Source organism: Lycium barbarum, chromosome 5 (assembly GCF_019175385.1).
Source record: "Lycium barbarum isolate Lr01 chromosome 5, ASM1917538v2, whole genome shotgun sequence".
Taxonomy (NCBI): domain Eukaryota; kingdom Viridiplantae; phylum Streptophyta; class Magnoliopsida; order Solanales; family Solanaceae; genus Lycium; species Lycium barbarum.
The window spans coordinates 80,801,061-80,862,008 of record NC_083341.1 but is presented as its reverse complement, the minus strand read 5'-3'; the positions used below and the strand labels follow the sequence as shown (position 1 = coordinate 80,862,008).

General features: G+C 38.1%; 2 protein-coding genes across 2 annotated transcripts; both read right to left on the bottom strand.

Annotated features, from left to right (window-relative positions):
- Positions 1-1,937: 1,937 nt before the first annotated feature.
- Positions 1,938-14,296, bottom strand: LOC132642538 (uncharacterized). The gene is made up of 5 exons (XM_060359681.1): positions 14,278-14,296; positions 4,625-4,774; positions 4,231-4,266; positions 3,298-3,860; positions 1,938-2,628 (listed from the first exon to the last, which is right to left on the bottom strand). Exons 2-4 carry the CDS (start codon positions 4,710-4,712, stop codon positions 3,478-3,480), a joined length of 507 nt encoding a protein of 168 aa, XP_060215664.1. The 5' UTR covers positions 4,713-4,774; positions 14,278-14,296; the 3' UTR covers positions 1,938-2,628; positions 3,298-3,477.
- LOC132639518 (uncharacterized) lies at positions 2,380-3,444 on the bottom strand. Its single transcript, XM_060355961.1, has 2 exons — positions 3,298-3,444; positions 2,380-2,628 (listed from the first exon to the last, which is right to left on the bottom strand). Exons 1-2 carry the CDS (start codon positions 3,442-3,444, stop codon positions 2,380-2,382), a joined length of 396 nt encoding a protein of 131 aa, XP_060211944.1.
- Positions 14,297-60,948: the final 46,652 nt, after the last annotated feature.

Here is a 60,948-nt window from a genome sequence, read left to right as displayed (position 1 = left end):
GGCAAGTTGTATTGAACTATATATGGTTTAGTACTTTTTGTTAAATGTATCCTTTCATTTGAACTATTGTAATTTCATGTCTCAACTGTTCGTCTGGCTAGGCAATTCAATGCCCCTTTAATGTAATTAAGTTCTATTGCTCTTTTATATATTGATGCATTGAAAAATCTAATTTTTATTTATGACCTTTCCCAAGTAAGGGTGAGAGAAGGGTGAGAGAATTAAGCATTGTGAGGCGTGAAACAATCACGTACTAAACGAAACTACATTCACTTTCCATAATTGACAAAAGGTTGTTCGTGCACATGGTCTGATTATCGCAGCCTATCAATTCGTTCCACAAGTGTAACATTTTTTCTTACTTTTTTTTTGGGCTCATTTCTCGAACTATGAGCCTCGAATGTTGCAGATATAACCTCGAACGTTTGCAGATTGTTACAACATATAACGATCTGCAACATTCGAGGTTCATAGTTTAGAAAATGCAACTCACATAGAAAGCATAGTAAGTTCCAAGAAAGCCAAATCAAAGTGAGTTTGGCATAGATATTAAACTTTGACAACTCTCATATATGCTTCAATAAGAAGAGAACTTGACAAACATACATTCATTGGGAACACACCCCTACTACTAGAATACATTTCAAGGATACAAAGACTACTGTGAAGATTCTTGGTTGGACTAAAGCCCCTTTATGTATCAAACACAACAGCTATCACATATTTTGTTACTAATAATAGGAGAGAAAAGGACATAAATGGTCTCTTAACTATGAGAGTAGGTTCAAAATAGTCCCTTAACTATGCATTTAACGGTTTTGGTCCTTTAAGTTTGCCATAAGTTAAAAAAAATGGTCCCTCAACTATGAGGGTTGGTTAAAAATAGTCCCTTAAGTATGCACTTAACAGTTTTGGTCTTTTAAGTTCGCCAAATGTTAACACTTTTAGTCTCCGACAAAATATTCATCGAACTCTGTTTGTTAGATTTGACGAGAACTATGAAAAAATTAGCGAGAACTCACATTTGGGTGTACACATTACTAAAGAAAAGGCCAAATACCTCAGGATAAAACCGACGGACATCAGTCGGTTATAGGAAAAAACAGAGGAAAAACCTACAGACTTGATAATGTCAGAAAATAGTGTCTCGGAACACAAAGACCGACGGACTCTGTCGATTAAAACCGAGGTAGTCTATCAGCTAAGTAAAATACACCAGACCTTAGAAATAAATTAGAAATAGCATAAACTACAAAAATTATCACTACTAAAAACAAGCGAAAAAAACGATGGACGGAAACCGATGGATAAAATCGAGGGACACTATTTTTTAATTTTTTTTTAGCTTTTATTATTTTTTATGAAAACCAACGAACGTCCGTCGATTATTTTCAAGGAAAATGCGCAGAAACTATTTTTTTTTTTAAAGAATCACTATGATGGAAGATTTTTTTGTCGGGTTTTCAGTAAAAATGAGTCTAGTGTATTTTACTTAGCCGATGGAGTCCGTCGGTCTTTGTGTTCCGAGACACTATTTTCTGACATTATCAAGTCTGTAGGTTTTTCCTCTGTTTTTTCCTATAACCGACTGATGTCCGTCGGTTTTATCCTGAGGTATTTGGCCTTTTCTTTAGTAATGCGTACACCCAAATGTGAGTTCTCGCTAATTTTTTCATAGTTCTCGTCAAATCTAACAAACAGAGTTCGATGAATATTTTGTCGAAGACTAAACGTGTTAACATTTGACGAACTTAAAGGACCAAAACTGTTAAGTGCATACTTAAGGGACTATTTTTAACCAACCCTCATAGTTGAGGGACCATTTTTGTTAACTTGTAGCAAACTTAAAGGACCAAAACCGTTAAGTGCATAGTTGAGGGACTATTTTGAACCTACTCTCATAGTTAAGGGACCATTTATGTCCTTTTCTCAATAATAGGATGTGGAAATGCCAAATTTAGTAGATTCAGACTAATGGAGACTGGAAGAGCTTGGCAAAGGGGAATCGCTAGGCCTTCCTGATATAATAATCTGGCATATCCCTGGCTAATTTCCTTAATGAGTAGTTGAAGTTCTTCCATAATGACACATACAGAGGAAAATATGAAACTGCAAAGATGGTCACAGGTAGGAATGCCATGGAAGATAAAGCAATTTTTATCCACCTTTCCTTATAGTGAATCATTAAGATTATAGTCGACGCGAATGCTAACATCATCATCGACACAGAAAGAATCAAGAGGGTAAACCCCAGAATTAACTTCTCAGAAAGCGACCGCATGAATTCATGCATCAGAAATGAAGAGGTAAGAATTGAGAGAAAGGTGATCATTGAGGTCAAAGCAAAGGTAATGGAGAGCACATCTCCAATGGTGAAAATCACGAAGAATGGATGGTCCATGAGGAACCAATGCTTTGATTTGGACCACCTGGAATAGTATAGGCTGCTGCAAAAGCCACTGTTGCAATGAGCACATCAACTATTGTACAGTTCTCCGTAGTGCGTTTAAGCCAGTCTTTTGCTTCTGAACGAAGTGTAGCATTTGCTTTAGTGAATAACTCTTCTGCCGTCTTTCCATCTTTGTTAATAATTTCGAAAAAATCATCTGAGTAGACGTTTTTCACACGCTGCAGGGACAGTAAAACTACTAAGTCATCTACCATGCTAAGACATAACTAAAGAAATAGAAGTGTAAGAATAAGGTAGTTCATGCTATTCAATATGATATTAGCACAAACAGAATGTCCAGGGTGTCAGTCTCAGTATCACCTCTGATTAGTGATAAAGAAATGAATCTTAAGCCTAACTCGACCCCAAAGCTAGATCGTGAAGGGACCATTTCTCAAGACCATATAAATAGACCAAAGTCCCTTATCCCACAATTGTGGAACTCTCACACCCCGGACGCTCAGGACTGGATATCTGGAGTGTGTACAATATAAGACGGGAGGCCCAACATCGGAAACAATGTGATAAAAAAATAGATTTTTGGCCTAACTCAACCCACAAGCTAGCTCATGAGGTGAGGATTGCCAAAGACCATATAAAGAGATCAATTTCTCCTCATCCCACCGATGTGGGACTCAAGAATTAGAAGATTTAGCCCATGCAAAAAAGAATCTACTCCACATGAAAGGCATAAAGAAAGTTAAATAAAAAGAAGTGTACTCTGTGGCAAATTAAGTTTTCAAATGAGATTATACACACTTTAAGATGCTAATAAACTTAAATTAAATGACTTAAAAATCCTTGACATTTGACATCATTTTGAAAGGGGAATCAAGTATTAAGTTTACCTCAAATAAGAGCAAATTCTCTTGCAACAGATGAGCAGGGCTTCTCATATCTGCAATTTCGGGGTCCTCTTTTATACCAACCATGTGCAATATGGAATTTCCCTTATGAGTGATTTTTCTCTTGAGTCTCCTCATTGGCATATCCATTTTCTCAACTATGTCAAAGATTTGCATCTGGTGTTACTTGATCGCGACGTGCAAAATGTTACGACCTTGACTGTCAATATATTCCACTGCTTGAGGATATGTTTTCAATATCTCCTCCACAATTTCCATGCAACCTGATTTGGTTGCTAAGATCAATGGTGACTCAGCCACTTTTGTAACAGCTTGTCCTTCTTGTGCAACACCACGTTGATCCTCTTTTTCTTGGCCTTTTGAAACATCTGGCATTAGTCTATATTTGTGATATCGAGGTTCGACCTTATTTAATGCAGACTCTGAATGCTCCCAAGAAGTATCATTTGCTATCAAGAACTTTGCAAGTTCAAGAACTGATTCATGTCTCTGCTTTTGCTGACGCATAGACTCCACCATAGGCACTCTATAACGTTTTTGAGCTTCTGAAGTAAAAAGAAAAAAGAAAAAAGAAGAAAGGAAAAAAGAAGAAAGAAAAGATTTGATGAGTAATGTTGATAAGGTGCTTCTTGCAGACGTGAAATAGACCGAAAGAAGTAGCGTGTGTCAGTGAAATAATTGCTAGAGACAAATCTATGATCTCTAGCCAGTAGGTTTAAAATGAGCATGGTCTTATTACATGTAACGGTTTAAATTCTTTTTGTATATGTATATAAATGTTTTAGAAAAAAGCAATGGCGTATTTGAACCTGTCCTAGATCTGCCACTGGAGTGATGAATGCCTTGTTATTCCAGAAGAAACATAAAAGGCTATATTCTAAAGTTCTTAAATATATAGGGTATATGGAGTATTACCTTCCCTCTCTGTAGCCTTATGTTCAGTTGAAAGACCTAAGTAATTAACAATATTCTTAGAGCATGGAAGACACCTCTTCGTAGGAAAATGGCAGTATTAAAATATCACAAGTACCATAACAATGTAGTCAGGTAGAGTCTACTAATTAACCTAAATTCTTGTTAGATCGATTCAGATAATGAAACTGACAAAACTTAATCCCAAATATGGAAACAACTTACTGTTGAGTGCATCATTATATTCATTGATACAATCTAAGACAAAAAGTAGAACAAGCTATGATGTCTCGAAAAATTCAGCCACTAGGTGGAGTTCAAGTATTCCATCAGTACAAATCATCCCTAGCTGTGTAAATATTTAGATTATGCCAGTGTAGCAAGTAGAGTATCGTACGAGTGTAAATGGATCTCTTGATAAAACTATAATTCTCTCCACTTCCAAATGCTTGTCGGTTGCATGCAAGAAGTTGAAGAGCAGTCATTCCATCCGCATCTCGTTCATCGACCAAATAATCATACTTTTTAGCAATCAACAGGGCCAAATCTGTAAGATTAAAGTAACTCAGCATTTGACCACTAGCAAATTGAACCAAGCCTCAGTTAGGAAGAAAAAAAAGAAGCAAAATCGTAAAAGATATGCCAGCAGATAGCCTACTCCGCTTTTTAACAAGGTTAAGGCATGAACTACAATATAGAAGAAGCAACAAGTCCTAAAATGGAGAAACCAGTGGTAAAGTCAAGAATCGAAAAGGAGGATTCATTAAGGGTGTGTTCGGTATGGAGGAAAATGTGTTCTTGGAAAATAAGTTAATTTCTACTTATTTTCATGTTCGATTGGTTGGTAGAAAACATTTTTCGAAAAATACCACCCATGCCCCACTAACCCCACCCCATACCACACCAATCCCCACACTCACCCACCCCCACCCAACCACCATCCTCCAACCACTTCATCTTCACCCACTCTACCCCACACTACCACCCACCCCAACCCCACGCCACCGCTCTCCCCCACCCACCCACCCCTTTTCAAATTTTCTATTTCATATATTTTATTTAACTTTTACAAAAAATTAGATTTTTTTTCTCATCCACCCCACCACCACGGACCCCCACCCCCAACACCAAATTTAACCACACAAGCTTTCCATTTTTATAAATTTTTTATAAAATTAAATATGAAGTAGAAAATTCGAGAGGGGTAGGGGGGGAGGGGGGTAGAAAATCAAAAAAGAAATTTTTTTCAATTTTTTTTTTAAAAAAACAATTAGAGGGAGTGGTAGGGTGTGGGGTGTCGTAGAAAACAGAAAAAAAAATGAAAACTTTTAAAAAAAATATTTTGGAGGGGGAACCCGGTGTTTGGGGGGGGGGGGGGGGTTCCAACGGGATGGGGTGATGGTATAGAAACCCAAAAAAAAGGGGGTGGTAGCGCGCGCGCGAGGGGGGGGGGGGGTTGGGGTGTGGTGGAGGTGCGTGGGGTTGTGCTAGTTGTTAGGGGTTGGTGGCTGGGTGGTGTTAGGGTGGTTAGTGAAATGTCATTTGTGGACTTATTTTCCCTACTTTGATTAAGAAAGTCATTTTCTCCATTTTTAATAAACCTGTTTTACTAAAGAAAATGTTTTCCAAAAACTTTGACCAAACGAACATGAGAAAATTGAAAAATATTGTCCTTCATACCGAACACACCCTAAAATTCAAGAACTCCACATTTGGGATTCAAACCTGCTACCTAAAGCAATTTTTGTGGCGCCTTTGCTACTACAGTAAAAGTTATGTCAACGGAATTCAACAACTTATATTTCTAGAAAAAGGGTAATTAAACCCCTCTCGGACTATATAGCTCTGGCCTGCTTAGGACGATAAAATAGGTTTGAGGACCCATTGATCAAAGAAAAGGGAAGGTCCTGCGGGATTTTAAAACTTACCAAAGTGCTGAGAGCGCACAGCAGCATGAAGAATTGTTGCTCCACCACAATTATAATAACAAGCCTCTCTCTCATCATCATCAAAACGTTGATTCACTTATTCATCAAGAAAATCAAACATCACTGCTTTCCCATAACGAACAGCACGAAATAAAGCAGTCTCTCCACCCTTATTGCGCATACGAAGTAAATCAGGTGCTCTATCCAATATTACCTTTGCAGCTGAATCTAATCTGTCAAAAGTGGCTATGTCATGAAGAATGGTATTGTAGAAACTATACAATCTTGACTTGTTGCATTCATTCACCAAGAGAGAATATATATAGGATACAATCTTGAACCCTAGTGAAACAAGGAAACTAAGATCCTAGTGAAACAAGGAAACTAACTAATATATGGTAATTAGTGAAACAAGGAAACTAACTAATATATGGTAATTAGTGAAACAAGGAAACTAACTAATATATGGTAATTATCTCCCTACAAATATGCTACCAAATAATATCAAATAATATAAAGATATTATACCGCAATACCCCCCCCCCCCCCCTCAAGTTGGAGCATGGGAATCAAAAATGCCCAACTTGGAAAGCAAGAAGTCAAACTGAGTTTTGCCAAGAGCTTTGGTAAAAATGTCTGCCAATTGTGAAGATGTTGAAACGTGTGACGGAGAAATCAAACCTTCATTAATTGCATCACAAACAAAGTGACAATCTACCTCAATGTGCTTTGTTCGTTCATGGAAAACCGGATTTTTTGCGATGTGCAAAGCGGACTGACTATCACAAAACAATTTGATCGCCTTGGGATGTTGTATACCTAAACTCAACAACAGACCTCTCAGCCACTTCAACTCACAAGTGACCGCAGCCATGGACCTATATTCAGCCTCTGCAGAAGATCTAGAAACTGTGTGCTGCTTCTTTGTCTTCCAAGAGATGGGAGATTGACCTAGAAATACTAGCCAACCTGTCAACGAACGACGAGTAAGCGGACAAGCCGCCCAATCAGAATCACACCATCCCTGCAAAGTCAACTCACTGTCGGCACGTAACAAAATACCCTGTCCTGGTGTGCCTTTCAAATAACGGACCACTCGTAAGGCCGCTTCCCAATGTTCAATCCGGGTTCTTGCATGAATTGAGACAAAATATGAACAGAATATGCCAAGTCCGGTCGAGTGACCCCCAAATAAATCAAACGCCTGACTAATCTACGGTAGACCTCCGGATCCGACAACAAATCTCTATTTGCAAGGCCAAGTTTATGATTTTGCTCAATAGGGAACCCACTTGGCTTTACACCTAACAATCCTGCTTCAGAGATAATATCAAGAGTATACTTGCGTTGACACAAAAACAACCCTGATGAACTACGAGCTACTTCAATACCCAAAAAATATTTGAGAGACCCAAGGTCTTTCATTTTGAAACAATCACTCAAATAGGCTTTGAAAGTTGCAAGTGCAGCGGAATCATTCCCAGAAATAATAAGATCATCAACATAAACCAAGATATTAATCTGAATATTCCCTCTAGTATATGTAAAAAGAGAATAATCAGAATAATATTGAAGGAAACCGTACCCTTTCAAAGCAGTTACCAATTTTGCAAACTAACATCTAGGGGCCTGTTTCAACCCATACAGCGATTTGCGCAAACGACACACCAACGTAGGATCTGGACTTTCAAACCCGGGAGGGAGCTTCATATACTCCTCCTCATCAAGGTCACCATGTAAAAAGGCATTATGAACATCCATTTGGTGAAGTTCCCAATTTTTGGATGCTGCAATGGCTAGGAAGGCTCGAACAGTAGTCATCTTGGCGACCGGAGCAAAAGTTTCATTGTAGTCAATCCCCGCTTGTTGATGATTTCCCAACACAACCAAGCGCGATTTGAGCTGTTCCACATCTCCATTTGACAAAAACTTGGTCTTGTACACCCACTGATTACCAAGTGCTTTCTTACCCGGAGGAAGATGTTCCAAAGTCCATGTACCATTGTCTTCCAATGCACGTATCTCTTCTTTCATTGAATGTCTCCAACCTTCGTGTTTCATGGCTTCTTTGAAGGTCTTAGGATCCTTACCCGAAATAATAGCTGCAAGAAACTTACGATAATTTACAGAAAAATTGTCACAATTAATATAGTATGCCAAAGGATAGGGAGTACCTGAGGATTGATTGGTAACAGGAGTTGTAGGGGACGGACTATTAGCAAAAACTGAGTGTGTCACATAATCACGAAGCACAACAGAGGGAAATTTCTCCCGAAAACCACGCCCCAAGCCACTTTTCATATTCGTGACTGGGGTATGGTGTTGCTGCCCCCCCCCCCCCCTCGCTGCCAGCGGGCGCTGGGTTCCCAGCGGGCTGTGCAGTGGTTGTTGGTAGCCGCTCAGCCTCGCTGCCAGCTGGCGCTGGGTTCCCAGCGGGCTGGACAGTGGCCGCTGGCTGCAGCTCGGCCTGGCTGCCAGCAGGCGCTTATTGGGCAGTGGTTTGCGGCTGCTGCTCGGCAGCCTCCGAACTATCAACTTCGCCCCCTAATTCATCCCCGTACACCATAAAATCACGATCAATTTTAGCACCCTCATCAAAAAAACTAGACGAAATATTAACATCTTCCGGACAAGCAAAAGGAAACACATCCTCCACAAACTTTACATCACGAGAGACAAAAAATTCCTTTGTATCAAGATCAAACAACCGCCACCCCTTCTTACCAAATGGATATCCCACAAACAAACACTTTCTGCTCCGACTAGCAAATTTGTCACCCTGAGTTTTTTGATTACGAGCAAAGCACAAACACCCAAAAGTACGAATAGCATCAAAAGAAGGAGGTTTATTGAATAAAATTTCAAAAGGTGTTTTATTTTCCAATTTGGGTGTGGGGGTACGATTTATGAGATGATATGCAGCGAGAACACATTCACCCCAGAAAAAAATAGGCAAATTGGCCTGAAATCTGAGAGCCCTCGAACATTCAACACATGTTTATGCTTCCTCTCTACCCTCCCATTCTGTTGCGGAGTACCCACACAAGAGGTTTGAAAGAAAATACCAGTGGCGGAAAAATAATCGATCAAACAATTAAATTCTGTACCATTATCACTTTGTACAACTTTAATTGTTTGATTAAATTGTCGATCAACCATAGCAACAAAAGCCATAAACATCGGAAACACTTCTGTTTTATCAACCAACAAGTAAATCCAAACAGCTCGGGAAAAAGCATCAACAATTGTTAAAAAATAACGAGCTCCACATGACGAAACATGGCGATATGGGCCCCACAAATCACAATGTATTTTCTCAAATATTCTAGATGCATTATTATCACTTAAAGGAAATTTGTCTCTAGGATGCTTAGCACGTAAACACACTTCACAATCCTTTGCTAAACTACTCTTATCACTACTGACATGAGGAAGCAACTTAACTACTCTCTCGGAAGGATGCCACAATTCCAATGCGGACGTTGCCACGACAGTAGACACATGTTGCACCACGTCCGGTTTGCTAAAATAGTATAGTCCGTCCCCCCTAACTCCCGTTCCAATCAGCTCCTTCAGTGGGTCATGCATAGCACACATATAAGAATTAAAAGAGACAATAGTATGTAAATTATCAGTAAGTTGGGGGACGGAGAGTAAGTTGCAACGTAAATAAGGCACATAAAGGACATGATGTAAGGTGATTTTATCTGACAGTCGAACAGAACCTTCCAAAGAAGCAAGCACCTTTTCACCATTAGGCAAACCAATAGGACAATCAACAGTATGGACATCAAACAACCAAGATTTCTCACCGGTAACATGATGAGTAGCACCAGTGTCAATAATCCAAGAAAAAACATCAAACTTACCATTCAAGAGATTTTCGGGAATTGTAGCATTACCAAAAAATCCCGTAATAGCCTTCCACTGTTCGGAAGTAAAGTGCTGACCGACGGCAGCGTTATTTGATGCGCTCTTGAAACGAGTAGGCGTGATATAGTCCCCGGGTCGGTCTTGAGGACCGAGAAAACAGGGAGAATTAGACTCAATTTTGGGTGGTGGTGGAGGAGGTACAGCGTCACCGGCCATGGAAATTTACGATGAAGAGAAGAAAAAAAACATGTGGCCTGATACCATGTAGAAACTATACAATCTTGACTTGTTTCATTCATTCACCAAGAGAGAATATATATAGGATACAATCTTGAACCCTAGTGAAACAAAGAAACTAAGATCCTAGTGAAACAAGGAAACTAACTAATATATGGTAATTAGTGAAACAAGAAAACTAACTAATATATGGTAATTATCTCCCTACAAATATGCTACCAAATAATATCAAATAATATAAAAATATTATACCGCAATAGGTATCCCCCAAATCATTGCGATGCTTTAGTCCATCTAAAGGAAACTCAGGAAATCGTGTTTCCAACTCTTTAAGTAAACAGAGAACCAAATCTTTTTGTTTGGAGTAGGCAGCCACATGGAGAACTGTGTCATCGTGCACGGTTAATATATGCAATGGCCCCTCTTGGAGTTTTGACAGAGTTGTATAACTTCATTTGGTTCTTGCTTCATTAATGCACAGTAAAGCTTCTTATTGATGTTATGCTTTCTTTTATCTTCAGTTGAAATTTCCATTATAGAGTAACAGCTAGAATGCTTGAAGAACAGAAGATGTATGATTTAGTCATCCAAATTTCCTAGGACATATCACATATATAATAGAGATCCTTCACAAAATGATGTATATTGATTGTGACAGAGAATTGGCATCCCAAAAAGTTTTTTGGTAGGGAGACCGGGTTCAACTTTTTTAGGACATTATGAATGGAATATATTCATGCAAATCAATCCATTACTCAATATATTGTTGAAGTGATACTAACTTGTGAAGAACCCCGGAGATGACTGCAATGACCAGAAACCTCACAGATGGGCCTAAATGACGAGCAAACGCTAAAATGCGATAGGGACCCTTGAGAGATCGTGGTGGCATCAGAGCCATATATGTCTTTGAAACGTCAATGCAAAGGAAAGCAAAAATTCAAAAAGGTTGAAGCTTTTCTAAGAAGGAAACACCAAATTTTACAGATAGATAAGCAAACAATCTTAAAAGTTTCGAAATACTAACGATTCTGAAGAAGGGATCGCATCAAACTTAAAACAATAAATTTCTATTAATTTTCACAAATTTGATCTTAGAGATGAAACCATGAGGCATCATTCAAAGAAATTGAATAGGGCTTAGGAAGGGTTTTGTAGATTAAACGAAACTCATTGCTTTCAGCTCGAATGACGTATACATATCCGAAAAAAAGTTAAAATGTATGCATATAATAATCACATTCATCCTGGTTCCACTAATTTTTAATCTTGAATTTGCCTCTGGATCAAGGGTCAGGGAACATGCTTTTTCAGCCATGAAGTAGGTTTGCATCCGCTATTGGTGCTAAGCCTTGGTGCCCTACACATACTACTAGAAAAAGTGTGAATTACATGAGGATGATACTAAAAAAAGCAGGTAATGTAGTTTACTGTGAATTTTCTTACCAAAAAAAAAAAATTCCTAAGTAAAAAACCTTCGTGGGTAATTACCTGCGGAATTTTAAATTACATACAACAACAACAACAACAACAGCCCAGTGAAATCCCACATCTTGGGGTCTGGGGAGGGTATAATGTACGCAGACCTTACTCCTACCAAGGTAGGATGGCTGTTTCCGAGAGACCCTCGGCTCAATAGAAACATAAAAAGGGGGTCAGATAAGGTTAAAAGATTTAAAACGATATTGCAATGGAATTTTAAATTACATAGGGATTTTAAATCTACAGGTAAGTTATTTGCAAATTTTCTTGCAAAAAAATTGGAAAAAAGATCGTGAACAAAGGAATCTTCTTGCGGATGTTGAACTGTTGTTGAACTGTTAATTTAGTGTACCACCATCTTCCTCTCAGTTAAAATGTCCTCTTATGATTACTGTATTTTTCCGAATTTCCAACACATCCAAATCAAATAAGTAGAAGCCAAATATTCAATCCTTGGAATCTACACCTTGATAGTTGGCATTATAATTTGACTTTGGGAAGATCTCACGGTTACTGCTCTCCCAAGTCCTCCTTATTCCTTATAAAAGCCAAATGTTTCTTGTTTCGGTCCGATGTGGTACCAAGAGAAATCACATGCCTTACAAAAACGCTCTTCCATCTACTAAATCAAATATATAAATAAGCATTTCTCTCTAATTCTTTTCGGGTTAATTGCATTAAACACTCCTATATTATGATTTAGTTTCGAATACAACTTATGTATTTTAAACACTTACACATCATAGACTACGAAAATCTTATGTTTTCACCGTGAGTTGTATCCGTAATTAAGTATATCAAAACAAATAAGTACTTTAGTTGAAAATCCTTATTTATTGATTAAAAAAATAACATTTTTAAGAATATGTATCTTTTGAAACTCTTAAATAAGAAATAAGCACTTTTTTTTTTAATAAGATGACTAGATTTTTACATATTTGGCAAAATATTTTATCGCTTGAAACTCTTAAATATAATGATGTTCTTCCTATTTTTCTAAAAATATTTAAACCTCTTATATAATAGAAATCGTACATGAATGATGCTTCATCTAACTAAGTAAATTTAAGATAACCTTACAACTTTGAATAAATATATAAACTAAAAACAAAATTATATTATAAAATACTATAAAGGGATAAAAATTATGAATAACTTACATGTTTAAAGTGCAAGAAAGTCATTGCTAATTGATGGTATATCTCTTAATAAGTAATTTGTGGTACTTACTTTTTATAATTATATTTTAATATACTTAGCAACCAATATACCTTATAGGAGGATTTAAGTGTAGGATTCAAATTAGTATAGGAGGTGCAAACATTTGATTTTTAAAAAATTATGTCTCACTTGAAATATTTACAAATAAATAGATTTATGTAATTTCCTATAATTAAATTAAATTATTTTCAATGCATGTAAATATAAAATAATACTATACAATTAGGATATATAGTGAATTTTTAAAGTTTTTCCGCTTAATACAAATCTATCTATTGAAGGATCCACATAAAATTTACAATCATATAAATGTAATTAAATATTTTATTTACTTAAAAATATAGTTAAATTATTCAATATAAACAATCTAGTACATTTCTAATGTTATTAGCTCAAGAATAATTAGATTTATGAAAAGTATTTTGTTATTGAATTACTAACTAGAAATATCATTATGTATGATTTACAATATTCAATCCAAAATAATATCAGATTCTTAACTTTTATCCGAGATAAAATTTTAACTACATTTAAATTTAAATAAATTGATAAATATACAAAATATTTCCATAAATAATTAAATTAATTAAATATGATGATCTTATTAATATTTTCTTAAAATTATTGCTTTCAATCACAATAACACAATTTCCAGGTAAATCCACAAACATGGAAATTCACGAAACAAATATTTCCTAACTATTAGTTTTGTCACTCTTTTTTTAAAATTAAATGAGGTAAAATAATGCAAATAATATATAAATCTTAATATAAATTAGTATGCAAAAAATCTCAAGTTACAAAATCCGCATATAAACCTCTAGGTAAACAAATTGCTAGGGAAATATCCCACAAAATTCCTAAATACGTCTCCATGTAATATAGATTTCATGTAAATTCTCATGAAATAAATACTGAGATAAATTCACAAGAATAAAATTCTCTAAATAATTCTCCAGATAATAAAAGCTCCAAGTAAATTTCTAGAAAAAATTCCCAGCTATAAACTCACAATATAAATCCCAGGTAAATTCCTAGGTAAATTTTCGGGGAATAAATTCCCGGCTAAATCCACATCTATAATATCCCCAAATAATTCCCTAGATATGCAAATCCCCCTATAAATTCCCAGGAATAAATCCCCAACTAAAATCGCAACACAAATATTCCCACGTAACAACACACTACAGCTTGATTCAGCTAGACTCGTTTATCAACATATTTGGTGCGATTTTGTCTCTAGATACCAACCAAACCACAACATCAGAACAAGACCAGGGGGATTTGAAGCGAGTGCAAGAAACTTTACCTGAAGTATAAAATCTGGCTTTCTCTGTAACACCCCGTACCTTTAACGTAAGCTTTGACCATGATCCAAGACTTAGAAAATCAGATGAAGAATGTGGGAATTGGAAATTTCCTCTTCAGCTGTAAGATGGTGGTTTACGCCCATGAACAGTGACCGTATTTCAGTTTATGGGCCGTAAATCAAATCGTAAACTGGTAGTTGAATGTCATATGGTTAAATACGGACCGTATTTCACAATACGGCCCGTATTTCAAATCGTAAACTGAAACCAAGGATTTCTGAGCATTCTGGAATTTGGCAATTTGATGTCAAATGGTGAAATACGGACCGTATTTCAAAATACGGCCCGTCTTTCAAATTGTATTTGGAATTTGGGAACACTTCCTTCATGAAAGTTGTAGAGCTTTGAAATACCTTTCCAACGGTATATTATGGGGGTCAAACGGACATCTGTGCAAAGAGTTATGACCATTTTATTAAAGAGACGCAGTGCAGTCCATATGTCAAAATACGGCCCGTATTTCAAAATACGGCCAGTATTTAACTGGGCCAAAAATCTATTTTTTCCAGAACAGTATATATTCATCCATATCAGTTCAAATCATTATTTTTCATTCCTTCAAGCCCTAGAACGACTTCCTACCCTCTTCCATCATCAAGAACACCAAGGTAAGCCTACTCTAATTATTCAAAATCAATTCTAATACCTATCCTTGTAATCTAAACAAGAAATCATCATTCCAAGACTAGGGTTTTCAAGAAAACCTATCTCAAGGTTCAAGAATTCAAGATTTTGGAAATCTTCTTCAAAGCTCAAGTCTTTAATTCAAGTTTTGGAGCAATTAAGGTATGTAGAACTTCCATCCACATGAGGAAATCTCTACGTTCTTCCCCATGCTCCATTTCTTGATATCCATGAAGTTCAAACCCTAGGGCATTAAACCTAACATATTGGTAGCCCGTATTTATGTACATGAATTTTGTATCTATATTCGTTATTGTATTCCTAATCTTCCATTACGATTATTAGGAACCCTAGCTTAATCCATGAATCATGAATTCTTCCTCATGTATTCTCATTATGTTTATATGAAACTTTATGATTTTATGTAGCAAGTTACAAGCATGTTTTCAAGTCAATTATATATATATAATTATGAACTATTGTTATTACTCATGAATCAAGAACATGTTTGCAAGACTATGACAAGTTATCTCATGAAACCATATTACAAGATATTTCATGAAACCACGTTTACAAGTTATTTCGTGAAATCATGATTACAAGTTATATACAAGTTATTTCACGAAAATCATGGGCTTCTTAGCCAACTATATTATGTTCATGTTTTGGGAATTGCTTAGTTAACCGAGAAGGCTCAGATAGCCTGAAACTACGTAGCCACCGTAGGATAAGAGTTGTCAGCAAGGAGGCAACACCTTCATTATGCAGTTTGGATCCTTACATGCTTATTATTACTGAAATCTCATATCCCTGGCAAGGTTGTGAGTGTTCTGCTGGTAGGACGCAAGTACCAAACCATGTTATCGGTTATACTATAGCATTCCCCACGTTACAAGTAGTTTTACATACAAGTATTTCTATTGATTTACTGTTTTAAGATTTTACTCACGTTTCATGCTCATGTTTAAGTTACATTCAGTTTCAGTTCATGTCGTATATCTATGTTGTGCCATGTTCTTCGTTTCAGCAGGTTTTACATACTAGTACTATTCACTATGTACTAACGTCCCTTTGCCCGGGGCCTGCACTTCACGGTGCAGATACCGGTTTTCAGGAGCATACACCTGCGCAGTAGGATCACTTCAGTTATCAGCTTATTGGTGAGCGCACTCCTCTCGGGGTTCAACATGGAGTCTGCATTAGTATTCAGTTTATGGTAGTCCAGGGCCATGTCCTGATAGTTAGTATTTAGACATGTTTTAGAGGTTTCATAGACAGATGTTAGTTCACAGAGTCAGTTGTGCTTTCATGTTTGCAGACTATTATGTTTTCATGATATTTCATGCTATGAGAAAATTTCAAGACTTTATTCCGCAAATTACATTTTCTTGATTCATTTAAATTGCATCATATAGATTATGTTGTTTTGATGCCCATGTTGACAAGCAAGCCATGAGGTTCGCTCGGACACATGCAAGCAAGGCCCGAGTGCCGTGTTACTCCCAGGCCATGGTTCGGGGCGTGACAGAGCTTGGTATCAGAGCCATAGGTTCAAGTGTCTTAGGGAGTCTATGAAACCGTGTCCAGTGGGGTCACTTTTATATGTGTGTGGCGCCCACACATATAAACAGTTGACCACCAATACATTTAAGGTTGTCTCATTTCTTTCAACTCTAGATCGTGCAGTAAAGCTATGTTCTCAGAAATCACTCGGACTCGTGTGTTGTTTCCCATTCTACTGAATACGCCACGTCTCAATGGATGAGAAAGATATAAATCTAATCATTATTGATGTGTTCCTTTCAGATGGGGTCATCAGGAATTATTCTAACTCATGTCATGAAGCTTAGAGCAGTAAGTAACATTCTCTTTCCATCGAATTCTAAACGTATCGAATGCGTAAGCGGCCAGAAGGAAAATTCGAGACCCAAGACTTACCAAATAGTGCATGGTGTGTTTACCAGGTGATAATACCCTTTTAAAAACAAGTTTCTGCATGGCAGTATAGATAGGTTATATACCTTACAGAATAAGTTTATTTGGATTATCTAACCATGGAGCTACCGTATAAGGGTGATGGTTCATATTTAAGACCCCACGAGGTAGGATATTATGAAGTTAACCGCAGCAGGCATAAATTGTCCACGGTAGTTTTAAGTAGGAAATAGCCTAAGAGCCAATCACCTGTAATACTAGAAAGTCTCAAATTTTTTAAGGATATATATATTTTTGTCATATGATCTATGCACATGACTAAGAAGGGACTGATGCGATAAGAAAACCACTAGCAGACGATATAAATTTTTGTAGGGTTAGTTTTAAATTATTTCAGCTTATTCAGATCAGACCTAGAGAGTATGACGTTAGTAAGCTACTAAAAGAAGTAGATATTACTACGAGATAAATATATGACAATTCTCTCTTAGGTTATGTGATTAAATATTTATCCCTGGTGTATAGTATGATATAAATTTTGAAAGTGTATAGGGAGTTTGGGGTTAGTTGTTCCAATTCCTTATTTGAGACAGATGAAATTTTCCCTAAGTGTGATCCATGTCTACAGTTCAGAAAGATAGTATACGACCTCAGAATAGAGTCAGATAAGGAGGAAAAGTTAGAAATACCCTTATGCTTCACCTTAGTACTCAGAGAAGAATTAGAGATTGTGATGTTAGTAAGTGGTTAACAGAAGCATAGTAAGTAAGTTTGAATAGATACAGTGAATTAGAAATTTTAAGCAAAGTTAGTAGAAGTACGATTTGAGTTACTTAGTCAAGTTAGCACTACTAAGTGGGTAACTGTCTGAATACACCGAAGGCGTGTTAGAACCCAAAGGGTTTAAGCTAAATTTGAGGTATAGAAATTGGTGAAAGAAAAAGGAAACCATCTAAGCAGTAAGAGAGCAAGCTACAGAAAAAGAGACTTTAAGAGTTATCAGAAAAGAGTTTTCCCCAAAGACTGACAAAGCTAGCATGCCAATTATGTACATTAGAAACCCGTTCATTTAAGTAATCCAGTTTTCCCAGTAAGTAAGACTTGCTTGAAGTAAGCAGAAGAAATGAGTCGTCAGTATTTTTGAGGAGATTAGCAGAGCCACTAGATGACCACTTATCGCTAACTCGAGAGATCCACAGGCTTTAAATGTTAAGTTTTGAACTAAGGGGGAGATTGTGTGATAAGGTACCGATATAGATTATGTGTTTCGTAAGTTGATAGGTGTTGAGGAGATTAGGTTAGAGCATCACAATTTATGAACCCAAAATAAGATGCGTAAAATGTAATTTTTATCATGTTGTTGAGATCAAGTACTAGGTAATTATGTTATAAGATAAAGTTGTAGAGCGAATAGTGGGTTTTAAGGGTATAACAGTTCCAATTCCAGAGTAATTCATGTATTATGTGGTATTAATGACCAGACGTACTCTACTCGTGCCTTTCATACCCATATCTTGCCCATGTTAGAGCTTTACACTCCATGTTTAAGATACAAGAATTAAGACTTCATACGATAGTAAGGTATGCAAGGGAATGCCCTTTCATGTTTCGCACATCAGGTGTGCTCGTGTCTAAAGTTAAAAAAAAAAACCGCATTCAGGTCTCACGTATCTGTCATGCTTTTATACTCATGTCCATGTTCTAGCATCTAAGTGCTTTTCAAATCTGATGATGATCTTGACCCCTATGATTATGTTATCCATGTTACCACATACTCGTGCCCCAATTCATTTCGCTATGCATTCCATTTATAGCGGTATTGTAACAATGATTTTGTGAGATAATAATGAAGGTGAACCAAGATGGATGTCCTACCCATGCTTCTATGTAATTCATGCTTATGTTCCTTTAGCTAATGTTTTACGATCATGACGACATGATTCCTTTTTCCTTTCGCTAAGTATCTAGGTCTCGTTATGTTCAAGGTGACTTTCTATCCATGTCTTAGATGCTCGAGGAACGAGTTATACATGCCTATAATCCATTCTTTCATGTGCCTTATGTATAACAAGGGCATTTACTCACGGTGATAAGAGTAAGCTATGTTGAACCATGTCCTATTCTTTCGGTATATCTAAATCCAAAAGGTAATGTTTTATCCATGCCTTACGTCTCTGAGTACCCAAGAGTTAGCCTACAATTGTACTCCACACAAGTCACACTTATGCCTTAGTCTTACTTCAATGCTCATGAACTGAAGTCTATACGCCATGGTATGCAAATACTTATGTGAACGCCATGTTTTTCATGTACCCATGTCCCATGTCATTCTATTAACGTATTCACGTTTCATGCCATATGAATCACGTTCCCATGTACGCATGTTCCACGCTACGTCCTACATGTACAATGCACCATGTCATGTCTGTTCTCTAAAGCAAAGTATCTCATGTGAATAGTACCAATAATTCCTTTTCTCTCAGTCCTCTATAATTCGCTCACAAGAATGAGCAAGATGAGCTAAGGTATTCATAATCATGATTAGCAGCTAACAAGATAATCAGAAGTACGGTGCATTCCTATATTCAAATAGATAACTTTTCATATATCCTGTGGTACTTATCTCAGGAGTATTCTACTCAGATTCGACGTATTCATGTCATGCCTATGCTAGAGATTTATGAATACCTATGTTAGGATCATATTCTTGTTATACGAGTCAAGTCTGTCGCATTCGCATCGAGTTGCACTTACATTCAAAGCCTAAGTCATATTCAAAGCTTAAGCCATGTTCCTATCTTATATTACCATGGTGACAAATGAACGTCTATAATTAAGTCTCTAAGTATCCAATCCTACGCGCGCTTAGTATTCAACCCTCATATTGTAACAATCATGTTTTCGACATTCAGATCCCATGTTACGATATCCATGTTTACACGTATTCGTATCTCATGACAGTTTAGCACTCATGTATTCATGTCATCGAATCTTCGTGTATTTATGTCCCACGTCATGCGTCTCACGCCAAGGTAATCATGTCATATTCGTGCCTACTTCCAGTACTCATGTCATTCATGCCTATGGATTTTCTTCCAAACCACGTGTATAGTAATCATGTAATCATTCAGCCAATGTCCGTGTGTTCAAGCCAGCTCAGTATTTATGTTAGCTACATACAAGATGCAGTAATCACGTTATGTCACATCATGCTTATTAAGATACCCTGTGAGTTGTGTGTTGGTACTTTAGTTAGCTGACAGGCATTTGAGAAATGGCGTGAGGGTCCGAATTATGAAGGAAGTCCTGCCATAAATTTTGTAGATTCCAGAATTAGTAGCGATTCTTAACCACTAGTCATGAATCGAGGACAAATGTTTCAAGATTCTCATTCATGTAGGTGCTGCTCAGTTTCATGTTGCCCATGTACATGCTTCCATTTAATCACGTATTCAGTTCTCATGATCCATGACCATGTTCCCATGTAACCATGTTAAGCTCTTATGTTTTACGTCATGTTTCTTTCATGTTCACGTATTCAAGCCATGTCCAGCCATATTCTTAACCATGACCCATCATTCGAGGACGAATGATCCCAAGGGGGAGATATTGTAACACCCCGTACCTTTAACCTAAGCTTTGACCATGATCCAAGACTTAGAAAATCAGATGAAGAATGTGGGGATTGGAAATTTCCTCTTCAGTTGTAAGATGGTGGTTTACGCCCATGAACAGTGACCGTATTTCAGTTTACGGGCCGTAAATCAAATCGTAAACTGGTAGTTGAATGTCATATGGTTAAATACGGACCGTATTTCACAATACGGCCCGTATTTCAAATCGTAAACTGAAACCAAGGATTTCTGAGCATTCTGGAATTTGGCAATTTGATGTCAAATGGTTAAATACGGACCGTATTTCAAAATACGGCCCGTATTTCAAAATGTATTTGGAATTTGGGAAAACTTCCTTCATGAAAGTTGTAGAGATTTGAAATACCTTTCCAACGGTATATTATGAGGGTCAAACGGACATCTGTGAAAAGAGTTATGGACATTTTACTAAAGACACGCAGTGCAGTCCATATGTCAAAATACGGACCGTATTTCAAAATACGGCCCGTATTTCAAAATACAGCCAGTATTTAACTGGGCCGAAAATCTAATTTTTCCAAAACAGTATATATTCATCCATATCAGTTCAAATCATTATTTTTCATTCCTTCAAGCCCTAGAACGACTTCCTACCCTCTTCCATCATCAAGAACACCAAGGTAAGCCTACTCTAATTATTCCAAATCAATTCTAATACCTATCCTTGTAATCTAAACAAGAAATCATCATTCCAAGATTAGGGTTTTCAAGAAAACCTATCTCAAGGTTCAAGAATTCAAGATTTTGGAAATCTTCTTCAAAGCTCAAGTCTTTAATTCAAGTTTTGGAGCAATTAAGGTATGTAGAACTTCCATCCACATGAGGGAATCTCTACGTTCTTCCCCATGCTCCGTTTCTTGATATCCATGAAGTTCAAACCCTAGGGCATTAAACCCAACATATTGGTAGCCCGTATTTATGTACATGAATTTTGTATCTATATTCGTTATTGTATTCCTAATCTTCCATTACGGTTATTAGGAACCCTAGCTTAATCCATGAATCATGAATTCTTCCTCATGTATTCTCATTATGTTTATATGAAACTTTATGATTTTATGTAGCAAGTTACAAGCATGTTTTCAAGTCAATTATATATATATAATTATGAACTATTGTTATTACTCATGAATCAAGAACATGTTTGCAAGACTATGACAAGTTATCTCATGAAACCATATTACAAGATATTTCGTGAAACCACATTTACAAGTTATTTCGTGAAATCATGATTACAAGTTATTTACAAGTTATTTCACGAAAATCATGGGCTTCTTAGCCAACTATATTATGTTCATGTTTTGGGAATTTCTTAGTTAACCGAGAAGGCTCAGATAGCCTGAAACTACGTAGCCACCGTAGGATAAGGGTTGTCAGCAAGGAGGCAACACCTTCATTATGCAGTTTGGATCTTTACATGCTTATTATTACTTAAATCTCATATCCCTGGCAAGGTTGTGAGTGTTCTGCTGGTAGGACGCAAGTACCAGACCATGTTATCGGTTATACTATAGCATTCCCCACATTACAAGTAGTTTTACATACAAGTATTTCTATTGATTTACTGTTTTAAGATTTTACTCACGTTTCATGCTCATGTTTAAGTTACATTCAGTTTCAGTTCATGTCCTATATCTATGTTGTGCCATGTTCTTCGTTTCAGCAGGTTTTACATACTAGTACTATTTACCATGTACTAACGTCCCTTTGCCCGGGGCCTGCACTTCACGGTGCAGATACCGGTTTTCAGGAGCATACACCTGCGCAGTAGGATCACTTCAGTTATCAGCTTATTGGTGAGCCCCACTCCTCTCGGGGTTCAACATGGAGTCTGCATTAGTATTCAGTTTATGGTAGTCCAGGGCCATGTCCTGATAGTTAGTATTCAGACATGTTTTAGAGGTTTCATAGACAGATGTTAGTTCACAGAGTCAGTTGTGCTTTCATGTTTGCAGACTATTATGTTTTCATGATATTTCATGCTATGAGAAAATTTCAAGACTTTATTCCGCAAATTATATTTTCTTGATTCATTTAAATTGCATCATATAGATTATGTTGTTTTGATGCCCATGTTGACAAGCAAGCCATGAGGTTCGCTCGAACACATGCAAGCAAGGCCCGAGTGCCGTGTTACACCCAGGCCATGGTTCGGGGCGTGACATTCTCAGAGATTCAACTCCCTGGCAATGGTTTTCACGGCGTCTGGTGAGAGTTTGAGATGCAAAAAAGTGAATCCAAAGCAGAGAAGCTTGCCTCTTTACTTGGGTGAAGTCCGATTTAGTGTCGCCGATGTTGTTACCGGCAAGCTTGCCTCTTTACTTGGGTGAAGTCCAATTTAGTGTCGCCGATGTTGTTACCGGCGACTATCCATCGGATTCATGTTTCCAGAACTTTCCTATTTGGTCCTTTGAGTTTTTGGTTGATGTCGGCTTCTAGTTGCCTTTTTTTTTTTTTTGCTTAAAAAAAAAGAATTATCCCTAGCAAAATCCGCTGGAACACTACCTAGGGATTTTATTGCGGTTTAAAAACAAATTAATAATTTCTTTTTATTTGTTTGCTAACCTGCAGCTTTACATGCGGAAATAGTACTTGCGGATTTATCCCCAAGTAATCTTGCCCCGCTAGGCGGATCCAATTTTACTTGCGGATTTTCTTGGGAAATTATTTACTGCAAGTAAAATATTCTTGAATTTACGAATTTTAGATTTTCGCATGTAAATCCGCAGGTAATTACTGCCAAAAATATTCGCAGGTAAAATCCCCAGTTAATTAGCAGTTAGTTTTTTTTTTAAAAAAAACTAAAGGCCACCATGAAGGTGGAATTTTATTAATAAAGAAAATATATACACATCAATCCAGAAGAGATTGATCTAGCTAAAAACAAAGAACAGAAAATAAAAAAAAAGATCAATCCAACAAGATTGATCCTAAAGTGAAAGAAAACACAGAAAATCTAGTGACTTATGGCCAGTAGAAGTAGACATGAACATATTACACCAACTAGAATCCAAGAGCCTTGGCTTGATAACTTCTATCACACCTCAATGTCTCACAGGTGGAAAGCTTCAAGTCATTTGAATCATTCTTCAGGCAAGCTTGAAAGTAGTTGTATATTGCTGTGTATATCTCCTTCTGCATAAAAACCAGGTCACTATGTTGCTTGATCCATAACTAGTACAGTTTACTACTTAGATCATGAGCATCACACCATTTATATTAAGGAATGAGCATGACAAGCACACTGATACCACCCTAATACATATGCTGCAATAACTCACAATCTGTTGAAAAACTGTACTCAACAATGGTTTAAAGTTCTGGCGTCAAAGACTAATCTGGTGCTTTGTCTTGAAGAGTTCTTATTCTCAAGTTAGGAATTCTTCTTTTATCCATATTCAGAATCCTCTTAGCAGTTAATTAGTCGTTTTCTAGTAGTATAACCCCCAAATATTTTTGGTAGGGAGACTGGGTTCAACTTTTTAGGACATTATGAATGGAATATATTCATGCAAATCAATCCATTACTCAATATATTGTTGAAGTGATACCAACATGTGAAGAACCCCGGAGGTGACTGCAATGACCAGAAACCTCACAAATGGGCCTAAATGACGAGCAAACGCTAAAATGCGATAGGGACCCTTGAGAGATTATGGTGGCATCAGAGCCATATATGTCTTTGAAACGTCTATGCAAAGGAAAGCATAAATTCAAAAAGGTTGAAGCTTTTCTAAGAAGGAAACGCCAAATTTTACGGATAGATAAGCAAACAATCTTAAAAGTTTTGAAATACTAACTATTCTGAAGAAGGGATCGCATCAAACTTAAAACAATAAATTTCTATTAATTTCCACAAATTTGATCTGAGAGATGAAACCATGAGGCATCCTTCAAAGAAATTGAATAGGGCTTAGGAAGGGTTTTGTAGATTAAACGCAACTCATTGCTTTCAGCTCGAACACGTATACATATCCAAAAAAAGTTAAAATGTAAGCATATAATCATATCACATCCATCCTGGTTCCACTAATTTTAAATCTTGAATTTGCCTCTGGATCAGGGTAAGGCAGTATGCTTTTTCAAGCATGAAGTAGGTTTGCATCCGCTATTAGTGCTAAGCCTTGGTGCCCTACACATGCTAGTCACTGGAGACAAGGGTTATAGACTTAGTAGGCATTTGGACATGAACCGAGTGATATTTGAAAAAAGTAGTATTTGAAGTTGAAGTTGAAAAATAGGAGAATTTGAAAATTGTGTTTGAACATGCATTTCACTTGAAAGAGATAGTAGAAGTTTTGTGAATGGGAAAAAACCCACTTGAAAACTGTTTTGCCTAATTTGAAAAATTCATCTTTAAAACCTAACCAAAAAATAATTATAATATGTATCTTTCTTAATATGTAACCAAAAAGTATTTTTCAAAAAAAAAAAAAAAAAAAGGAAGAAGAAATAAAATTCATGTCCAGATGGGCCATGAATTTAGGGGTATTTTCCTATTTTTAATCTAATAGGTGGATGGAGGGTATTTGTGAGCCTTTTCCTATACGTTAGGTATATTTTTGGCCATGATTTTTTTTCCTGAAACAAGAGGTTATACAGCAGCGGGCAGCCCAGCGCTTAGTGGGACATAGTTCGCCTGCTAGATTCTTTGGTCCAATCAATATCGAAAATGGCGTGCATTATCTCGCTTAAACAGTGCTGATGAAATTTACGAGTTCGCCCATTTTAAGCTTATACTAGCATCATAGTATATGTCTATTATGAACCTTATCTCGTGTGACTCTGAAGAAACCTTCATATAGGGAAATGCTTGTGCTTTTAACTCATTTTAAGCTTATAGATTCATTGTATATACATGTATGTATGAAGAAAAACATTAGTTGTTGCAGTTAATAAAAAGGATGACTTTGATTAGAAACTAAAAAAATGTGGGTTTAGGTTTAAAGAAATGGGTTAGATTAAACAGGTCGCCGAGTTTGGGTTTAAAAATGGATGGATTTACTTTTTAAATTAAATAGTATATGTGGCCAATCATAATATGTCACATGACTTTTTAAATTTGAAAAAAACCATAAAGTTTAGGGTGTTAGTTTGAGGGGTATTGTTGAGCAAAAACAAAATAGGTTAAGGGTATTTTTAGATCAATAGGTGGATGAAGGGTATTTGTGAGCCTTTTTCCCATAGGTTAGGGGTATTTTTAGCCCTTTTCCGATTAATATATAACATAAAATTTTAGGAAAAACTATATATATATATATATATATATATATATATATATATATATATATATATGCGCATAGACAGAAAGCAGTGAGTATCAGTGTCAAGGAGAAAAAGGACAATAGTTAGCATAGATACTTGTATTTGCTTAGCGTATTGAAAGTTGTAGCAGCTAAGTTTTCTGCAACCTTTTAACTTTTAAGACACTATGAGTGGAATATATTCATGCAAAGTTATCAGCTTAATACCTATAACAATACCTGAACTTGTGATGTTTCGTAAAGTCCATCCTTCAACTCCCAGTTTTCGTAATAGTACACCTATATTTGGTAAAAACACATATATTAAACATCTATGAACATATTTCAATCTTATAATAACTTAAAATGATTGAATTGTACTGCCTCCGTCTCAAAATAAGTGCATCTTAGCAAATAAAAATTGTCCCAAAATAAGTGTGTTCAAGACAAAAATTGATAGGTATTTCCAACTATGCCCTTAAACATTAAAGAAGTAGTCTTTTTTAAAATTGGTCAATTCTAAAAAAAAAAAAAGGGTAATTTAGTAACTCAACATTATATGTATTTATCGATTTCTTAACGGACGTGATTTTTTAAGGTGACACTTTGGGATGAAGGGAGTACATATTTGCCAATCAAGAACCAAATCGACTATCCATCCAAATTTCAATAGCCACTAACAGTTTTCCTATCTTTTTATTGAATTCGGGAGGATGGGTCGATCGAATTCTCAATTTTTCATTAATCATGGTTTAATTGTCATTAAAGATTTCAGTCTTTCAGAGCAGTTGCTCATGTGGTGAAAGATGGAATTATTTGGCATGCCAATTGGAAAACGAGATGCATCATTAGTTGTGTTTTATAATACTATCCCCGTTTCAAAATGTTTTTCTTACTTTCCTTTTTAGTTCATCTTTAAAAAATGTTTCTTTTCTTTTTTGATAATTCCAACTTTCCAAACGACATGTTTATGACCACAAGATTAAATGACGTACATTTTGGTACATTCTACACATTTTTAATTTAAGACCACAGGAGTCAAAAGTCTTATTTACTTTCTTAAACTTCGTGTCAAGTCAAAAACCAGACAAACATTTTGAAACGGAATATAGTGCGACAGTGGGAATGGTCTGGAAATAAGTTCAAGTTTTCAGCATTATCAGTAAATAAATATGGCGCAACAGTAGAGTTACAATAGGAGCAATCATATTATACAATTCATCTCTTTCGGGACTCCACTTTGTAAATCCTATGACAACAAAAAAATAAGTAACTAAAACACATAAAATTCAAGCATATATAAGAAAAATGAAAAAGAACTCTCTTATTAAAGTACATTATATATAACAAAAAGCAAAAAAATACCAAAAATATACTTCTTAAAGTTAACAACGGAATTTACAAAATTGTAGGATTTCATAACCGTCACAAATTTATGAATCGGTGATTTGCAAACCTCCACAATAAAACCACCACAAAAAGAGGTATTTTGTGGATATTAAAATAAGCGTCACAAGATGAAAATTCAAATTTAACTAATAATACTCTAATAAGTTTGGAAAATGGTTACTTAATAATAATGGTACGACGGAAGAAAATAAATCTCTCTAGATTGGTTAAAATGGACAATTAAACAAAATATTATTTTTAGTATACTAGACTAGTAAAAAGGATGCAAGAAAATCATATTTCCTAACCATAAGAAGATGTAGAAAATTGACATGAAGAAATGTGAACAATAAAATAAAAGTTTAAGAATAACAAATATTTAAGGAGTAAGAAATTTATATATTTATTTTAGATTATCGGAAAGAACCCCAACTACGAAACCACTCTTCAAAATCGACACTGACACTAATATACAAAAGTTAGGGGAGTTCATGAGATAAAATACCTTAGTATAATCGCATAATAACTAGATTGATATGAACATCATGAGCTGTTCCATAATAAAATCAATTGTTGTCAATGGCTTCTTCTCGGTTCCTTCCTTAAAAACTAGAGTTTGTTGAGGAAAATATAAGAGGACCATATGGAGAATATGGTAAAAACATTCATAATAGAGTTGAACACTACAATAATTAAGAGAGTAGTAATGAACAAACAAACAAAATCATAAATTGAATATATATCCGTAATTGCGCATATTCTAATACTAGTTACTTTTAAAAAACATAAATGTTCAATAATTATTTTTTCTCATTAGTAGAAATATTAAAACCTCTATTATTATAATTGCATAATTTAATTCTGACTAACTTAAACAAATAATTTAACCACATTTTTTTGTAACAAACTCATTTGTTATATATTATATAATTACTAACTTATGCATCCAATATTTTCTTTAATCTAGAGTTAATATAAAGAGTGATTGAAATAATTTAAAATGATTTAGATTTCCAACATTATGTGTAAATGTCGGTAATTAACGACTAATAAGATGACATTTAAAACAACCTGTCATAATATTTTTAACATTTGTATCAAATGCCAGTGTTTTAATGACACTTTATGCCAAATGTCATTGTTTTAACGATATTTTATGCCAAATGTCATTGTTTTAATGACACTTTGCTTTAAATGTCGTTCTTTTACGACATTTTGTATCACATGTTGTTATTTTACGACATTTATTCATAAATGTTGGGGAAAGTCGAGAAATTCTCTTTTCCCCAACATTTATTTCAAACGTCACTAAATAAATGTCGTTGTATCTCTACTTTCTTGTAGTGTTTACATTTGCATAACCAATTGCTTTTTTCCCGCAACAATGCTTATATACTCGATATGCGACATTATAAAAACATTATACGCTTACGGTTAACAATGTGTTCATCTTGTATAAAAGTGTTAAACAATGTATAAGAGGTGTTTAAGGAAAAACTGGCTAAACCGAGTAAATATTCTTTCCTAACAAACATAGAGCCTAAATTTCCTATTTTACTTATATTATGTCTTCACACTTAGCTTGAGCAACACACTTTTGGGAAGTATTTAATATATATATTCCTACCAAGTAAAACGTTTTGTTTGAAAAATCCGGGGTATGGGTATATGTCTTGGAAAATGTTACATCCAAACTTATAAAGAAATTTGATAAAATTCATATTGACAAAATTCAAGATTAAAATAACAAAATTTTAAGTCTGTTTAATTTCCTCATTCCATTGGCTACTACATCTGAAGCACCACATTGATACTATTTGTTCTTGACGCTTTTTGCACAGATTCAAAATTAATCTTAGCAAATAGTTTCATTGTGAGAGTCAAACTGCAAAGAAGAGAACTTGTTCCTATGGAAAGCTACTGCTTAATTCTCAAGTTTTAGGTTGATTCTTTGTTCTTTGAATTATTACCAATTTATTTTACTAAAAGTTTTGTAATAGGTGTTTGTTAATTGAGTTGTAAAGACTTTCAAGACAAGAAGAGTCTTAAAATTAAAGGGGTAGCTACAATTAGGAAGAATTATAGGGGAAAGGTACTAAGTTGTTAGTTCCTTGGGTTATAGAGTTAAAACCTTAAAACTGTTTGAGTTTTAATGAAACTTGAGACAAATCCTACTGAGGTAGGTCGTGCTTTTTTTACTCCCTTAAGCATGGGGTTTTCTACAGGTAAAATTTCTTGTAATTTTCATTCCGCGCTTTACTTCTTGGTTAGGCTGAAAAACCCGATTCTTTAGTACATTAAGGGACAACATAAAGTAACACATTTGTTCAACTTTTTATTTGAATCTTTTAATTAATTAAGTTAGGTTTTTTGTTTTTCTAACTTACCGGAATAGAAAGAGAAAACATGTACCATGATAAATCATGTAGTAGTAGCTAGATTTCCTTTCTTTGATCTATATAAAACTTTCTGAGTATGTTGGACAAAAAGTAAAAAGAAATGAATAACTCGGGTAGAAGCAACATAGAATAATACACGATATCCAATAGAAGAATTTTTCATCATCTAAGCTAAAAGTCTAAACCTCATATAGTAATTAGTTTCATTCGTTTGACACACATTAAGGTCTAATCATTCTCATTATATAAATTTTTCTTTTTGAACATGAAAAAAGTTGGTTCTAAATTTTTGTACTGTCAGTGTATAAAACCTTTTTTTTTTTGTTTGTTCTTGTTATGCAGAAATGCTCGGGTAGAATGATCTGCCCCAATTTCACTGTTATCGAAGAGGGGAACTGGATGCTATTTGCAAGCCCTGAAAATGAAGATGCTGATGAACAACCAAATGTCGCCAAAGAGATCAGCGATGAAGAGACGAATATTATGAAGAACATGTAATTAATGTGCATTTTCACCTCATTTATAATACGATCATCATAAGTATAGTAATTTGAAGTAAAAAATAGGTTGCAGATCATTATATGCAACATTCGAGGTTCATACTTTAAAAAATGCAACCCACTTTAGAAAGATAGTAAGTTCCAAGAAAGCCAAATAAAAATGAGTTTGGCATAGATAATAAACTTGATAGCTATCACATAAGGGGTAGTGAATAAGTAGCTAGGAAATATGTTATGAATTATCATTAGTATGATCCTCGTTCAAAAAGTAATTCAAGTTAAATGCTAAAAGCATTTACTGACCCAAAACTAGTTTCATATTTCAGCAGCAAAATGCTCCTATTAATATCAATGTCCCTGAAGGACAAAGTATACAACATGCATGAAGCATGGTAGATCAATCAGGTCCAAATGAAATAATCCTTGAAAACAGAGAGGAGCAAATGATCAAAATGGTCATAATAAGGAGACAATGTGCTCTGGAAGAACATACAACATGACACTTCATGAAACCTCATGAGAGGTTTAGGTACCTAAAATAATGAAAGTGATGAGATCTCAATAAGTTATGTCACATTGCGAACTGATACAAATGATATATCGTCGACGATATCTTTGGCACAATATAGCGCAATATTGTAAAAGATTGTGGGGATCTAAATTCTACGTCTATTAAAGCATGCTAACGTAGAAATTATTATCAAGTGAAATGACGCATCTTGGTAAGCGTAATGCGTATTGGACCTGCTGTCCCGACACCGAAAAATGTCACATCATTTAAATAGAAATAGATGTTGTCACGACCTATATGAATTACTTGAAAAAATTATATGAAAATTCCTGAAGAATTTTAAATGCCTGAAGCACATACAAGTTGTAGAAATTTGTTCATAATTCTTATATGAATTAAGTTAAGCAAGGTGAACGCGATTTTATCACCTTAATGAATATTCACTGACTAAGGGCACAAATGATTCTATTTATCCTTACGTCTTTGTGGAAATCAAAATCTGTCATATTATTGGTGCAAGTTGAATATTATTAAAACTCTTGAAGAGTTCTCAAAAGCAGTATATTATCGATTGAAAGAAGTTGAAATGAGAAACTTGCAGAATTCTTTGGTCCTGAAGTGCCATATCTTTATGCAGTTGATGCATTTATATATTTTGTTACGACTCTGAGGGATTACAGTCATACGATGTTGTTTCTACATGACAACAAATCATATAAAGATAACATCTATTTATAAAGCAAGTCGAGAACGCACTTGAAGTGATTTCAACAATATTATATGCCGATGCAACTCTATCCAAAGACTGAGGACAGCATACATAGGCCAACTAAAGAGAGGATTCATAAAAGGACACGGTATAATTCACCAAAGTTGTTCTTCACACAAAATATCCAAAAGCATGGTGATATCAACGTGCAACAGATGGGTTCAAATGATAATATGGTTGATTTGTTCACCAAGTCTCTACCAACTGCAACTTTCGAGAAGATGGTGCACAAGATTAGAATGCGAAGATTCAAATTTTGGATTGATGTTCTCATCAGAGGGAGTTAATACGCGTTGTACTCTTTTTTCCTTAGCCAAGGTTTTGTCCTATTGGGTTTTTTGGTAAGGTTTTTAATGAGGCAACTAAATGGCGTATTATTAGAAATGTGTAGTCTTTTTCCTTCACTAGAATTTTTCCTACTAGGTTTTTTCAAGTAACAGAAATCCCGTTACTAACAGAAATCGGGTCGAACGTATTTCATTACAAAAGATTGCAAAATAGTAGCTACTCATAAAGGCTGGCAGGTGGAGAATGATATTCTCAAGTTGCGAGATGACTTCTTAGTCAGTCCTCTTGAGTTGTTGCATGCTTTCTCTTCAAATGCCTTGATGCCAATTTTGATGGATCGCCTTTAACAATAATTGCATTTGTGTCTGCGATATTATCATTGCCGGTTGGAGGCCCTTGTTGCAGCTTTATCTTGCCACTTTCAATCATGCTTTGAATCTTAAATCTTAGTGCTGGACATTCTTCAATATCATGTCCTTGGATGTTCGGGTGGTCAGCACAACTCTTGGATAAATTAAAGTTTGGCGGTGGATGCGTAGGTATGAATCCTTTTTTCGATTGTAAAAGGCCCTTAGCACTCAATCTCTCAAGTATATTTGACAAAGTCTCATCGAGAGGGGTTGATGTGCCGTGAAATTACGGCACATTCATCGCCAACTGCTTAGTCTCTTGTAAATCCCCAAGTACTTTTGATGTCGTTTCTCGTTTTTTTGTGTTAATTTGTAGAATAACATGTGTTAGAAGCGACTTGAGGCAAAATAAAGCAAAAACCAGCTGAAATGAACCAGAACATCACCTGCGAATTGCATGTACTGCATGCGAGTCGCAGGTGCTGCAGCATCTATTGACAGAGATTGCTAAAAAGGGAGACAGTGGTGCAACACATGCGAGCACCACATGCGAGTCGCATGTGGTACATGTGAGTCGCAACTGATGCGGCAGATGCTGTACCACAGCTGATTGAAGATGCAGTACCTGCGAAGATTTGGTGCAACCTGCGACTCGCAGGTTGCACATGCGACACCAAGTGCGATTCGCACCAGATGCGCAGGGGTATTTTTGTGTTGAAATTGTTCCCGTTTTGGACATTCTATAAATAGATTTTCTAGGGTTTTGGACTGATTTTTCTACTGATTTTTAGTTGTCTTTTTGTGGAGCTCATTTATTATTGGTTGGTGAAGTTTTTAAGAGATTCCTTTTGCTTTTGTCATCTTCTCCATTCCATACTTTTGTAAGCTTTATGAATACATTTTACATTATTGCTTTACCTTTAATGAATATTAGTAGCTAATCTTTTTAGCTAAGATTGTGGGACCAAATGTGTTAGTTATGTGATTGAGTTTCATATTCATACTTCATTTATATGCTAATGGTGTTTTCTATTAACTCTTCAAGCATTAATGTCTTGTGATGGTGTACAACATTACTTGTGCATTAATACCATTACTTTGCTTGGAAAAGAAAGTAGAGGTTAGGAAAAGAGTTAATAGCAACAATTTGAATCATTAAATCCATCTAATAGCTTGAGCTAGGAATAGGAAAGCTAGTTGAGGCTAAATGGGTGTTCTCATATAAAACATCCTAGGGCTTGGAAAAGCCTAGGATGAAATTTGCTAATTTGGTTGGAAAACTTTTAGCAAGATTCGCGTGACCCTTGGTTTAATGCATCTAGGCATATGAATAAGTGGAATAGATACCCAAGCGCATTACTTTTCATTGGAACCACAACCTTGGTCCCATTCACCAATAGTTTACATCTCATAACCATTCTTAGTCTTTAATGAACAATCAACAACCAACCTACTATTATCTCCCCCTCTCCCGTGAAATATAGACTAATAGTCGGGCGTTACACTTGACAAGTATATTTCTTCATTGTATTCTCTGTGGGATTCGACCCAATCTCGTTGGGTTCTATATTTGACAACGACCGCTTACTCCTGCTATTAAAGGTGTAATTTAGGCATATCAAATTTTGGCGCCGTTGCCGGGGAATACGGTCTAGAAATTTACTAACTAGTGTAAAACTTTACTTTTAGTCTTTATTTCTTTTTCTTATTTCCGTTTTGTTGTTATGTGTTGTGCAGGCAATATGGACGAGGCTGGTAATCCCATCCAAAATCCACCAGTAGCGATCGGTGAAGAAGCTGCAGGGGCAGGCTATGCAGCTACAATTCAGCCCCCGCCTCTAATTGGAAACTCGAGTTTCCACGTAACCAACACAATGCTGCACCTGCTCAACACTAAGGGCCTGTTTAGTGGTCTACCCAAAGATGACCCGTATAGGCACCTTAGGAACTTTCTTGGGGTATGTTATACCAATGTGCATTCAGGCGTCTCAATTGAAGCAGTCAAGCTACGACTTTTCCCGTACTCCCTAACGGGGGAGCCACGGCTTGGTTAGATGATCTCCCTTCCGGATCCATCACTACTTGGGAGGAATTGACTGAAGTATTCCTCAAGAAGTTCTTCCCTCCATCGCTGATGTTACAACTCCGTGAAGAAAACAACAACTTTCGTCAACTTCCTGATGAGGCTCTCCATGAAACTTGGATTCGTTTTAAGAAGAAAGTGAAAAGCTGTCCCAAGCATGGGTTGCCTGATAGTGTGCTTCTACAAATATTTTATAGGTCTTTAGATTCGGTTAACAAATCAATGGCGAACAACATTGCAGAGGGGTCTATTATGGATAATTCTTATGCCACCGTTTGTGAATTGTTGGATAAATTGACCGAGACTAATGAAGCATGGCACACTAGGGATTCAGAAGTAGGTGGAGGAAGTTCCTCCAAAAATGTGCTCACTCGTGAGATGATTAAGAAGGAGGAAGAGAGAGATGAGTCCATGGCCAAACTTGTCACCCAAATGGACCTTCTTACAAAATATGTCATGGGTGGCGGAAGCAAAAAGGTGAATGCGGTAGAATCCTGTGAAGAGGGGGTTCTCCGGATGAGCAGTGTTTCCAAATGTATGATGAGGAGGCAAGTTATGTCAACAATCTAAGGGAGGGTTCCTGTCCGAACTACCAAGGTCCGAGTCAAGGATCTTGGCGGCAAGGTCAAGGGAATCAAGGTTGGAACAAATAACAAGGTCACTCTAATTGGAGAGATAATCATGACAAGAATCAAGGGGGTTACAACAACAATTACAACAATCATCGGAGCTCAAATCGGTATGTCCCTCCAAAGGGAAATCAACCAAGCTCTAGTCAACAGCCCACTAGCGATACCGCTAGTTCAAAAATTAAAGATATGTTGTCAAGGGTGTTGAAGAAAGTGGAATCCACCAACACCTTTTGCAAGGAGAATAGAGATGAGGTTAAATCAATAGGTCAAGTTGTGAGTTCACACTCCACCTCCATTAAAAAATTGGAGTCTCAACTTGGCCAAATCTTGGCTATCCTAAACCAAAGGCAAAAAGGCTCACTCCCTAGTGATACAGTTGCAAATCCAAGGAATGATGGTGATCATAAATGCAACGCAATCACTACTAGGAGTGGCAAAACAATTGGGGAAGAGGCGTTGGTGAAAAAGGATGTGTTGGGTGACGATGAGAAAATGGTTGAAGAACCCATGGTTGTTGAAGAAGAAGTGAACCCAAAGAATATGTGGGCCAGTATTGAAAAGCCCATTGTTATTGAGGACCTTCCGGAAATTAATGATGCTTCGAAAAGCAAGGAAGTGGCGGAGGAGGTACCAAGGGCTTCGCTGCCCGTTATGAGGCCTCCCCCTCCATTTCCCCAACGATTAGCAAAGAAAGTGGACGATGGGAAATTCCTCAAGTTCATCGAACGATTAAAGGGGCTCTCAATAAATATTCCATTGGTTGAGGCACTTGAGCAAATGCCCGGTTATGCAAAGTTCATGAAAGATATTGTGACCAAAAGAAGGAGTGCTAGCATTGAAACATTGGGGGGCACTCATCATTGTAGTGCAATCGTTACCAAAGCTTTGGTACACAAAAAAGAAGACCCCGGAGCGTTCACAATTCCATGCACCATCGGTAAATACAAGTTTGCAAAAGCTTTATGTGATCTTGGAGCAAGCATCAATTTGATGCCGCTATCTATATTCAACAATTTGGGATTGGGAACTCCCCATCCCACCACGATGAGATTACTTATGGGGAATAGGACCGTAAAGAGGCCTATTGGTATTCTTTATGATGTGCTTGTGAGAGTGGATCGATTTATTTTTTCGGCCGATTTTGTAATCTTGGATTGTGAAGTTGACTTTGAAGTTCCCATAATCTTGGGAAGACCATTCTTAGTTACGGGGCATGCCCTCGTGGATGTGGAGAGAGGTGATCTAAAATTTAGGATGAATGATGAAGAGATCACTTTCCATAGTTGCAAGTCAATGAAACAACCGACGGATATGAGTGTTGTGTCGGTTATTGATACAATTGATGAAGCAATGGAGACAACCATAGAACATGAACATATAGGTGATATGTTAGTGGCGGTGATAATGAACTATGAAAGGGACAATGAAGAAGAGTTTGAGGAGACGGTCAATGCATTGATTGGAATGGGGTCTTACCACCTCAATCCAAAGAAACTTGATCTTGATTTGAAAAATCGAGAAACTCCTCCTGCAAAGCCTTTAATTATTGAGCCTCTTACTTTGGAACTCAAACCTCTTCCTTCACATTTGAGGTATGAGTTTCTTGGACCCAACAACACATTGCCCGTGATTATATCCGCCCAGTTGACGGATGAGCAAAGAGAGAGGTTGATGGTGATCTTGAGAAGATACAAAAAAGCAATTGGGTGGTGTATTGCGGATATCCAAGGGATTCCGCCCAATGTGTGTACTCATAAAATTCAACTTGATGAAAAATGTGAGCCAAGCGTCGAACATCAAAGGAGGTTAAATCCTCTTATGCAAGAGGTTGTGAAGAATGAGATCATCAAGTGGTTAGACGCCAGTGTAGTGTACCCGATATCGGATAGCTCTTGGGTGAGTCTGATTCAATGCGTGCCCAAAAAGGGTGGAATCACCGTGGTCACAAATGCTAAAAATGAGTTGATACCCACTTGCAAGGTCACCGGATGGCGAGTCTGCATGGATTATCGGAAGTTGAATAAGTGGACCAAAAAGGACCACTTCCCAATGCCATTTATGGATCAAATGCTTGATAGGCTTGCGGGAAGGGATTATTATTGTTTCCTTGATGGGTATTCCGGGTACAACCAAATCACCATTGCCCCCGAGGATCAAGAGAAAACCATTTTCACTTGTCCTTATGGGACATTTGCTTTCAAGAGAATGTCCTTTGGGTTATGTAATGCACCCGCAACATTTCAACGTTGCATGATGTCTAGTTTCTCCGACATGGTTGAGGATACCAATCTTTGTCGCGCCCCGAACCATGGCCTGGGCGTAACACGGCACTCGGGCCTTACTTGCATGTGTCCGAGCGAACCTCATGGCTTGCTTGTCAACATGGGCATCAAGACAATATAATCTATATGATGCAATTTAAATAAATCATGAAAATGTAATTTGCGGAATAAAGTCTTGAAATTATCTCATAGTATGAAATATCATGGAAACACAATAGTTTGCAAACATAAAAGCATAACTGACTCTGTGAACTAACATATGTCTATGAAACCTCTAAAACATGTCTGAATACTAACTACCAGGACATGGCCTTGGACTACCATAAACTAAATACTAATGCAGACTCCATGTTGAACCCCGAGAGAAGTGGGGCTCACCAATAAGCTGATATCTGAAGTGATCCTACTGCGCAGATGTATGCTCCTGAAAACCAGTATCTGCACCGTGAAGTGCAGGCCCCGGGCAAAAGGGACGTTAGTACATGGTGAATAGTACTAGTATGTAAAACCTGCTGAAATGAAGAACATGGCACAACATAGATATAGGATATGAACTGAAACTGAATGTAATTTGAACATGAGCATGAAACGTGAGTAAAGTCTGAAAACAGTAAATCAATGGAAATACATGTATATAAAACTTCTTGTAACGTGGGGAACGCTATAGTATAACCGACAACATGATTCTGGTACTTGCGTCCTACCAGCAGAACACTCACACCTTGCCAGGGGTATGAGATTTAAGTAATAATAAGCATGTAAGGATCCAAACTGCATAATGAAGGTGTTGCCTCCTTGCTGGCAACCCTTATCCTACGGTGGCAACGTAGTTTCAGGCTATCTGAGCCTTCTCGGTTAACTAAGCAATTCCCAAAAACATGAACATGATATAGTTGGCTAAGAAGCCCATGATTTTCGTGAAATAACTTGTAATCATGATTTTACGAAATAACTTGTAACATGGTTTCATGAAATAACTTGCAAAATAGTTTCATAAGATAACTTGTCATAGTCTTGCAAGCATGTTCTTGATTCATGAGTAATAAGAATAGTTCGTAATCATATATATATATATAATTGACTTGAAAACATGTTTGTAACTTGCTAGATAAAATCATAAAGTTTCATTTAAACATAATGAGAACACATGAGGATGAATTCATGATTCATGGATTAAGTTAGGGTTCCTAATAACCGTAATGGAAGATTAGGAATACAACAACGAATATAGATACAAAATTCATGTACATAAATACATAAATACGGGCTACCAATATGTTGGGTTTAATGCCCTAGGATTTGAACTTCATGGATATCAAGAAACGGAGCATGGGGAAGAACGTAGAGATTCCCACATGTGGATGGAAGTTCTACATACCTCAATTGCTCCAAAACTTGAATTAAAGACTTGAGCTTTGAAGAAGATTTCCAAAATCTTGAATTCTTGAATCTTGAGATGGGTTTTCTTGAAAACCCTAGTTTTAGAATGATAATTTCTTGTTTAGATTACAAGGATAGGTGTTAGAATTGAGTTGGAATAATTTGAGTAGGCTTACCTTGGTGTTCTTGATGATGGAAGAGGGTAGGAAGTCGTTCTAGGGCTTGAAGGAATGAAAAATAATGATTTGAACTGATATGGACGAATATATAGTGTTCTGGAACTTTGCACTTTACGTCCAGCAAAATACTGGCCGTATTTCAGTTTACTATGGACTGCACTGCATCTCTTCAGTAAAAAGGCCATAACTCTTTGCACAGATGTCCGTTTGACCACTGTAAGATACCGTTGGAAAGGTATTTCAGTGCTCTACAACTTTCATCAAGGAAGTTTTCCCATAGTAAACACGTTTTGAAATACGGGCCGTAAAGTGAAATACGGTCCGTATTTAACCATATGACCTCAAAATGTCAAATTCCAGAATGTTCAGAAATTCTTGGTTTCAGTTTACGGGCACTGTTCATGGTCGTAAATTGAAATACGACCACTGTTCATGGGCGTAAACCACCATATCACAACTGAACGGAAAAATTTCAATTCCCACATTCTTTATCTGATGTTCTAAGTCTAGGATCGTGGTCAAAACTTTCGTTAAAGGTACGGGGTGTTACAATATCTCCCCCTTGGGATCATTCGTCCTCGAATGATGGGTCATGGTTAAGGATATGGATGGACATGGCTTGAATACATAAACGTAAAGAAAACATGACATGAAACATGAGACATGAAATGATGTGATTACTTGAAAATATAGATACTTCTGGCATGAGACAAGAAACATGAGTGTTGGATATATGACATGAGCGTGAAACATGAGACATAACGTGACATGGGCTACGGAAAGTTACCTTGAAGGTTCTCTGCTTGCTGTTCAAACAAAAATGGGTACTTGGATTTGATATCCTCCTCGGCTTCCCATGTAGCTTCCTCAACCTTCTGGCTCCTCCACAAGACTTTCACTGAGGCTACTTCCTTAGTCCTCAACTTGCGAACCTGACGGTCAAGAATGGCTACGGGGATCTCCTCATAAGTCAACTCATCCTTAACTGTTATAGTATCAACAGGAACAACCAGCGATGGGTCTCCTACACACTTCCTCAACATGGACACATGAAACACGGGATGTACGACAGCCAAATCTTGTGGCAACTCAAGTTCATAAGCTACTAGACCGACCTTTCGTAGAATTCTGTAAGGTCCAATATATCGGGGACTGAGCTTCCCTTTCTTGCCAAATCTCATAACAGCCTTCATGGGTGAGACTTTAAGGAACACCCAATCATCAACAGAAAATTCTAAGTCCCTTCGCCTCACATATGTATAAGACTTCTGGCGACTCTGAGCCATTTTCAAACGCTCCTGTATTAACTTGACTTTCTCCATAGCCTGATAAACCAAATCTGGTCCTAACAACTCTGCTTCACCAACTTCGAACCAACCAATTGGTGATCTACACCTTCGCCCATACAGAGCTTCAAACGGTGCCATCCCAATGCTAGCATGATAACTGTTATTATAGGAAACCTCGATAAGAGGCAAGTGATCATCCCAATTACCTTTGAAATCCAAGATGCATGCTCTCAACATGTCCTCCAGAGTTTGAATAGTACGCTCTGCCTGGCCATCGGTCTGCGGATGAAAAGCTGTGCTAAGGTTCACCTTGGTACCCAATCCTTTCTGAAAAGATTTCCAGAAGTTCGCTGTAAACTGAGCACCACGATCTGAAATAATGGACACTGGTGTCCCATGCAATCTAACAATCTCATTAACATACAGCTTGGCATAATCTTCTGCCGAATCTGTGGTCTTGACTGGCAAAAAGTGCGCCGACTTAGTAAGCCTGTCAACGATCACCCAGATAGAGTCATGTCTCCTAGCTGAACGAGGTAGACCGGATACAAAGTCCATATTGATCATTTCCCATTTCCAGATAGGAATATCAATATTCTGAGCCAAGCCACCAGGTCTCTGATGTTCGGCTTTCACTTGCTGACAATTCGGACACTTAGCTACAAAATCTGCCACATTCTTCTTCATATCGTTCCACCAGTAAATCTCCTTAAGATCATGGTACAGCTTAGTGGAACCTGGGTGAATGGAATACCTGGAGCTGTGAGATTCTGACATGATTCGCTCTCTGAGCCCATCTACATCTGGAACACACAATCTGCCTCGGTACCTCAAGGTACCATCATCTCCCCCTTGTTCAAAAGCCGTCGTCTTATGCTTGTGAATTCCCTCTCTCAGCTGCAACAAGTAGGGATCACTAAACTGTTTCTCTTTGGCTTCAACCACTAAGGAGGAAAGGGCTCTATTCTGAACAACTACGCCGCCGTCCTCGGAGTCTAAAAGTCGAACTCCAAGACTAGCCAAACGGTGAACTTCCTTGGTCATAATTCTCTTATCTGCATCAACGTGGGCTAAGCTCCCCATGGAGCGCCGACTAAGACCATCGGCTACAACATTCGCTTTCCCCGGATGATAGAGAATATCCACATCATAATCCTTAAGCAATTCGAGCCATCTCCTCTGCCTAAGATTCAGCTCTCTTTGCTTGAAGATATACTGCAGGCTTTTATGATCTGTGAAAATATCAACATGCACTCCATACAAATAATGACGCCATATCTTAAGTGCAAAAACTACAGCTGCCAACTCTAGGTCATGAGTCGGATAATTCTTTTCGTGAACCTTGAGCTGACGAGATGCATAGGCTACAACCTTACCATGCTGCATTAAGACACATCCGAGACCAACTCTCGAAGCATCACAATAAACCACAAACCCTTCAGTTCCCTCTGGTAAAGTCAAAACTGGAGCAGAAGTCAATCTCTTCTTCAGCTCTTCAAAGCTTCGCTCACAAGCATCTGACCATTGGAACTTAACTTCCTTCTTCATCAGCTTAGTCAATGGTGCTGAAATAGATGAAAACCCCTCGACGAAACGTCGATAATAGCCTGCTAGACCCAAGAAACTGCGGATATCTGAAACTGATGCGGGTCTGGGCCAATTCTTAACGGCCTCAATCTTCTGAGAGTCAACCTGAACACCCTCACCAGAAATCACATGACCTAAGAAGGCTACTGATTTGAGCCAAAATTCACACTTGGAGAATTTTGCATACAACTTGCGGTCCTTAAGAATCTGAAGACCTATACGAAGGTGTTCTGCGTGCTCGGCCTCACTACGGGAGTAAATGAGGATATCATCTATGAAGACAATAACAAAGAGGTCGAGGTATGGCTTGAAGACTCTGTTCATGAGGTCCATAAATGCTGCCGGGGCATTGGTCAAACCGAAGGACATGACACAGAATTCGAAATGGCCATATCTGGTTCTAAAGGCTGTTTTAGGAATATCTTGTCCCCTAACCTTAAGCTGATGGTAACCTGATCGGAGATCTATTTTGGAGTAACATTGGGCACCCTGAAACTGATCAAATAAGTCGTCTATTCGTGGAAGAGGATATTTGTTCTTGATCGTGACTTTATTGAGCTGTCGATAGTCAATGCACATACGCAAAGAACCATCCTTCTTGCGAACGAAAAGGACTGGGGCACCCCATGGAGAGACACTGGGTCGGATAAAACCCTTGTCTAAAAGATCTTTGAGTTGAGCCTTAAGCTCGCGTAATTTAGCTGGAGCCATCCTATAAGGTAGAATAGATATAGGTTTCGTACCTGGGAGTAGGTCAATTGCGAAATCAATTTCCCTATCAGGAGGGATTCCGGGAAGATCCTCGGGAAAGACTTCTGGGAACTCATTAACAACAGGGACTGACTGAAGAGTTGGGGTGTGGGAAGATGAATCCCTAACCTGAACGAGATGATAGATATAACCCTTAGACACCATCTTTCTTGCCTTGAGGTAAGAAATAAACCTACCCTTAGGACTGACAGAATCACCCTTCCACTCTAAGACTGGCTCATTAGGAAACTTGAAATTCACAGTTTTGGTTCTACAATCAACTGACGCATAACATGAATATAACCAGTCCATGCCCATGACTACATCAAAATCTACCATTTCTAACTCACATAGGTCAGCTGGAACAACATGGTGATAAACTCTGATTGGACAGCCCTTATAGACACGTCGGGCTATGACTGACTCACCAACTGGAGTTGACACTTCAAAAGGTTCTTTTAGCTTTTCAGGTTCAATACCAAATTTCCTAGCAACATAAGGGGTGACATAGGATAGGGTGGATCCAGGGTCCATGAGAGCATAAACATCGAAACTGAAAACTGTGAGTATACCTGTGACAACATCAGTACGGTTATCGATATCCTGGCGCCCGGTCAAAGCATACAAACGGTTTGGGCCACCGCTTGTGTTGCCAGATCTAGCTGGTACACGTCCTGCCTGAGTCTGGTTATTATGAGGAGCTGATGAATTTACTGACTGAGTCCGATTACCTCCTGTGCCCTGTCTGACTGAAGGGAAATTTCGCTGAACATGGCCCGGCTGGCCACACCCATAGCAAATATTTCATCCAGAGCGGCACTCCCCAGGATGCCTCTTCCCACACTTAGCACAAATCGGATTGGTGAAGTTACTCTGAGTCACACTGGCCTGAGACTGGGAGCCTGACCACCTGAAATTCTGTTGACGGTTATCTTTCCTAAACTTGGAAACTGGAGCACTTGTCGTGGACGGAGTAGGTCCGGCTGACCTGTTCTTAAAGAACTTCCTATTTTCATTACCGTTGAACTGTCCGGTAGACTTGGCCCTCTTGTTGAACTCCTTGTTTTTCTCTTTCTGCAAGGCTTCCTCCTCCTTCAGCCTTGTCTCATTTCCCTGTACGAAAGCAACCATCTTGGAGATAGTCATTCCCCCATTCTGTGCGGCAATATTGGCCCCATCGTACAAATAGGGATCAAGACCTCCAACAAACCTCCTCACTCTTGCCCTCATATCCGGTACCATATATGAAGCATGCTTAGCCAGACTGATAAATTCTAAGTAGTAGTCCTGTACTGACCTACCATTCTGTTTAAGCTTCAAGAATTGTTCAGCCTTAGCTTCTCTGACTTCTATTGGCATGAAGTGGTCCAGGAAGGCACTTGTGAATTCATCCCATGTAGCATCAGGTGGATCCTCACCTCGGGATAATTCCCAAGATTCATACCAAGTGTTAGCAATGCCCTGTAGCTGATGGGCTCCAAAAGTAGCTGCTTCGGTTTCTGTAACTGTCATAATCCTGAAGATCTTTTGGAGAGCATCAATGTAGTCCTAAGGGTCCTCATCTTTCTTTGTCCCCGTAAAGACTGGGGGTTTCATCCTGAGAAATTCCTTAGTCTTAGAAGACTCCCCATTACCTCCTGAACTCGACCCAGATTCCTGACGTTGGGCCTGAGCTTCTACCAGTTGTGTGAGCATATTAATAGCATTCCTAACATCCCCATCCGAATCAATAGGAGGTGTTACTGTAGGAGCGGTGGGGGCTGCTGTCTGAGTTGGAATAGTCTCTTCCCGAGTTGCTTCTGCAGTAGCCCCTTGGCTGGTGGTTGTAGCCTTTTTGGTGTACTTCCTTTTCGCAGGCATTTTCTGAAAATACGTACATGCACGAATTAGAAAGATATCCAAAAAGTACTGCTTTAACTGCACGATCTAGAATACGAAAGAATTGAGACAATCCTGAATGTCTTGGTGGTCAACTGTTTATATGTGTGGGGCCCTCACACATATAAAAGTGACCCCACTGGACACGGTTTCATAGACTCCCTAAAGACACTTGAACCTAGGCTCTGATACCAATCTTTGTCACGCCCCGAACCATGGCCTGGGCGTAACACGGCACTCGGGCCTTACTTGCATGTGTCCGAGCGAACCTCATGGCTTGCTTGTCAACATGGGCATCAAAACAATATAATCTATATGATGCAATTTAAATAAATCATGAAAATGTAATTTGCGGAATAAAGTCTTGAAATTATCTCATAGTATGAAATATCATGGAAACACAATAGTTTGCAAACATAAAAGCATAACTGACTCTGTGAACTAACATATGTCTATGAAACCTCTAAAACATGTCTGAATACTAACTACCAGGACATGGCCTTGGACTACCATAAACTAAATACTAATGCAGACTCCATGTTGAACCCCGAGAGAAGTGGGACTGACCAATAAGCTGATATCTGAAGTGATCCTACTGCGCAGATGTATGCTCCTGAAAACAGGTATCTGCACCGTGAAGTGCAGGCCCCGGGCAAAAGGGACGTTAGTACATGGTGAATAGTAATAGTATGTAAAACCTGCTGAAATGAAGAACATGGCACAACATAGATATAGGATATGAACTGAAACTGAATGTAATTTGAACATGAGCATGAAACGTGAGTAAAGTCTGAAAACAGTAAATCAATGGAAATACATGTATATAAAACTTCTTGTAACGTGGGGAACGCTATAGTATAACCGACAACATGATTCTGGTACTTGCGTCCTACCAGCAGAACACTCACACCTTGCCAGGGGTATGAGATTTAAGTAATAATAAGCATGTAAGGATCCAAACTGCATAATGAAGGTGTTGCCTCCTTGCTGGCAACCCTTATCCTACGGTGGCAACGTAGTTTCAGGCTATCTGAGCCTTCTCGGTTAACTAAGCAATTCCCAAAAACATGAACATGATATAGTTGGCTAAGAAGCCCATGATTTTCGTGAAATAACTTGTAATCATGATTTTACGAAATAACTTGTAACATGGTTTCATGAAATAACTTGCAAAATAGTTTCATAAGATAACTTGTCATAGTCTTGCAAGCATGTTCTTGATTCATGAGTAATAAGAATAGTTCGTAATCATATATATATATATATAATTGACTTGAAAACATGTTTGTAACTTGCTAGATAAAATCATAAAGTTTCATTTAAACATAATGAGAACACATGAGGATGAATTCATGATTCATGGATTAAGTTAGGGTTCCTAATAACCGTAATGGAAGATTAGGAATACAACAACGAATATAGATACAAAATTCATGTACATAAATACGGGCTACCAATATGTTGGGTTTAATGCCCTAGGATTTGAACTTCATGGATATCAAGAAACGGAGCATGGGGAAGAATGTAGAGATTCCCACATGTGGATGGAAGTTCTACATACCTCAATTGCTCCAAAACTTGAATTAAAGACTTGAGCTTTGAAGAAGATTTCCAAAATCTTGAATTCTTGAACCTTGAGATGGGTTTTCTTGAAAACCCTAGTTTTAGAATGATAATTTCTTGTTTAGATTACAAGGATAGGTGTTAGAATTGAGTTGGAATAATTTGAGTAGGCTTACCTTGGTGTTCTTGATGATGGAAGAGGATAGGAAGTCGTTCTAGGGCTTGAAGGAATGAAAAATAATGATTTGAACTGATATGGACGAATATATAGTGTTCTGGAACTTTGCACTTTACGTCCAGCAAAATACTGGCCGTATTTCAGTTTACGGGCCGTAAACTGCAATACGACCGTATTCTGCCATATGGACTGCACTGCATCTCTTCGGTAAAATGGCCATAACTTTTTTCACAGATGTCCGTTTGACCCCCGTAAGATACCGTTGGAAAGGTATTTCAATGATCTACAACTTTCATCAAGGAAGTTTTCCCAAATTACAAACACGTTTTGAAATACGGGCCATAAAGTGAAATACGGTCTGTATTTAACCATATGACCTCAAAATGTCAAATTCCAGAATGTTCAGAAATTCTTGGTTTCAGTTTACGGGCACTGTTCATGGTCGTAAATTGAAATACGACCACTGTTCATGGGCGTAAACCACCATATCACAACTGAACGGAAAAATTTCAATTCCCACATTCTTTATCTGATGTTCTAAGTTTAGGATCGTGGTCAAAACTTTCGTTAAAGGTACGGGGTGTTATAGAAATCTTCATGGATGACTTTTTCGTGGTTGGGGATTCCTTTGATGAATGCTTGGAGAATCTTTCCCAAGTATTGAAACGATGTAAAGAGACAAATTTGGTTCTAAATTGGGAGAAGTGTCTCTTCATGGTTAGAGAAGGCATTGTCTTAGGACACAAGATTTCGAAAAAGGGGCTTGAGGTTGATCAAGCTAAAATTGAGGTTATTGTTAAGCTTCCTCCCCCAATCTCCGTTAAAGGTGTTCGTAGCTTCCTTGGGCATGCCAGATTTTATAGAAGATTCATCAAGGATTTCTCGAAAATAGCCAACCCTCTACGCAAATTTTTGGAGAAGGAGTCGAAGTTTGTATTTGATGATGCTTGTTTGAAGGCATTTGAGGGTTTGAAAGATAGACTCACATCGGCTCCTATCATCATTGCTACGGATTGGTCTCAACCCTTTGAGTTGATGTGTGATGCAAGTGGATTTGCCATGGGGGTTGTTCTTGGCCAAAAGCGTGAAAAGAGCTTCCACCCAATTTACTATGCAAGAAAGACTTTGAACGGTGCCCAAATGAACTACACTGTCACCGAGCAAGAGTTGCTCGCTATTGTGTTCGCTTTTGAGAAGTTCCGGGCTTAATTGTTGGGAACCCATGTGATTGTTCACACTGATCATGCGGCTCTACATTACCTCATGACAAAAAAAGATGCCAAACCGAGGTTGATACGTTGGGTCCTTCTCTTGCAAGAGTTTGACTTTGAAGTCAAGGATAGAAAGGGTTGTGAAAATCAAGTGGCGGGCCATTTGTCTCGTCTTGAAGAAGGTGGGCGTCCATTGGATGGTTTAGAAATCAATTAGTCATTCCCAGATGAGCAAGTAATGGCGGGGTCACATGACATGATTCCTTGGTACGCCGATTTTGCTAACTTTTACGCTAGTGACATCATGCCGGAGGATTTGAACTACCACCAAAAGAAAATGTTTTTGAGTGATGCCCGAAAATTCTATTGGGATGAGCTATATCTATTCCGGGTTTGCGTCGACAACATCATAAGGAGGTGCATACCCGAAGTAGAAATGATGCCCATCATCGAAGCTTGTCACTCATCACCGTTTGGTGGACACCATAGTAGTGCAAGAATGGAGGCTAAGGTTCTTTAAATCGGCTTTTATTGGCCAACAATCTATCAAGATGCACATGACTTTGTGAAAGCTTTTCATCAATGCCAAAGGCATGGAGTCATCTCGAGGAGGCATGAGCTACTGATGACCCCGATTCTTGAGGTTGAATTGTTTGATGTATGGGGTATTGAATTTATGGGTCCATTTGTGAGTTCCTACAACAACAAGTACATTCTTGTGGCGGTGTACTACATGTCTAAATGGGTGGAAGCCGTTGCGATCCCTAATAATGAAGGAAGAAGTGTCACCGCATTCTTGAAGAGGCATATTTTCTCAAGATTTGGAACCCCCAAGGGCAATCATTAGTGATGAGGGCTCTCATTTTTGCAACCGGGTATTCAAGACTCTTCTTTAGGAGTATGGAGTAAAGCATAAAGTTTTCACCCCATATCATCCCCAAATGAGCGGACAAGTTGAAGTCTCAAACAGGGAGATCAAGAGCATACTCTCTAAAACAGTGAATGCTAATCGGACCGACTGGTCAAAGAAATTGGATGATGCGTTATGGGCCTACCGAACGGCTTATAAAACACCAATTGGTATGCCTCCTTATCAGCTGGTGTTTGGAAAAACTTGTTATCTTCCCGTGGAACTTGAACATAAGGCATTGTAGGCCTTGAAAAAGTTGAATCTGGATTGGAGTGATGCCTCAAACTTGAGGACGGAACAACTCAATGAGCTTGATGAATTTCGACTTAGAGCTTACACTAGCTCTTCACTCTACAAGGCCCGCATGAAGCACTTCCATGATAAGAAGATTTTGCAAAGAGAATTTAGCCCCGGGGATCGCATATTATTGTTCAACTCAAGGCTTCGGTTGTTTCCCGAAAAGTTGAAATCCAAATGGTCCGAACCGTTTGAAATCACACAAGTGTTCCCACATGGAGCAATTGAACTTGTTTGCCCAAGTGGAAATAAAATCAAAGTGAACGGGCAAAGGGTAAAACATTACTTGGGATCTCAGAATGAGGCAAAGATTATCGAGGTCTTCCTCCTCATTGAGCCATGAATAGGTACCAACGTCGTGCTGCGACGTAAAATCAAGCGCTTCTTGAGAGGCAACTCAAGTTTCCATTTTCATGTGTTTGTTGTTTTTACTTTCGTGATGTTTTTGATGTGTGTCTAAGTGTGTAGGAATAAATTGTGTGCACGAAGAAGAAGAGTTGGGAAAATGCCAACAGGCATAACATGCTGCACAACATGCTACTCGCATGTCGTGCCTACTGCAGCACCTGCGTCTCGCAGGTGATGCAACATTTTAGGCCAAGAAAGCCACATTGTCTGTCAGCAGATGCGAAGAACTGGCACTACATGCAACTCGCATGTTACACATGTTGCACCACCTGCGAGTCGCATGTTGTGCAGGTAAGTGCCCAAGTATCGGGTCAACACTGACCCAACTCGTCTGTTTTGAAAGTTTTTTGTAAATATAAGAGATGCAACTGACATTCATCAGTTGCGCCTCTTTCTTTTCCCTCTCCTCCTTTATCCTTCTTCCCTCTTATATCATTCCATCATCCCAATTCACTCAAAACATTCTTAATCACACTACAAATCATCATTAGGGTTTCCTTCTCTTTTACTTTGGCTAAGGTTTCATGTGTGCTAATTGTCTTCAACTCTCAAGGTATGTCCACTCGACTCCTCTTTACATTTAATGGTGCCTAAGAAATGCCAAATCCCCTATCATTGCCATGCCATTCCACTTGGTTAAATTAGTTAGTGGGTAGAATTATTTTGTGCATTTGATGGGTTGTTGGAAATTGATGAACAATGGGGAATTCTTGAGTACCCATGCTTGTGTAGTTCTACTAGGATGATTAAAATAGGCGGTTGATGATGCATAATTAGCTAGCGATTGGGTAATTCTTGAGTACCCATTGTTGTAAGAATTGATAGTTGATGCATGCTCGCAACTTGTTTGATGAAATGTCTAAATGAACCTGTGAGTGTTTGGATGTTGTAGAAATGTGATCATTCGCCAACCATGGGGAATTCTTGAGTACCCACGGCACATTACCTATAGAATAGGACCCATGATGCCTTCTGATGTGTAAAATTGACATTGTATTTTATGAGGGATGACCATCGAACATAGGCGCGAGTGATTAAATAGCTTTTCCCAATAATAGACGGGGTGACAGCCCTCTTAAGGGAAATAGTTACATGAGTATGTTCTTGTGTGTGTGCATATGTGTTGTGTATTTATATCCATATAAACAAAAAAAAAATCCTTCAGTGTTTCACCTGCGAGCAGCATCTGCGAGTGGCATGTTTAACATGCGAATCGCACCTGCTGCCGCAGGTGTTGACACTGAATAACAAAAATAAGAACCTCATGTGTAGCACCTGCGACACAACCTGCGATTCGCATGTCACACATGCGACTCGCATGTGGTGTTTCGCAGGAGATGCCACCCTACAATGCTATATTTGTTTTCCCATGCCTCTTTCTTGTTACTTAAAGAACACCATAAATAGTGGGTATATTTTTGTGTGATGTGCAGGATGACTCGAACAAATAAAGCTCAAGGTGGAGGAAAAAGAGCAACACGACAAGCTTCTACCTCTAGAAGAAAAGAAAAGGCACCTGCGGATCCGGTCCCCCAGTCTGAAGAGGGGACATATGAGGCTTCCTCACTTGAGCCCAAGGATGCCATCACAAGAGGTGAAAGAAGGGAAGCAATGGAGCAACGGTTCACCGTGCTTGGATCCGGGGATCTGTACAAGGGTTGGAGCATCATTAAGCCCGATGGAAATCCAGTCAGGGGCTTCATTGTAGAAAAGAGGGTCACTTTGCATGGTCTACAAGACCAATGCTCGGGCATCATCCGTAAGCTCGAGGTCTTGAGATGGACCTATTTCATGCAGCCGGCTGAATACTGCCTAGCCCTTGTGATAGAATTCTATGCAGCTTATGCGGCCAAGTTGAATGCAAAGATCTCGCGCCGCCAACCAAAGAAGAATATGGAACACTTCTGTTGGGTTCCGGTTCGGGGGAAGGATATTGATTGTGCTGCCGATACCATAACTTCTATCATATATGAGCAGCGAAGCGAAATAGACCCTATTGAAGGTTGGCCTCTCTGAATATGATTGAAGGATGGAGAACCTGGAGGAGCAGCGAGAGTGGGTCGCTTCGGTGATTGCCTTAGGGACTCCACCATGGCTAGATCCATCTGTCTCCATTGAGAAGAACACTTTCAACCGCGAAGCTAAGTTTTGGCTATCCCTAGTATCATCGCGGGTGATTCCCTCCAAGAACAACACCGACATACCCATTGCAAAGTGTATTCTCATTGCTTCACTTATGTCCGGGTACCTCGTCAATGTGGGGCTAATTATCCGAGACGAGATCAAGAATAAGTCCACTCAAAAGGGCACATCATTCCTTTTTTCTTGCTTGATCACTGAATTATGCCGACGAAAGAAGGTTCGTGATATTTCTCGGGTGGACAGGATGTTAAAGGCTGACCAAACGATAGATTACACCAAGTTAGAACCGGGGACTAGAAAGAGAAAGCGGGTGAGCCCAGAGCTAAGAGCCTCGGCGACAGTACTTGATGCTCACATTCTTGAGCCCGGGGACTTGGCCACAGACGATGATGCGACAACTCCTAGTTCTATGCCTCGAGCTCCGGGGCCTGACCCTCCGAGTGCTCCATCTTTCACTACAGTTCTCTCTGCCCCCGTTCCACCATCCACCACAGCAGCTCGTGGAGTGTCTAGCGAGAGTATACGAGTGCTTCGGGCAGCGGATGCTAAGGTCAATTGGTTGGTTGAGAAGCTTCCTAATTTTGTGAAAGAGGCTATTGGGGCAGCAATGGCACCATATACTCAGGCTGTCAAGAATATTAGGAAAGAGCAGGACAAATTAAGGAGCATGTTCGCCAGATCGATCGTCGGTTGGAGCGTATTGAGAGGGGTGGTGAAGGCGGACTTCCAGCTATTCAAGCAGACCTGGCAAAGGTCAAGGAGGATATTCGAGTATTGAAAGTCCCAGACATTGAGCTCAGTGCACCCATTCTACCATCCGGTGCCTCCTTATTCTCCACTGGGCCCACAACACCTGCCATGCCTTCGGGGAAAGGGGTTGAAGAGCCAGCTGGGGAGGAAGAAAGTGAGGAAGAGTTCGACGAGGAGCTTGAGGGTGACCCAGCTGTTGAGAGGGTACAACCGTCTCGAGTTGTTGAGACAGAGCAGGAGGTCCGAGAGATAGAGCGTCTTGAGGAGGCACGTACTTTCGCCCGGGCTGCTGGTATTCCTGTGGAAGAGATTGACACATATGTGGCCATGCAGCAGTCCTATGAGGCGAGCAGGAAATCAAGGGGGGCCTCCCAACCCCCGAGAGCGGGTGAGGCTAGTTCATCCGCTGCCCCTCCAGCTGACACACCATTGCCCCCGTCTGTGGGTCTTGAGATAGTGACACCCGGGCCGGAGGCAATGATCAAGGGTGATACTGAGCCGCCTCCATTGATAGTGCCTCCGTTGGAGGTCCTCCCTACTGATCAGACACCATCGAACGCCTGACGCGTCCATCGTGAGCTACTCATCTCTTGTACTACATTTGATGCATTGGGGACACTGCATATTCCTTTTTTTGGGGGTGGGACAGCTCACGCTTCATATGTTTGTTTTTGTTGTTGTAGGATAGCTCATGTTTAAGTTTTGTGCACTTGTAGTTTTTCATTGCCAAGTATAATAGTGATGGTTGATCAGTTTATAGCATAAATGTTTTTGTCTTGTTTCGTTTTTCCATCGTATTGTAATAACACTCCTCTCCCAAAATTTTTGCATATGTACTCACAGGGAAGGAGCAACACTAACATGACTCGTTTGGTGACACACAGATGTTTTGCAAATCCTAGAATGATGGGTTGAGAAGTAGTTAGAAAATAGCAAAGTAATCCATGTGCCATGTGTGTAAGAGGTTATTGTTTTAGTCTTGTGCATAATTATGAACTAGAACTTGCCCGGAAGGTGTCTCAAGGCGAAATCCTAAACTACACTTGTTTGAAATAGGATATTAGGCTTTCTTTAGATCGCCACTAAACCTAAAAATTCCTACCCATTGCATTTATATCCTAGTTAACCCATTTTTTAGCCTTAACTTTGTTTTTTCTTTTCTTTTATTACAACCTTGTGACAAGCCCTGTCCCTTTTGCCCTTGTTTACCCACCTTTTTGCACCCTATCTCCCTAAGCGAGTCGAATATGCTAAAATAGGCTTAAGCGCTTAAGTTTGGGGGTGGTAGCTGGCAAGAAAAGTAATGGTATGTGATGGAGAGTTAAAGGACACATAAAAAAAGTGTATATGTAGACATATGTGTATAGAAAGGTGTGTATATGTACATATAAATTTTATGTTTATTTGTGAACACGAGGGTGTGAATAATGGTTGTGACGTAAGAAATAAATGGGGAAACTAGGGAGGAAATAACGATATTGGCTAAAGGAGGTACGAATGGGCGGTAAATGCTTAAATGTTGAAGAAGGGACGGATTAGGTGAAGGAAGCGTGTTCGAAAATGCTTAGGGAGAAGTCAAGTCACTCTTACCCAAATTACACCCCACCTTAACCCTGAACCTTAGCTATGACCCTCAAGTCCTAATTGATTTTGAACAAAGTGTGTTTACATTAGTGGAGAGATACATAAAGGGCAAGCTTATGGCACCGCATTTGTGTACTTGTACATTATCTTTTATGAGTGTGAGTTGTTCTTCCCTTATTCGTCTTTTGTCCCAGTTGCTATTTGTGAATATGTGTGTGTGGGACTTCCTTTGGTCTTTTGTGAGGGCATGTGGATTACTAAGCTCAACGAAAGAATTACTTCTTGACGCTTCATTTGAAGTCGTTTCCTTAAAAGATAGAGTAACATTGTGTCACCAAGTGCAGCGGTTGGTTAATGCTCGACCTTTGAAGAAAGGCACCATGTTTTGCAACAAGAGAGAGGGGAACTCATATTTTAAATGAATATGTTTTGACTGATCACGATCATCACTGTAGTACCTTAGCAATTGGCATATATTGTAGTTTTGCTTTAACTACTTGAAGACAAGCAAAAGTATAAGTTTGGGGGTGTTGATGTGCCGTGAAATTACGGCACATTCGACACCAACTGCTTAGTCTTTTGTAAATCCCCGAGTACTTTTGATGTCGTTTCTCGTGTTTTTGTGTTAATTTGTAGAATAACATGTGTTGGAAGCGACTTGAGGCAAAATGAAGCAAAAATCAGCTGAAATAAACCAGAACATCACCTGCGAATCGCATGTACTGCATGCGAGTCGCAGGTGCTGCAGTATTTATTGACAGGGATTGCTAAAAATGAAGACAGTGGTGCAACACATGCGAGCACCACATGCGAGTCGCATGTGGTATATGCGAGTCGCACCTGATGCGGCAGATGCTGCACCACAGCTGATTGAAGATGCAGTACCTGCGAAGATTTGGTGCAACCTATGACACGCAGGTTGCACATGCGACACCAAGTGCCATTCGCACCAGATGCGCAGGGGTATTTTTGTCAGGAAATTGTTCCCGTTTTGGACATTCCATAAATAGATTTTCTGGGGTTTTGGACTGATTTTTCTACAGATTTTTAGTTGTCTTTTTGTGGAGCTCATTTATTATTGGTTGGTGAAGCTTTTAAGAGATTCCTTTTGCTTTTGTCATCTTCTCCATTCCATACTTTTGTAAGCTTTATGAATACATTTTACATTATTGCTTTACCTTTAATTAATATTAGTAGCTATTCTTTTTAGCTAAGGTTGTGGGACCAAATGTGTTAGTTATGTGATTGGGTTTCATATTCATACTTCATTTATATGCTAATGGTGTTTTCTATTAACTCTTCAAACATTAATGTCTTGTGATGGTGTACAATATTACTTGTCCCTTAATACTATTACTTTGTTTGGAAAAGAAAGTAGAGGTTAAGAAAAGAGTTAATAGCAACATTTTGAATCATTAAATCCATCTAATAGCTTGAGCTACGAATAGGAAATCTAGTTGAGGCTAAATGGGTGTTCTCATATAAAACATCCTAGGGCTTGAAAAAGCCTAGGATGAAATTTGCTAATTTGGTTGGAAAACTTTTAGCAAGATTTGTGTGACCCTTGGTTTAATGCATCTAGGCATATGAATAAGTTGAATTGATACCCAAGCGCATTACTTTCCATTGGAACCACAACCTTGGTCCCATTCACCAATAGTTTACATCTCATAACCATTCTTAGTCTTTAATGAACAATCAACAACCAACCTACTATTATCTCCCCCTCTCCCGTGAAATATAGACTAATAGTCGGGCGTTACACTTGACAAGTATATTTCTTCATTGTATTCTCTGTGGGATTCGACCCTAACCTCGTTGAGTCCTATATTTGACAATGACCGCTTACTCCTGATATTAAAGGTATAATTTGGGCGTATCAGGGGTGAAGGAGAAAATTTTCATCTTTTTCTGTTGTCGAGAGCTAGACTATGCCTAGTGAAACCCTTGTTTGCAACCATGTTGTGATTTTTGCTGGCAAGGAGGCTGGATAGTGGCATAAGATTTCAAAATTTGGTGACTTGGATGGCATTGCGATTGGTGCATAGTCATGGAAGCGAAGTTGTTTTCCTTTTTTTTCGCTTTGCATGTTTCCTGGTATCTTAGATTGGAGGTTTTGGTGAACAACTTGAGTTGCTGAGCTGTCTACAATTCGTCCTTCTTGAATTCCACTTTCTAGCTCGTTACCAATTCGAATCAAATCAGAGAAGTTGCGTGCACAAGCTCCGAGCAGCTTATCATAGTATAAGCCTTGTTGAATTTGGATGAAGGTTGAGACTAATTCTACCTCAGGCAATGGAGGATGTATTTTTTAAGCTTCTAACCTCCATTGTATGGCATATTCTTGGAAAGAATCATGCTGCTTTATTTAATTTGAGAAAATCGGCTATATGCAGATCGCCTCCATCGTTGAACTCGTATTGCTTTATAAAGTCGCGGGCCATATCTTCTCACATGTGCCATTTGCTAAAATCTTGTTTGGTGTACCAAGTGAGTGCCAATCCTGATAAACTTTGAATGAATAGTCTCATTCGTGTTGCTTCGTCATGTCCAATGCCAATTAATCTGTTACAGTAGTCCTTTAAATGAGCAACGACATCTCCCTCACCATTGAAAGTGTTAAAGTTAGGTATCTCGTACCCTTGTGGAAGCTAAACATTTGGATGCACACACAAATCTTCATACTTCAAACTCTGGAATTTTCTTGAATGTAACTCTTCATTAATGACTTTCCTCAAATCATGGAGTTCTTTTCTTAGATCTTCATGGCAAATCGAATTGATTTCCTTTCCAGGCCTCCTATATGGGCATATTGCTAGTTTGTTTTGCTTATTTTTCTCAAACGGAGTCGTGGTTATGGAAAGTTGAGGATTAGGAATTATCATTACTTGATTGGGAGTATAGGATGATGGCATTTGTGGAGCAATAGCATAACTAGGAGTTGGATTAGGAGAAATGGTTAAGGAAATGTTTTGGGTTGAGCTGGAAGCTGAGGTTGTGTTAGAAAGAAGGCTGAAGGTATTTCCCAAATTGACCAAAATGTCTTCAAACCACATTTTTCTTGCTGTCATCATTCTGTGCTTGCACCAATCCCACACCAGTGTTGAAAGCTTCAAATCTCTCTGCCATTATAGTCTCGTCCTTAATGCAGATTCGCAGCCAAAATAGTGGTCAATGCTAGGCAACCTCTAAAGAATACAATAAAACTAAACAACACAAAATGAAGTGTTAGTGCGTGAGAATATGCATATGAAGTAAATGCACAAAATAATATAGTATGTGATAAATTAAATTAGTTCGTGATCTAGTTAAGTAGGAGCTCTAGGCTAGAAGAGATGACCTAAGTTGTAGAAAGAATGGATGAGAAAGACTCATTAGCTAGTCGGCTCTAACGCTCGAGAATGGATTGAAAGGAAATTAAACTACATTGAAGTAGAGTATGCAGTTTGAAGAAAGGCTAACTTATGTCGAACACCAAATCTTGGCTCCTACTTGATTCTTATCCTTTTCCAACTCCGGCATATTCCAAAAATTGCCCCAGTATTTAGGATATTTCTGATGATGATGTCTTGATTGCATGCCAAAAATTTGCCCCAGTTTCCTGCTCCTTCTTTGGGGGAATATTAAAAATTTATAATAATAAGACCGGGCCTTATATAGGCTGCCTACGTATCCTGTATCCGACAGGAAATCAGGTCAAACGTAGTTCCTGTTACATGCAAATGGAATATTAAAACTCTTATTCTAAAATGACTGAGTCCCTATGTGGGCTGCCTACGTATCCACCGAGTAATCAGGTCAAGCATAGTTCACTTTGCATAAAAAGGGATTTTTTTTAATAATAAAAGAAATACAAAAGATTGATCATTTAAGCTTACAAAAGTACATAATTGTCCCCCAAAGATGCTACCCCAAAACTATCCTACTTCATGTCATTATTTTGAAGTCCCACCATATGCCTATTGGTATTTCTTAATGAAACCATTCTTGGTGCTCTGTCTGGCTACATCATAAGTTCTTGCAGCAGATGTGGGGAAGGATAAATTTGGTGCAGTAAACGTTGGTCCAATAATTACTTGGCTTTGAGGAGGAACTTGACTGGAACATTGCGGATAAACTACTTGATTGTAACTTGGCATCGGCATGCCGGCTGGAGGTTGATTCAAATAAATTGAGGGTGAGCCAAAGGTCTCTGAATGATCCTACCATTATCCAATAGTTTTGGATCGCTTCTTTCAAACAATGACACTCGTTTTACCTTCGGTGTTCAACTTAAGTCAACCTTTGGAAGGAAAATGAAATAGTTGGTAAGCATAGGGTAGGTATGATTAACGTTAGGCAAGAAAGTGTTAAAGGCTAAGAGTCCGCATTTAGAAATTTTCCTAAGAAGAAACCGATGGATCGAGTCTTATAAAGGTTATTTTAAAAGAGGCCAAAGACAAGTTATGGCTTTAGACATATTTTGATGCTTGTTGGAATATATGATAGACAAACTCGGGATTAAGATAGAAAAATTATGATTGATCGAGCGCACGAGAGTTGAACTTAATATACCCAAGAGTTGCGAACAGCTCTAAAATTTATTATAGCATTGGCGGGTTGAAAAACGTCAAGGATGGGAGACCTATGAGATTGTCCCTCGACTTGCATGCCAAAACTTGAAATTAATGGGTGCGCGAAGATAAATCTTGGCGACCCAAAATAAGAATGACGCGATTAAACGGGTGAAGACTCCGAAGAAGTAAGGCTCTTGGAAAGTCTTTTCTGAACAACTTGATGGCAAAATCGAACAAATATTGAGAAGTGTCATTTGATAGATTGCGCAAATAAATTTGGACATCTACTAATTTAAGAATGGATAAATGGTGAAAAAATGGAAGAATTTTAGAGTATAAGTAAAAAAATTGTGATGTAAATCGAGTATTAAATAGATTCTACGAGGCGTGAAACTAATGGGCCAAATGTTCTGTTTGACGCTCTAGAATTCAAAGACGTGTGACTAATTTTGCAAAACATAGTGGATTAAATAAGGAAAGAAAGACGGGTACAAACAATAATAAGAGAGTATGCCTATTAAAAAAAAAATTGGAACGATTAGAATTAACTCAAGTGTTGGCAAAAGAAATTTTTTCGAGGCTAGTTCATGGATGCGAAAATCATGAAATTTTAATAACTAAGACTTCCGACGATTAGAACTTTATCGAGTAAAACGTCCTACTTTGTAAAAATAGGGGATCATGCTCGAAAAATGGAGGAATAGGCACTAGGAATGTGAACTATCTTAAAGGTGCTCTAGAGTCGCTAAAGTGCGCTAAGTGCGAAATAATTTGATTATTATTATTTTAAAAATAGTGAAGATGATGCATAAAAAATAATTAAAAGACAGTGTTGACACCTAATTTTCACCTCATAAAACGTATTTTAATTTTCCAAATTTCCCGAGTCCAAGAAGGAGTAAGGATGCCCTTAAAATTTTAACAATCCCAAGAAAATTGCAAACAATGGCGTTTAATTATTATTTGTATAAAATTTAACAATTGCAAGAAATTACGCGTTATTTACTTTCATACATATAATTCAAAAGAGGATGTGTATCCCGCTCCGTCTAAATTAGGGAAATTCAGCAATTGAAACGACATACGAATTACGATTCATTTTTTACCGCATTTTTTCCCCACATTTTTAAGTATTATCCAGAACTATGCCAATATCGGGCTCATTTTAAAGCTCATATTTTTAAACTGCGAATTGCGAGTTTTATTCCTTACAAATATTATTTTACGAGGGTGTTTTAAGTTAATACGTCGGTTTGAAACTATGTAAAGAGTATACTACATTAAAAAAAAAAAAAGAAAAAAAAAAGGGGAGTTTAAGTTTCAATATTTCAGGTAAGGGCAAGATAACCTTGAGAGGTGAGTTCAATTCTTAAGGCAATACTGAAGAGAGCTTCTCTCTCTAGGCGACGGAAAACCCTAGTGAGAGAGAGCTTTGTTTTCACCATTAATGGTGTCTAACGCCACTGGACAGCCTCCTCTTGAGGTTGTCCAGTGATAACGTCCAAATACACTCCTCAAAGAGAAAGTGTACACGGTCGTATGCAATATATTTACCCAACTATGAGTCGGGGTCGATCCCACAGGGAACAATGTGCTAGGCGATTAAGAAAGTAAGGAACTTTCACCAACTACGCTAAAGCCAAACGATGGATAATATTTTGGTTTTTGAGAAAGATTATAACTAATGCAGAAATGTAAACTAACCTAGAAAGCGAATAAAATGATCAATGGCCACAAGTTGGATACAAAGGAAATTACACTCAAGTAACGATCCAATGTATTTCACGATTTTACAACTAAGAGCGGGTTTGTGTCAATAGATAATGATATCTAAAATCTCATTGAAAGTCTTCCAACCAAATCAATGAATTTCACTCTAAGCTTTTCCAAGCCTTAGAGTGTGATATTAGGCACAATCAATTTAACCTCAAGTAACTATCCTCTTCCGAGCTCAAGTTATTAGATGAGTTTAATGACCCAAATTCTTGTTAATTAATCTTTCCCAACCTAGATTTCCTTTTCCAAGCTCAATCTAAGTAAATGGGTGAGTCCTAGGGTTAGCTAATCTCTTTGGAAACATTCAAGAATGAGATTAATTAAATCAACAAAGACCCACTTCAATAGCAATAAAAATCATTCAATACATAAGCAAAACAAGAGTTTCAATCCAAACGTTAATCAAGAATAGTTTCATAAACAAGATTCAAGTCTAGAAATGAAATACTACACACTAAAATATTCAATACAAAACAAGGAATTGAAGAAAGGTTTAAGAATTATCTCATTAAAGTGCTCCAATCTTCTCCTCCAATGGTGTAGGTGAAAACCCTAGCCTCCAAAACTTGCAAAATGACCAAAGATAGAAACTGTTTTGCCCTAGCCTCTCTTTTGTAGCTCCCCCCAATTTTTCCAAGTCCAAAAAATGTCAAAATCTGCCCCCATATTTCTGTTTTTGCAAATCTGTCCCGTTTTTGCAAAACTGTCCAGTTTTGACAGTTTTGCAAAAATGTCCAGTTTGACCTCTTTTTGACTTTCTTTTCACTTGGTTTCTTCCGATCACTCATTTCAGCTACTTGGCTTGTTTTGCTCTATTTTGTTCCATTTTGGTCCATTTTGATCCATTTTGCTCTTTTATGCTCTCCGGGCATCTTTTCCTACAAAACAACATAAAAACACAAAAAGTAACAACAAAAGTGCTTAAGGAGTCACAAAAGCTTAAGGAATTAGCGTCGAATATCGCGTAATTTCACGACTGATCAACACCCCCAACTTAAAGTCTTTGCTTGTCCTCAAGCAAACTAAAACAAAAATCTCAATGAGGAACTACTTTAAGCACAAAAACATGACTTTGGTTGGTACCAACAATTAGACTACAAGCATGTGAAGTTTCAACCAAATAACTCCCTCATTTCAAAATACAATTTCAAGAATGCAATAAAGATATAAAACTATCAAGCAACAACACTCAAGTTTCAATAAGTGACTCAAAACTACTAGCTTACTAGATATGCTCAGTTGACTCAACTTTGGATTTTTCAACATCACCAATCTATCGTAATCCATATGCCCTCACAAGAAAGAAAGTCCCAAAATCACTGTATTCACAACAACAACACAAGGGACAAATACACAAAGTCACTCACACTCACAAAGAAATTCTAGTGCTAACAAATATCACACCATAAGCTTGCCCTTATTTTCAATCATCACTAACTCAAGAACATTTAGTTGGAGATCACATAGGGACTTTTTAAGCTTGTAATGTAGGCTTAGGGAAGGGTAGGATAAGT

Bases quoted from the DNA above. Each gene is read 5' to 3' on its own strand.
- LOC132639518 (XM_060355961.1), bottom strand. From the start codon at position 3,444: ATGGATATGCCAATGAGGAGACTCAAGAGAAAAATCACTCATAAGGGA. The intron at 2,629-3,297 runs GTAAACTTAATA...CTGTCCCTGCAG, and splicing joins AGAATTTGCTCTTATTTGAG to CGTGTGAAAAACGTCTACTC.
- LOC132642538 (XM_060359681.1), bottom strand. From the start codon at position 4,712: ATGACTGCTCTTCAACTTCTTGCATGCAACCGACAAGCATTTGGAAGT. The intron at 4,267-4,624 runs GTACGATACTCT...TTAATTACTTAG, and splicing joins CAAGAGATCCATTTACACTC to GTCTTTCAACTGAACATAAG. The intron at 3,861-4,230 runs GTAATACTCCAT...TTTTTACTTCAG, and splicing joins TAAGGCTACAGAGAGGGAAG to AAGCTCAAAAACGTTATAGA.